This window comes from Eucalyptus grandis, chromosome 8 (assembly GCF_016545825.1).
Source record: "Eucalyptus grandis isolate ANBG69807.140 chromosome 8, ASM1654582v1, whole genome shotgun sequence".
In the NCBI taxonomy this organism is placed as follows: domain Eukaryota; kingdom Viridiplantae; phylum Streptophyta; class Magnoliopsida; order Myrtales; family Myrtaceae; genus Eucalyptus; species Eucalyptus grandis.
Window position 1 is genome coordinate 74,273,460 of NC_052619.1, and position 55,763 is coordinate 74,329,222.

At 40.8% G+C, this 55,763-nt stretch overlaps 8 protein-coding genes, 1 non-coding gene and 1 pseudogene across 9 annotated transcripts; 3 read left to right on the forward strand and 7 right to left on the reverse strand.

Annotated features, from left to right (window-relative positions):
- Positions 1-5,616: 5,616 nt before the first annotated feature.
- On the reverse strand, positions 5,617-6,232 carry LOC120286808 (defensin-like protein 1). The gene is made up of 2 exons (XM_039299339.1): positions 6,088-6,232; positions 5,617-6,013 (listed from the first exon to the last, which is right to left on the reverse strand). Exons 1-2 carry the CDS (start codon positions 6,149-6,151, stop codon positions 5,856-5,858), a joined length of 222 nt encoding a protein of 73 aa, XP_039155273.1. The 5' UTR covers positions 6,152-6,232; the 3' UTR covers positions 5,617-5,855.
- Positions 6,233-7,957: 1,725 nt separating this feature from the next.
- On the reverse strand, positions 7,958-8,558 carry LOC120286807 (defensin-like protein 1). Its single transcript, XM_039299338.1, has 2 exons — positions 8,433-8,558; positions 7,958-8,358 (listed from the first exon to the last, which is right to left on the reverse strand). Exons 1-2 carry the CDS (start codon positions 8,494-8,496, stop codon positions 8,201-8,203), a joined length of 222 nt encoding a protein of 73 aa, XP_039155272.1. The 5' UTR covers positions 8,497-8,558; the 3' UTR covers positions 7,958-8,200.
- A 4,254-nt stretch (positions 8,559-12,812) lies between these two features.
- Positions 12,813-15,739, forward strand: LOC104415947 (serine/threonine-protein kinase SRK2G). The gene is made up of 9 exons (XM_010027371.3): positions 12,813-13,422; positions 13,567-13,641; positions 13,729-13,830; positions 13,927-13,980; positions 14,098-14,190; positions 14,284-14,376; positions 14,497-14,601; positions 14,698-14,796; positions 15,214-15,739. Exons 1-9 carry the CDS (start codon positions 13,303-13,305, stop codon positions 15,541-15,543), a joined length of 1,071 nt encoding a protein of 356 aa, XP_010025673.2. The 5' UTR covers positions 12,813-13,302; the 3' UTR covers positions 15,544-15,739.
- Positions 15,740-15,869: 130 nt separating this feature from the next.
- LOC104415946 (ferrochelatase-2, chloroplastic) lies at positions 15,870-23,158 on the reverse strand. Its single transcript, XM_010027370.3, has 10 exons — positions 22,669-23,158; positions 22,067-22,370; positions 20,647-20,790; positions 20,110-20,211; positions 18,984-19,087; positions 18,781-18,907; positions 18,038-18,190; positions 17,196-17,296; positions 16,909-17,110; positions 15,870-16,609 (listed from the first exon to the last, which is right to left on the reverse strand). Exons 1-10 carry the CDS (start codon positions 22,749-22,751, stop codon positions 16,385-16,387), a joined length of 1,545 nt encoding a protein of 514 aa, XP_010025672.1. The 5' UTR covers positions 22,752-23,158; the 3' UTR covers positions 15,870-16,384.
- A 1,830-nt stretch (positions 23,159-24,988) lies between these two features.
- Positions 24,989-26,841, reverse strand: LOC104415945 (UDP-glycosyltransferase 88F3-like). Its single transcript, XM_039300351.1, has 3 exons — positions 26,800-26,841; positions 25,301-26,582; positions 24,989-25,257 (listed from the first exon to the last, which is right to left on the reverse strand). The coding sequence occupies exons 1-3, from the start codon at positions 26,839-26,841 to the stop codon at positions 24,989-24,991; spliced, it is 1,593 nt and encodes a 530-aa protein (XP_039156285.1).
- Positions 26,842-28,408: 1,567 nt separating this feature from the next.
- Positions 28,409-38,028, reverse strand: LOC104428801. The gene is made up of 15 exons (XR_005545957.1): positions 37,711-38,028; positions 37,309-37,508; positions 37,083-37,160; positions 36,870-36,968; positions 36,669-36,782; positions 35,453-35,646; positions 34,705-34,789; positions 33,871-33,956; positions 33,057-33,215; positions 32,755-32,846; positions 32,515-32,662; positions 31,667-31,751; positions 31,167-31,252; positions 29,198-29,356; positions 28,409-28,989 (listed from the first exon to the last, which is right to left on the reverse strand). It is a non-coding gene; the product is annotated as a TOM1-like protein 5 (transcript).
- Positions 38,029-38,927: 899 nt separating this feature from the next.
- LOC104428802 (GRF1-interacting factor 3) lies at positions 38,928-42,227 on the reverse strand. The gene is made up of 4 exons (XM_010041740.3): positions 41,908-42,227; positions 40,294-40,370; positions 39,879-39,963; positions 38,928-39,796 (listed from the first exon to the last, which is right to left on the reverse strand). The coding sequence occupies exons 1-4, from the start codon at positions 41,983-41,985 to the stop codon at positions 39,365-39,367; spliced, it is 672 nt and encodes a 223-aa protein (XP_010040042.2). The 5' UTR covers positions 41,986-42,227; the 3' UTR covers positions 38,928-39,364.
- Positions 42,228-44,291: 2,064 nt separating this feature from the next.
- On the forward strand, positions 44,292-46,127 carry LOC120287534 (vasodilator-stimulated phosphoprotein-like). Its single transcript, XM_039300352.1, has 2 exons — positions 44,292-44,966; positions 45,722-46,127. The coding sequence occupies exons 1-2, from the start codon at positions 44,292-44,294 to the stop codon at positions 46,094-46,096; spliced, it is 1,050 nt and encodes a 349-aa protein (XP_039156286.1). The 3' UTR covers positions 46,097-46,127.
- Positions 46,128-47,604: 1,477 nt separating this feature from the next.
- LOC120286664 (transcription factor bHLH121-like) lies at positions 47,605-48,720 on the forward strand (the record flags this gene model as incomplete). Its single annotated transcript, XM_039299037.1, has 3 exons — positions 47,605-47,721; positions 47,806-48,273; positions 48,354-48,720. Coding segments are annotated over 3 exons (888 nt in total), but the record flags the coding sequence as incomplete, so codon positions are not given.
- Positions 48,721-49,641: 921 nt separating this feature from the next.
- LOC104436808 lies at positions 49,642-55,447 on the reverse strand (annotated as a pseudogene).
- Positions 55,448-55,763: the final 316 nt, after the last annotated feature.

A 55,763-nucleotide genomic window follows, 5' to 3' on the forward strand; every position in this document is an offset into this window, starting at 1 on the left:
AAAAAAGAATCAATCCCACTGCCGCGTCTACATCAAATAAAAATGACAAAAACAAAGAAACCAAACCCCTGCTCTTATGTCTTGGACAGAGATGTCCAAAAGAGAAGCTCTTGATGCAAAATCCATTTATTCTTTATATTACGCTTTATCTCCTGCTAAATATAACATAATCTCTTCATGTGAAACAACAAAAGAAGTTTGGGATAGACTTCATATCACTTATGAAGGGACTGATCGTATAAAAGAGACAAAAGTAAACTTCATGCTTAGCAAATATGAATCATTCAAGATGAAGCAAGGAGAGTCAATTGAAGATATGTTCAGCCTTTTTATAGAAATTGTAAATGGTTTAGATATTAAGGTCAGCCAATTTTTTCCCCAATGAAGGTCAACAAACTTTTGCGAGGTCTCTCAAAAGATTAGAACCATGTTAAGACCTTAATCTGGGAGACTCAAAGGATCATGTCTCTTTCTGTTGATGAATTAATTGGCACTTTTCAATCCTACGAAGTGGAACAAATCATTGATGAAGATCCCGAAGGTAAGAAGTCCATCGTTTTAATATCTAACGCTGATTCTAATGATACAGACTTAGAAAATGACATGGATGGCGAAGAACTTGCTTGTATGATCAAGAAATTCAAAAATCTGAGTAGAAAATGAAGGAAATTCGGTGGAAGAAGACAATACAAGTAGAATGGGCAAAAAAGAACAATAAAAGAAGATGATGAGCAGGAACATATATGCTTGATGACACATTTAGACTCAAACTCAAATTCGGAATCAGAATCAAACTCAGAATCAAAGTCTAACTCCGACACAGACTCAGAATTCGATGATGAAATCAAGGTAAGCAATTCACAAATTCTATCAAAGTTTCAAAGTATATAAATGAGTTTTGCTCATATCTCAAATTTTCTCTTAAAAGGATCTCGAATTAAAAAATGAAAATTCTTGGCTTAGGCAACAGGATCTTTCTCAAAAAGAAAAGTATGAAATTTGCAAAAAGGATTTTGTACAAACAAAAGAAAGTCGAGATTTACTTGTTAAAGAAAATGATTCTTTAAAAAATGAATTTTCAAATATTTTGACAAAATTTTCAAATGGTTCAAAAACATTAGAGCATATTCTTTCCATACAAGTACCTTACTATAATAAGCCGATGCTTGATTTCGATAAGGAAAGTGATTCTCTAATAGATTTTTCTAAAGTCAATGAGAGACGTAAATAAAGACCTCATAAACTTGCGTACAAGAAGCATTTTGAAAGGATTTTTACAAAACCTGTTGGTCGAAATGCCTTCAAATGTTCAACTTGTGGAGACTCGAAACACTTTGAGAATGAATGTCCTAAAGTTTGGAGACCTGTAAGAAAGATTTGGTAAAAGCAACATACTCTACCAACTCTCATGGACCCAAGAAAATCTGGCTACCAAAGAAAAAGTGAGTTATTTTTGCAGGAAATAAAAGAAAAGAAGAAAGAGAATTTGGTAAGGAATGTATTTTTTTTTTTTGGTTTGAGTACACAATTTAAAATTTCTTATTATACTTGATATTCGATATATCCTCAGTTGATTCGGATTTTATAATAATCATAATTTTTTGATTTGTTTTATTGAAGAAAGAATCGTGTGATTTATTTTTGTGATTCGTGAGTTGAGATTTGATATAATACGTGTGATTATTTTTTGATATTTTGCTTAGAAACAAATGAATTTATTTGGTTTGATTTTATACTCTCAGGTTTTATCATATTTTGCCAAATGAAAATATGTTTTACGTGATATTAATTTATTATGCAAGATATTCCTAGATACTCAAGGATTTTATTCTCTCTAATTTTATTGTGTTTTGACTAAGTGAGAATCTCTTTTTCAAGATATTATTGTGCATAATATTATTTCCTTAAATAACATGTTATGATGAGTTAAGAAAGAATATTTGATTATCTATGAAGATTTTCTATTTTACTCTAACAAAATTGAAGGATCCAAATTGATGGATACCAAAAAGGAAATGAGTTAATTGTAGGAAATTCAATAAGGCAAGAATGATTGCGAATCTACACAAATCATGGTGCAATCAAAAAAGTATCTCATGCGAAGATGGCAAGTTTGATTCGTAAAATCAGAGGAAGGAAGCTCAAAAACTCTCTTCCTTGTGCAAAGTTTTTACAAATTATTGAGGAAATCCTTATGTCTCGTACGAAAGGAGGAGAAAGTAAATCCAAAAGGAAAGAAAAAGATTCGTGATCAAACTCAAAAAGGCAACAAATTGAGGGGGGCATTGCTCAATTATGAAAAAATCTTTTTGAATTGATCGTGATCTTGATTATTATGGAATGAAGGAAAAGGTAAATGTGACAAAACTTGTTAAGTTCTACAAAATCCGGTTAGTGTATTTTTTATTACCTTTTGTCATTAACAAATTTCTTATTGACATTATCATTTTATTATGATAAAAAAGGTAAATAAATTTTATAATGCATCCGTGATTTTTATTGGATATTTGATGTTATATATGATCGAAGTGAGCTATTGCATATCTTTACTATTCGATTTTCTTTATAAAAGCTTATTATTGGAAATTATGTTTTACGCAAGACATATATATCATCATTTTATATTCTCTACGTGATACTTTTTATCGCTTTTTGATTATGACAAAAAGGGGGAGAGAATATAAATATGCATATGTGTTGATTGGTTGATATTATAATATTGAGCTATTATTTTTTTTATATATTGTTATGCTCAATTTATTTGTTGTCTTTTGATTCGAATCACATTTTTTTGAAGATCTAAAATTTGATGATTGATTTATCATTATTTTAGAAAGTGTGATTACACATCTACATATTCAGAGATTGTTTTATCATCATAAAAAATGAGGAGATTGTTAGAGAAATCTCTTATGATATTTTGAAGATGACAAAATAAATTAAAGACTACTAACGTGTTTAATAGTTAAGTAATAGACTATGCAGATGATAGAACATGTAAATGATATTATCAAAGTTTAAAGACTACCATAAAACTGAATGTAACACATGTCCAAAGTCTATTTTGAACTATTCTAAAGATTTCCAGACTTCTGTGTTAAAGTCCGAAAACTGCTAGACTTTAGTGTCAAAGTCTGTTCTACATCATAAGTTTGTCCACTTTGACAAATTCCAGACTAAACGTGAATGAAGAACCGAAGACAGATTCTATACTGAAGCTGAATTTATTCAGACTGTATCCAGACCTTAAAAGCTAAATTTGAGCATAAGCAAATTATGTTCAGACTTACGTCCATATTGTAAAGTTTTTGCACTCAAACTCTATTTCAATCTGAACACCCTCAGACTTTACATTTAGAACAAGACACAAGTTCATAACATAGCAGATTCAGAACAAAATAACTTGACAGAACGTAACACAAACCCAAAATATATAACGGCTAATAATCTAGTTTGGATTCCACATCAAGATAGATTTGATTGACTCAATCTAATTAATTGACAATTGAATATTGAAGACAATAACTTTCTATACGGAGAAGCTTTACTTATGAAAACCAAGATTCTGTTTGTATGGGCGATCAGAATTAATTTGGGATTCTACTTTTATCACTCAACGACAACCAAATCTTCTAGATACAGATCTGTCCAATGGGTAGATTGGAAGATGATCTTCTAAGATACTGTCCAACGGCTAGTTTGAAAGTGAAGAAATATTTAAGAAGATCAAAGACCGATGAGCAAGCAAGAGACGGAGCGTAGAATTTATAATTCCAAAGTCTAAGCCAACTTCGACCACACACTTGTCTTTGGTGAGCTTAAACGTTTGTGATCATGAGAGAAATATCAAAAAAGTGACTTAGTGAGATAGTGTGATCTACTACTAAGTGTTTGTACTCAAAGTTGTAATCTCTTATTGATTACATAGTGGAATCTAGCTAGAATGTTGTTAGCGTGGGAGAGTAGATGCAGGCTTAACCTAAGCTAAACCACTATAAATTATGTGCTCTTATTCTCTTCCCTGAACTCCTTTATTTTGTTCGTAATTCTATTTAACTGCTAAAATCTGAATTCGCTGAAAGATTGTTGTTCTTTAGATTCAGTTTCAAAAGTTGTTATTTTTCAGACTCAGTTTCAAAATAAAAATGCTTCTACTGTTCTTTTGCGGAAATTTTTCTTCACACCTATTCACTCCCCATAGGTGTTCATACTAGCACTTTCACTTTGTTGTCATCCATTTTTGACAAGTTCATTTTCCATCCTTACCTCAGGATTTGGTTAGTGTTATTAATGAGGAAGACAGCTTTAGTCGCTCAGCTTTGAAGCTGAACCATATTGATTAATTCAGCTCTTTTTTTTTTTTTTTTGAAATGGGTAAGTCAAGCTTTAATTTCGCAAGACAAATGTGGGAAGACTAGACCTACAAGTCCATAGAGCAAAAAACTTGCTCGCATCATGAGAGCTACTGAGTGACTCGTGCATGCTACGAGTAGATAATGCAAAGTTGGTTTTTTAAACTTACAGTCCGAAGAGAACCACTTTTTCCCCAATGGAAATGAGCATAATAATAAGACTTGAAACCCTGTAAACATCAACCGACTAATGAAATGCTTATCATATATTTGTATTTCATACTCAAGCCCTGCACATGATCTTATAGTTGGTGTTGCAGAGAGGAGTGTTTGATTTAATCGCGTTTGTACGGGAAAAAAATAGAAGGCCGAAGATGTAGATGTGCGGTCAGCCAACGTCTAAGACTCGAATCTCATTTGAAATTCATGTGCTGGCTATTTTATATTTTAATGTATCCTCATGATGCTTTAACATCATTTGGTGTCTAGTACTATTAACAAGGGAAATAAGAATTGATGATAATATTAAAGGATAAAAAACTGTTAAAAATTTGACAAAAATAGCCACTATTAAGAACTAAATAAGATATGTTCAGAAAAAATAAACGGACACAAATTAAATAAAAAGGGAGAAGACATCGGCAGAAAAAAAGAAGAAGCAAATGACCAAAATTGATTACTTATATTTAAAGGACTTATTAGAGTAAATAATGATCGAAAAAAAAAAATTTTAAAAAATCTATGGAGAAAAATATATGGAAACAGTGGATAATTTGGAAAATGTTGGTGACTTACTCTGACAAGAGCTAGTAATTGGATAAAATAATTGGTTACTAATGCTCTAAAGCATGAGATTGATGAAAGCGGCGGTAATTTCATGCTAAAAAAAATATAAAAATGTTACCAACATTGACCCACATGGTAAGCTTGGAATATAAATGTGGGTGGATGATTACAGGGGTTGATGATTACGGTACTATTTTTCCAAAACCTGTTCGAACGCAAAAGTTGCTCGATGGATAACAGACTTTGCTCAAGGTGAGAGAGAGTCAAAGCTATTATCTTTCAGGAGATATCCCTGGTGAAGCGGTAGCTGTTGCACGTCCCAGACAACACTGGACATTTTGTTCACATTAAACGTTTGTACAAGATTATAGACCCTAGTTTCGATTGTTACCCAAGAAACTGACATGATCTGTAGTTATTCCGAAGCTGTAGAAAGTCCAGTCTGAACCAGATATTAGTCGAAATGAAGGCACAGAGAGAGAGAGAAGCGTGAAACACATTAAACCCCAAATCAGGAAATTACACAAAGTAATGGAAGAGAGAGCACAGTGAGTGGTCCAAGCACATCAAGTCCTAGAAAGCTGAGAAACTAAGGAGCCCAGAATCTTGAGATATATATATTTGGCTCACTTGCTCACTTATTACAACGCAGCAGACAGCAGCCTAAGCTGGCCATCCATCACTTCTTTATTCTGTCGCATGCAAGTGCACTGGCCGTCAACAGAGCTTGGTGCAGAAGCAGCGGCGCCGGAAGCCACGGCAACGGCCGCCAGAGAAGCCCTCGTTGCGGCAGACCAGGGCGCAGTTGTGGCCGCTGACGCAAGACCCGTGGAAGCCGTGGCTCTGGGACTCGCACATCCTCCCCTCCGCCTCCTCTGCACACACGAACACACGTAGGGTCATAAAAATGTCAAATGAGGAAGAAATGAATGGCGGGATGGGGGCTTACGGGCAGCGAGGACGAGGAGCAGCATCAGGAAAAGCCCCACGCATCTCATCTTGCTCTTCTCCATCTCTTTCTACTTTTCTGCAGAACTAGCTATGGAGGGCTTTGAGGAGGTGATACATTTATATCAGAAGGTGGGGACCGAGGCCAGGTGTAGTGGCCTAAGTGGTAAGAGTTTCATCCCAAAAAAAATAAAAATAAATAACATCTGAACAAAAAGCAAGCGGACAAGAGTGAGAGGTGTCCGACACATTCACGGGCCAAGAGCAGAGGTGCAAGCACCCTCTGCCCTTGTGCACCCGTTTTATAAAGCGATAGTACATTATTTTTCCCTCACTGCCAAGGCCCAAGGTACAACAGTACAAGGCCATTTTCATCCATAGTTGCTCGGGTGGTCCCTTTGCTGCCAAAGAGGTAGTTCGGCGTTGCCGACATTGCCTTGCCGCTCTGAGAAGTGCAACTATGGCCGACATTCAGCATGGTAACATCTCTTTTGAGAATGTCACCCGGGTCACCGATGCCCATGGCTCGGGAGTAAAGCTGAATATTCTCACATCTTGGGGACATGGCGTTCTGGAAGATAGGATAGCCCTGAGAAAAATTTGCAATTTTCATCTTGTTATGCTTTGCAACGTGGAAATCTCTGTCCATCGGAGTCTTGTTTACTTGCTCTTTTTCATAGGTGGATTGTTAGAGTTGTCCCACATCGATTATGAAAATGATTTGTGATTAATCTAAAAGTATGAAAGGAAAGTCTAACCTTTTAAACTAATTTTTGGGGTAAGAGAGACTCAAGATCACCAAAATTGATACCAGAATTCAAACTTACTAACAAGTCTAAACCCGGCGGTCACACAAGAGATAGGGTTGTTATTGCTTCAACCCAAGACTCTTTGTGTGAGGTAGATTGCTATTAGATCAGTGATTTGATTTATAGGCTCGGTGTGTGACCATGACCAGGAGAGGGGGGAGGGAGGAGATTATTAGAGTTAATCTCATATTTGATTGTAGAAAGTGTTGATAGTCGATTTATAAGTACGAGGAAAAAGTCTCATCCTTTGAGTTAGTGTTTGTGGTGAAAGATGGAGTTGTGGAGTCTAATAGAGAAAAATAATGTTTAAGCATAGAAATGGTTCATTGTGGGCAAACCTTTCCTAGTAGGTCACCCATTTTGTTATGTTAAAATAGATAATAGGGCTTTTACTGCTGCAAATGACATATATGTAATTTCCATCAAAATTATTTATGCCCTCGACTTTTGCTATATGTAGAGGTAATATCTTTTATTTCAAAAAAATTAAATTATTTTTTATTATTTTTATCATTCTGAATTTTTATGTGTCTTTTCAAGATAACCTTTGAAATTATACTTATTTAATTTGTAACCTTTCACAAAGAGTTGCATTTATTTATTTTGCAACTTTTTCCGAATGGATACCTTTATTCATTTTGCAACCTTTCATGAATATTGTCTATATTTTTTAAGACTGATTTTTATAGATATGTTGGTTTTTGGCATGAATGAGGATCTAAGTAATTTCAATTTTTCTTTCCAAAACCATAGTCATCTTTTTTTATTGTTTTCTAGAGAGGCTATGAAGAAATACTAGAATTGATATATAGTATTTTTATTTGAGACTTTGTTATATTTCGAAAGATATTTGTCGGTGACTATTAACAATATTGTGGAGCAAATAGATTCTTAAAAAAAGTGATATTACGGCTTAAAGTCCAACTAAATTCCTCTATTGATTTGAAATCATATTTTCAAAGAGATTCTTAACCAAAAAACTGACATGTTTGTAGTTGTTTCCAAGTTGTAGAAAAGTCCATTCTGAGCGAGAAATAAGTAGAAATGGAAGGGGAGAGAGAGTGGAAAACAGAAGCATGAAACACATTTCACCCCGAATCAAGAAATTACGCAAAGCGATAGAAGAGAGAGAACAGTGAATGGTCAAAGCACATCAAAGTCCTAGAAAGCTTAGAAACTAAGGAACTCAGAATCTTCGAACATATTTATTTGGCTCACTCGCTCACTCACTACGACACGGCACACACCAGCCTCAGCTAGTCATCCAACACTTCGTTATTCGGTTGCATGCACGTGCATTGGCCGTCAACAAAGCTTGGTGCAGAAGCAGCGGTGCCGGAATCCACGGCAACGGCCGCCGGAGAAGCCCTCGTTGCGGCAGACCAGGGCGCAGTTGTGGTTGCTGGCGCAAGCCCCCTTGAAGCCGTGGCTCTGGGACTCGCACACCCTCCCCTCCGCCTCCTCTGCACACACAAACACACGTAGGGTCATAAAAATGTCAAATGAGGAAGAAATGAATAGCGCGCTGGGGGCTTACGGGCAGCGAGGACGAGGAGCACCATCAGGAAAAGCCCCATGCATCTCATCTTGCTCTTCTCCATCGCTTTCTACTTCACTGCAAAACTTGCAATGGAGGGCTTCGAGGTGTGGTGTATTTATGTACGGAAGGAGTGGGGGAGGTGTCGATCGCTGAGTGGTTTAACCCACCGCCTACGTGGAGGGTTAAACCCACCCAATATTTTCTCGATAACCTAAGGTCGGCCGATCCCTCCACGTCAAACTTGGTCCCCACCCAATCAGGAAGCGACACGTGGCTCCGACGTTTAGTGGCAGTTTGAATTCATCCCAATAAACAACTAATCAAAAAGCAACATCGACAAGTGTCAGAGGAGTCTGATACATCCACGTGCCGAGTGCAGCTTCCCATGCATGCATGCTCTGGCCCGCCCCCGTGCCCGTGCTCCCATCCCATCTCATAAAGCGATGGTCCCGTTTTTCCTCCCCAGGACACTACAGGACAAAAGGCCATTTGATTCCCACAGCTAACGATGCACCGACGCTCTACTCTCCCCCGACGCTCTGCTCTCCACGCACGCATCACATGCACGCATCAACGACTCCTTCCCGATTTCAATCTGGAGACCCTTCGTTGAATTTTCCGGGGACGCGACAAAAATTTGGCATCGGGGAATGTGTATACGGTACTTTGAGGTGGGGTGGCACAGCCTGCGGAGCACGGCCTTGAATCAATCGAGAAATTTGATGGGCCTAAGGACCCAAAACATCAGAGGCATCGCTTCTTGCACTTACACTGGGCATACAAGGCCCAATGCCTTCTGGATCTTCTGGACATAATTTACCTAAAGTTGCATGGATTGCTGAGTCAGCCATTCTTATGCATGGTATTGGCCTGAAAAAATGCAGCAACGGGTGGATTGGATGAGTCAATGTTGCAAAGAAGAGCGATGATGAATTGTCACAAACGTTGCGCTTCACTCCTTCAGCTTTGGAAAACACAACCAAATTACATCCGTGTTCAAACATACATCGACTGGGCGCCACGAGGTCGGCTGTTTGAAAATGTCCAGGAGTCCTGCGTAATCCGGTTCTGCATTTCTTGAAGAAGGGTATTCCGTGTGCAATTCAAATTCATCGTCCCGATGCCTACCCAAACAAGAAATGCGTAGCAATTGAAACTGGGATCCAATTCCCGATTGAACCGAACAAGAGCTGGGATTAAGATCCCATTCTAAAACTTGATCAAGGTTTTATGGGGAGAAAGGTACTCATTTCAGGCCGGGTAGTCCCAGTAGAAAACAAGGGTCCTCATTTCAGGTCCCATTGAAGCGTTATCGAGAAAGAAAGCTCACAGCGCAAGCCTCGTACGAGCAAAGTCTCAAAGTCACGTTCGGAAACAAGGAGATGAAATGAACATTCGAGCATCGGATGTTTTGAGTCGTGTCATCATAAATAAAGACGTGGTCATAGTCGTGGTGTCGTCGTGACCAATAACGACGTTTCATGCATTCGGATTAAAAAATGAATCGGAATCCCCGGACTCAAAAGAGACGAGAGGAGAGACGTCTCGCTCTTCAGGGCGGAGGATGGAGCGGAGGATAGACAAGTGGAGGAGAAAAGGCATTAAATTTAGGGGGACGAATTCGGTGGATATCGAAAGGGACGAGGGATGGAGTCCCACCTCTGGACATGTGATGGCCAGCGGCCTCCCCACGTGAATCTTTGCGAATTGCGATGCCCTCTCCTCTCCTTAATTATTATAATGAAATGATTCTTGTTAAGGACGCATTGCGTGCATGTTTGATTGCGATGCAGTTGTTCAGCATATTTACTAAAGGTAAAATAGAAGAAATTCATTATTAATTTCACGCATCATTTAAAAGTTGTATTTCCTTCCTTAATTTGATTGTTATATAACGATCAACCTAAGGAATCTAACTACAATCTTCGCACATGTTCTTCCCTCGAACCAACTTGAGAAAAGTCAGTAATTTTTAGCTTAAGTTGGCCGGATAGACTTAATTGGTACCAATGAAAAAAAGGTATAAAACCAAGTTGATATATTTGAGAAGTTTATAATCGAATTGATATAAATGCGATAGATTTAATACTTTTTATATCTTTTTTTTTCCAAACTCAATCCTAGTGGTATCCTTGGATGGACTCTTTGATGTTTGAGTCAGACTATCCTAAAGAAGAGTATCATACTAGTGGAGTCCGACCATGTTATGAGTCATATTAGCAATGCACCTGAGTATTTAATCCGATTGCCGAGCTGGCCGACATTTGCATGACTCACTCGCTATTTACAAGCTGTAAATGAGTCAATAGTAACTTTTACTTGCCAGGCGGAGTCCATCTCCTTACTTAACAAGCCACGACTACTGTTGGAGTCCTCCCTACTTCGTCCAATCTATAAAGTCCTCCAAGTTAAATTGAGTTCTCTGGAGCTTTTTAAACGGCGACCTAGCATATAACTAGAATTTAGGTATATCAATTAAGGAGAGTTTGTTTCGTTGAAAACTTCATAATAAAGGAATATATCTTTCAGGCAAATCTTTTCGAAGAAAATACTTAGTTTTCTTTTATTTGGTTTGTTTAGAGAGAGTGATTTCTTTCTTGCTAGAAGGAAAGTCATTCTTCCCAATCTAAGCTTATTGTTTTTGGTCTACGAAAAACATTTTTCCGTAAATCAATTAGTTTTTCATCATTTAAACATTGGAAAGTCAGATAACAATTTCTCAAAACGATTTTATTTCAATCAAACAGATACTAAGCATTATAAAATTCCGGAGACGCTAGTTACCACTCAACAATTCTGTTTTGGAAATGTAAATTTCCTATTTTGCTTGCAATATAGGTAATGTTCATATAATGTGTACATTTTCAACTTTTGAAAGCCTTCCCAGACAAGCGAAGTTAGTAGACTATTGCTCTCCTTAAAATACCATATATCCTAGTCCCTTGGACCAATTTCTGTTCTTTCGGATGTCAAGAAGATGTCATCGATCAATAGGGCACCGCCATATACAACCCGAGTGCCAATAGGCGCAAACTCAAACCTACTCAAACTAAGCCCAGTGTCCCACAAAACAGGCCTATCGCCACATTATCCAAAACCTAAGACTAAATGAAGCGTTTGCCGAATGAGCACTGCCGTCTGCTCATATTCTTGCTTTCGGAACATCAGTGAAGCACGAGCAGCACAACCGCCATTCCCAGAGAAACTGCTCAACATTCATGGGCCACTTCCTGCACAATGGTTTAACCTCCTCATTGAACCCCTTTCTTTCCGATAGACATGAAACCTTCACGTGCAACAGCCTCAAAAAAACGTTTGCATTTCTAATTCCATAGTTACCGAAATTCCATCACATGTTTTGCCACTGTTTAAGGAGGTAAAGAAGAAGATTTAAATTTAGAGTGCATACCGGTCGATCATTTTAGGAGTTGCATTTGTGATACGATCACAACATAAGCTGACAAATCCCATATCAGGAACCATCATAAGGTTATTTTCAACTCATGCGAGATCATTGTCGGTTAAACTAATCATAGTTGGTGATACATCGAATTAAAACAAGAGATTCATGCACGTATAATTGTCCGTGAGTATTTTTTTTTTATACATAGTATTAAAATATTTAAATGCTAAACCGCATCTTAATATAATATTTTAATGTTTTAGAACAATTGACATAATCTCATAAACTTTTTTAACTAGTATGCAGGATATAAGAGACTAATCTCCTGAATCTGGCAAAATGCTAGTAGACATACAGCTTAGCAACTAAAATATGGAATTGGTCACTGTCAAGAAGTGGACCCATATATGGTGCGCACTCAATCAATCAAACCATCCATTCATATAAATATATATTTCATTCCGCGACATTTAGTTAATGGCATAAGCCGTGTTCCACCGGGTTCTTTCTACTTCATTTTTTTAACGACATGCAACCGTCTCGTTCGTTAAGTCCTCTGGGCGCGGCACATGCAGGCACGCCGACAAAAGGTGGGAGTAAAAGTGAGAAAAACAATAGGGTGGCGGTGGATGGTGGTGGGGGGGTGAGTTGTGACTGTGAGGTCCCCCTGGCCCAACGCCGTTCTGGGAGATCCCAAATCGTATTCAAAGTCTCGCCCACGCCCACCCCCACGCTTGTTCAGACGTATTTTTAGTATTTCTTGCTCATACGTAGATGCATCTCTGACGATAATAATTCATGTCAACTCATAACTACAGTGCATCCCTTGAAATTGCAGTAATAGCAAGGTCTATTATATGAAAAATCCACTTCCCCTCATGTGCTCTTTCTCTGGCTTATGGAAAGCTAGTGAGAGAGGGAGAGAGAGAGAGAGAGAGAGAGAGAGAGAGAGAGAGAAGGAGGGAGGGAGGGAGAGGGTTGACTACAGATTGGCGATGATGGGATCTCCTCAAGACTTCCTTTCTACCCGTTCTTTTTATTATAACAATGTCTCCCCCTCTTTCTCTGGTTCCATGCCGACCCTCACCACGTGCATGTTTCTTCATAACTTCACTTCAACTCTCTTCCTCACGCGTAATATCTTTCTTTTTGTCTGTATATAAAGAGAACCTACGGATCTTCATATTCCCAATCCTACCTTCTTCCTCTTCTGCCGTGGGTGAGATTCGAGCCGATCCCACTTATTTTCTTTCAAGTCATCTGGGCTGACTGTTTATCTGGGATGCCGCTTTTCATGGCGGATTGATCATTGAATCACATCTGTCACGTTACTCCTCACCATATTCTTTTACACGTATATATTGAGTCGTTTCGCTTACGAGTCCAGTACAGATTGATTATTGGAGCAGCAAGCTTGTAATTAAGAGAGAGAGAGAGAGAGAGAAGAGGGACGGAGCAGAGGAGATGGAGAAGTATGAAGTGGTGAAGCATTTAGGAGCGGGCAACTTCGGGGTGGCAAGGCTTATGCGCCACAAGGAAACTCAGGAACTCGTCGCCATGAAGTACATCGAGCGTGGTCACAAGGTCCTGTTGTTACTGCTTTCGATTTCTTCATTCAATACCTCCAGTCCTCACCTCCTTTGATCCTTCACCTGACGATGAGTCTAAATTTTGATTTTCCGCTAGTTACAAAAGAATTGAAAAGACTATGCCTGTGCATTATTGCAGATAGATGAGAATGTCGCCAGAGAGATCATCAACCACAGATCGCTTCGCCACCCTAACATTATACGCTTTAAGGAGGCAAGCAGACTTGCCTTACCTATCCTAATTCCAATTTCCTCCCTCGGAGTTTTTGTGTTGCATGACATCATGGAATTGATGCTGCAGGTTGTGTTGACACCGACCCATTTGGCGATAGTGATGGAGTATGCATCTGGGGGAGAGCTCTTTGATCGCATCTGCAGTGCTGGTCGATTCAGTGAAGACGAGGTCCTTTTCTAAGACTCTTTAACTGCAACTCCAAGCTCGGCCAGAACCGTCTCTGTGTGCGCGTGCACTAATGTTGCGTTTGATTTTATTATGCAGGCTAGATACTTCTTTCAGCAGCTCATCTCTGGAGTTAATTACTGTCATCACATGGTAAACGATCTCACACTCCCAATTCTTTGTCAATAAGCCTACAGCTTGATAACTATCAATCTATATTGGACTCCTTCATGGGTGTGAAAACGTTTAACTCTCGTAATTGTAATGCAGCAAATATGTCATAGGGATCTAAAGCTGGAAAATACGCTACTAGATGGAAGCCCTGCTCCGCGCTTGAAGATCTGTGACTTTGGTTACTCTAAGGTTCCTTGCAAAACTTTTGATCTAGTACCAACTCTTCCGTTTCATTTAATTGCATCATGCACTGATTCTCACCCTGTAAAATACTTCTGTTAGTCATCACTCTTGCATTCAAGACCCAAATCCACGGTAGGAACTCCTGCATATATCGCACCTGAAGTCCTTTCTCGCAGGGAGTACGATGGCAAGGTAATACAATTTCTCTCGGGGAACGTGTTACGTTTCCATTTCATCCAGAACTCGTTATAAAGAAGTTATTCAACTCTCGTGGGATGAATTTTAATCTCAGTACTGGTTCTGTACGTGCAGTTGGCAGATGTGTGGTCATGTGGAGTGACTTTATATGTCATGCTGGTGGGTGCATATCCTTTCGAGGACCAGCAGGACCCCAAAAATTTCAGGAAGACAATTCAAGTACACGTTCTTCCTTTTTCCTTTCAGATTCTGACTATCGCTAACTTCTCTCCCCTAAACATTTATGAAACTCCTTTTCTTTTCATTCTTCTGCAGCGAATTATGGCTGTGCAATACAAGATTCCTGATTACGTTCACGTATCTCAAGATTGCAAACACCTGCTGTCTCGTATATTTGTTGCAAATCCAACTAGGGTAAGTCTTGATGGAAGTAGCGACTCTGGTTTTCTCCAGTTCAAGTTTCATTGAAGTAATTGCAATTGCAAGAGACATATGTTTTGCAATCTACATATCTGACCAATGATTTTGGGATCCTGATACCTCCTGTTGCTATTCTCTTTACCCGGTATACGAAGTACTGCAAACTCTTGAGCATCTTCTGCTGTTCATAACTAGCAATCCTCACAGAAAAGCAATTCATATTCGTATATTAAGCTATAATGCTTTCTGAGATGTAGAAGGGTCAGATGCTGGAGAAAAGAAACACATTTAAAGACATGAAATTTCCACATCCTCTTGCATCCCACCTGGTTGGATGACCTATATATTTTGTAATGGACTTCCAAATGATTGCCTGAGTTTTACCTCACTTTTTTCTTTTTCAATTTGTAGAGGATTACAATCAAAGAAATCAAGAATCATCCATGGTTCTTAAAGAACTTGCCAAGAGAACTAACGGAAACAGCTCAAGCAGCATACTACCAGAGAGACAACCAGAGCTTTTCTGTGCAAAGCGTGCAGGAAATAATGAAAATAGTGGGTGAGGCAAGAAACCCACCTCCACTTGCTAAGCCCCCCAAAGGTTTTGGCTGGAATGCGGATGAAGATGAGGAAGGCAATGAAGACCTGGACGCTGAGGTTGATGACGAAGAGGAAAATGAAGATGAATATGACAAAAGGGTTAAAGAGGTTCACGCTAGTGGGGAGTTTCATATCAGTTGAACTGTAGTCAGGACTGACATGGAAACCCAAATGCATCTGCATATGGCAATCCTCACTTTGCAAACTTCTCAATGAATAATTTTTTGAGATTTTACAATTGGCACTAAAAAGAGGAGAACCATGTACCACTCTTCAATCTCCTCATTAATAATATTACTAGTCAAACTTCCTCCAAAATAGCATCCTTTGCAAGGATCATCTGTAACGTCCCACTTCCTCGCCCTCGATTTGATTAGTGGTGGTGACACCAATTAATATGAGTAACTCAACCACCAAAGGTAATGATGCAAACATCCTTCATTATACCAAAGCTACATCCCAGAAGCTTTTGATAGAAGAGCTCTAAGCAAAACCTTTTTTCTATGGCTGTTTTTATAGCAAGCTAGTCAGAACAAGTAAAGGATAGTAGCACTTGTACAAACAAGCAATATTGACCTGCCCACATTAATTGGAGTATTCATGACAGTCCAATGACTCATCTATCGATACACTCTACATGCCACATCTTTCCGATCCCCCTAAATAAAATTATGATGCAAGTACTCCGTCTCTTCTTACACTCCAGATGTCTTGTGCGGATAGATTAAGTGCTGACACAGACATTACTTTACAACATATGAAAAAGGAAATTGCTTCACTGAAAGATCAGTGAATTGCATCAAAAATGTTATGGCCGTGTATTTACCTCGCATTTGAACCTCGCCAAGGACACGATATACAATTACTTCAACTGCACGACAATGGCACCATGCATGGGATTCCATTTTGGAGGTGAAATCATCAAAAGCATTGGGGAGAGAGAGAAAGGGGGGGGAGGTGGAGGAGCATGAGGGCATTTTCCTCAGCGAAACAACGGCAATACACCCCACTGATGCAAAAATCCCTCTCCAGTAGTAACTTCTAAAACCAATAATACCAGCACTGCTAGCATAGCCGCTCTTCCATTCCAGGTTTCCGCACTTTTTGTCCAGCCCCATTCCCAAAATGTCACAGGAGGTGGAAGCTCTCTCCGTTGAGAATCGTATGTTGCCAATAGCTCTTCTACGCTACCCAGTGGCACCAAAGACTGAAGAGAACAAGTACAACCAGATCAAACAGCATAATGAATTTTATCCTCGTAGTTTGTAAACCTTGTGATCTTATTGACAGGAAACCTTAGCTACAATCAACCCATGGATCCCAAGGAAGAAAAGGCCTCCTATATGAGACACCTAGTAGGGTGACAAAATGCCCCATTCAGCATTGTAAATACCACTGCAAAAAGGGAGCAAGGTTGCTCTGTGGGCTCTAGGATTAATTACACTTATAATCCTATAGTATGAATTCCAAGAAAGTATATAAAGACTAGGAAGAGAAAAGTGGTACCTGTCGAGCTTCAAGATTTGACACTGCCATGGCACCAACATAAGGGAGACTCTCAATCACTGCATCTGCCAGGTCTGAAATGAATGTTTGTTCACATCCTAGAGCAGGGACACGACCCCATTTCTCGATGCCAGATTTAAGAGCCAACTCTTTATACTCTACATCAATTTCTTCAAGAGTTTCAATGTGCTCGCTCACAAAACTGTGGATCCAGCTCCAAATTCGTCAAAGGATGAACCGTTGACTTCAAAGTATCAAAGCATGCAATTTATGAGAGCATTGTCTACCTTATCGGGACAGCCAAAAGGCTCTTCACACCCTTTCGTCCAAGATCAATAATTGTCTCATCTGTATATGGTTTCAGCCATTCCACCGGGCCAACTCTACTCTGCAATGGTAATCATACCAAGATCAAGTCATGATGTTGGAAATAGCGAAAATTAATAAATGCAACTCATCGTAGGTAATTGAAGTGTTTTAACAAATTGTCCCAGTTAGAGCACCGTGGCGGGTCCAAGTTCTACAGGCCAACTCCCTGACCACCACCATCAATGAACAAAGTTATTCAGTCAATAGACAGCACATTTTTCATTTATAGTTTAGACTGTCTCCTAACATGAAAAGTGAGGTTAAATTGAGCAATTTCACTACATTAAACCTAAAATCATTCATGAAATACATCATCATACTACTACAACTCGAGCTCTTTACTCTGGCAATATAAGTGAGCTTTATAGGCACAAGATGACCCATGTGTCGTTAAAGCTTTTGGTGAATATTAAAAATATAGGCGATGACGTAAGGTGAGATTAAGTGCAAAACTTGTATCAACGAGAGAAATATGAAGCTACGTACTTTCATTTAATTTGGTCCAGAATAAGGATACATAATACGATTTGGTGAAGGAAAAAGAACAAATGAAGTAGAAACTTTAAAAGAGCGAGAAATTCTGGTCTCTCGGTTCATGATTTTGTCTTTCTGAATAACAAGTCATGAAGGCATAGACAACAAATATACGATATATCAATACATCACTTTCCAGTTCTGAAAAATCAGTAAAATGTTATTATCACGATGCAAGAAAGACCCAGAAGTTCGTAAAAAAAAAAATTAGTAGGGTCAGACCGACCTGATAAGCAAGAGTGTAGGGATTAGTTATTTTCCGTTTTTCTAGCTCTTCCATTATCAAGTCCACACATTCCTCCATCTCTGCCTTATATGGATCACCAGCCTCCTCTACATATGCAAGTGGCACCCCATGTGCACTGAAAAATATCACAACCTATTGCATAGACACCCAATCAAAATCAGGGAAAAGAAGAATGGTGCAGGTAGCAAAAGTTATATCGAAAGAAAATTTACGAAAGAGAATCTTCTCACCCAATCTACAGCTTCTCTACTAATAGAGATGCATTACTCTATTATGCACATTACTAAAAGGTTCCAAGTGTAGGAAGAAGGTTAATATAACAAGAACCACAAAGACCATTAGGACAGAGGAGCATTGAGATAGCACAATTAATCCAGATCCTCAGGGGATTCTTTTTACACTAAGGCTAAAAGGCCAGCCTCTACCACCCTTATCCCAAATGATTACGATTAAAGCAGGCTAAGCACCTAGAGACTATGCCGTGCTACAAATCCCTGTCTAAACAGAAAATCAGTATGAGACCTTCTGCTAAGAGTACATTGAGACTTAGAAATTATAAATTATGTTTTTTTTTTTTAACATTAACTATAAATTATAGTTTGACCTGCATTATTATGTATAGGCAATAGCAAAGACTAATTGACCAACTCAAACCGAAGTGGATATGCACCAGGAAACTAATCTCCAGTAAACATAAATTTAAAGTGAAAACACATTTGTACCTTCTCAGGATTGTCAAATGTTTGTAACTCCTTTTCTGTTAGATCTGCCATAGATTTTATATATCCTTCACGTTGATACCAAGATGGAATAACAGTGTGTTCCATGTTGACTAGGTATTCATCTTCCCTGATATCAATAAATTTCTTCTGTCAGTATATGGCAATGCTTTTCCACTTCACTGAATATGTCATGGCATCGTCACCTGAATATACTCTCTAAGAGTCGAAGACTTGAACCACTAGTTGATATGGAAAACTGTGGGTAAAGTGGCAGAACAACAAGCTTGGTAATTCCATCTTTCTTTATCTGAGGAAAGGATACATGTAAAAGTAAATAATGAATAGAAGGACTACATTTTTTTCACTGCAAATATGGAAAAAACGAACATATTTTCTCTTCAAACAAATTGCTGTGATAAGAAGTTAAATAAAGGTAACTCAAAAACAACAACCTTCGCTCAATTCTGAAAAGACTTCCCACAGTCAGAAAACAACTGACAATAAACATACATCAATCAACAGTTAAGAAGTAAAGTGCCAACATTATGATTCTAGAAGTAGCAGAAGAATTTGTGACACTTTTCAACCCCATATGGAAGTTAAGACATTCTGCAGCCAGTATGTCCTCAGAAGATTTAAATGGAAAAGTGATTTGCAGAGTTAGTCTAATTTGTTAATAAAAAGCCCAGGTGTTCATATTCAGCCCAAGCTCTGATCCTCCACTATGAAGAGACTAAAGAACTCGCTTAACCACATGGGATTGTTGCATCATACAACCACATTAGCTCGAGGAAAATGCACTACGAGGATGACACCTGTAGCACAGGACAGATTACTAGGAAATCAATTCACACTTTCCACTGAAGTAAATCAAAGAATGCAGAGACAATAAACATCTATCCTCTGAAATATTTAATGTTACCTATCCCTCTGCAAAGAAGGTTAAGACTCCCTTAAAATTTACAGACAATATGACCAGCTAAATCATGATAGTACAGCAAAGTCCAGGATAAACTCCTCCAAAGATAAGCCAAGTGATGTAGCAGGTAATCAAGGCTTAAAGAAAATGGAGATTGGTACACGAGTGCAGTGTGGAGGCACAGGCTTGTGTGTGTGTGTGTGTGTGTGTGTGTGTGTGTGTGTGTGTGGTGGGGGCTTTTTTTTTTTTTTTTTTTTTTTTTGGGGGGGGGGCACGCTTTTGCATGTGCCTTCTTAGGCATGAATGGATGTCTGCTCCAAAAAGCTGTGCTAAGGAGGGCACAATTCTAACTTCTAAAGTCGTGCCCAACATGACCATTCTAGTGATACAAGTTTCAAGATAAAAGTTACCTGCTCAATGGCTTCTTCAGTGAATGGGTGCCAGTATCTCATGCCAACATACACCTTGGCCGGAACATTTTTAGCCCAAAGTGATTTCCTTAACTCTTCTGCCTGAACAACAGATGGCATTTCTTGAATGGTTTCCAATATGAAGAAATGTAAGAACTTTTTTGTTTAAAATTACTGAAGATTTAGATTCAACTTTCTTCCTTTCCCATTTTTATTAGAATCCATCTTCACAACAACTTAAGCATTATCATTAACAGCATCAGAGTACTGATAGCGATCTTAGAGTTGTTTCCCAGGCAACTGTAAGCTAGAGTTATCTTACAGGCATCCTAGAAAAAGTTCCTAAATTGAAGCCTTAGTGGTCCATTTATTTGAAGTACCATATAATTTGCATTTTACTCATTTGTCCACCTATATCTGCACATGCATTCTCACTGCAGTGGCAAACATGCCCCACATGCTAAAAAACACAGATTTCACAAACTTGGAAGGATGTACGATAGATTAATCTCGCAAAGTCTAAGTTTCAAATCATGCCTGGGCATCAGTTATCTTCCGAAGAGGAGAACCACCACCTATAGATGCATAGCCTTCTTTGCTCTTGGGTGCCCGAAGAACAGATATAAATTGTGCCAGTGGCTTTTGAAGAAAGCGAAACAATCTTGGCAGCCGAATGATGTCCTGACAATAGCATGAAGTCAGATAAGTGGAATAAAGTCAACAAGTTACTTACTGGGAAATAACATCAAAAGCTATACTGTCACCCAGTTCTAAACATTAAAACACAATATGTGAAGTTACGGTGCACCTTCATGTCTACCCCCCCATCTTCTCTTCATAAGCAGACATGGGCAGCTATATCAATCCATATTCTGTCGGATTTTACATGGCTGACTGAAATCTGACAAAGCTATTGACATGGTATAAACAACAAAAGACAAAGCTCCTCTAAGAACACTACCTGATACTTACATGACTACACCTACAAAACACCTTGGGTAACTCATCCAGTAAAAAGAGGAAGATAAAAAAAAACTGAGAATATCAGGTAAACAATCATAGACAAGATTATCACTATCATCAAAATTCACTGATCAGCACATGATTGAAGCAGAAGCAGCAGTAAAACGAAAATGTCAATAAATGCTAAAATTGTGCCTGAAAGCTAGCTAAAAAAAATGGTATGCCTGAAGAAATGCTGACCTTGTGTCCATAGCTTAATCAAGAAGCTTTTTTGTAAAACCATGTCAAGCTAAATGTTAAATGATTTTAAATTCGAATGTCCAAACCGTTCTTTTCGATTTTGCCATAACTTATGCTTTCAAAGCTTATGTGGGGTAGAACAAAACAGTAGAAAAAAGGTAGGAAACAGCACTTTTTTGACTTTTGTTCCCTTGGAAATCAGCTGCTGGAATGTAAAAAATACCATAAGGCCAGCCACTAGTAGGAAGCTTCAAGTTAAGTGAAGCAACGATATAATTCAAGATTATAGAGATAAAAAGGACGTAGATAAGCGAGAACCTTGCTCATGGACGAAACAGATCTGTGTGCGTGTCTATCCTCACTGAAAAGGCTGGTCCTAAAGGCACTAGTTTCTGAAAAGGAATAAACAAAGAAAAGAAACTCCTCATGGCATAACTACACTATACTATGCATCTAAGAAAATAGATGCATGGCAGTTGACTAAATGTCTATACGTCCAGAGAATAAACAATGCACAAAAACAGCCGAGCAAACGGAATCACATATGACTATGCATTAGCCACGACAATCCCGACATACTTAATGCTAAAATATATGCGTGTCCCAGACGTAATAAGTGAAAAAGGAATTAGTTAGTAACCAAACTATTAAAAAGAATCGAACAGAATTTATCTGGCCTAAATGTAAACTATCAGGGTGATATGAATGATTCTGGCACGCATGCGCGCGCACCCACAGAGAGAGAGAGAGTAACTGGATCAGCGAAGAGGTTGAACAAGAAAGGCTGCACATCGTCAAGGGTTTCAGGACCTCCGAGGTTGAGCAGCAACACTCCAATCTTTTCTTCGCCGACGATGGGGATTGAGGAGACGCCTTTAGATTCTGAAGCCACCAAGGAGGCTTGGGGAGGATATCTGAGCGGTCGCTTTGCGTCGGACCACCGGGCGACGCAACAATTCCTCGGGAGATGAAGGGTCTTGTGGCAACCTCCAATTTGAACGCCGGAGCATCGATCCGTCTTGTGAGAAAGGGAGTAACAAACGGTCCGCCGAAGCAATCTACGGAGAGGAACAGAATTACGTCAATACCCCCAAAAATAACAAGTGCTGCGCTGCACCATGGTGGGAGACGAAGACGACGAGATAATGCCAACGAAAGGTAACCACCGGGCAAGCTAGCTTCTTTTTGCCCACGAAAAGAAGAAGAAGTCATCAGGCCAAAAGGGTTTTCTTCGAAGAGCAGCATTAGCAATGGTGGGTGTGCCCAGCAAGCAAGCAAGCAAGATTAAGTGATGGCCGGCAAATCAGGGAATGCAGCAACAAGGAAGGAGCTAAAAGGAGAGCGGGGGGGACTTACAGGGGGGAGTTGGGAATGGGGTTGCGAGAGGAGGAAGAGGAAGATGGAGAGGGAGAGGAGGTGTTCATCACTTGGCAATTCATCTCGATCGCCGCCGAGACCGAGAGCAGGAAGACCCACCCACGCCCACTCACCACCACCACCACAAAGTCGATAATGGCAGGAGGAAGAGACCGAGGGAAGGACACAGGCTCCCTCCCTTTATGTCACCGCCACAACCGCAAGAGGAGCGCGCGAAGAAATGGGGGGAGTTGGGGATTGCGCATAGCAAAGCGAGAGAATCAGCAGCCTAACTCCAGATGCCAGATGTTTTAAGGAAAGACGACGGAGGACGAACCTCGGCTCCCAACAAAAAGAGGGAAGCCAAGCCAGGTGAAGTGAGAAAGAGAAGAGGAGAAATGGAGGAGAAGAGGAGGTGGGGGAAGGCGACGTATGAGAACTAGATTGACCCAACAAGGCCTTCTTCTCCTTCCCCTCCCACCTCTATTATATCTCTGTCTCTCTCTCTCTCTCTCTCTCTCTACGTTCTTTGTATTTTATCATGTTCTCAATTTTTTCTAATTTCAATGGAATATATATTATATATGCATCGCTATCTAATATTATCCTTTTTATTTTGTATACATTCAAAATTTGAGAACGATTTGCTCTATTGCATGGAAATCTTGATGAAGATGAGGATGGTAACATACCTCTCGAAACGGGGAAATGAGTTTTCACTTATAAATCACTTCACATGCTCTCTCTATTTTGACTTGTAATCTTAAATATTACATTTCTCTTGATAATTATACTTTTAATCGTAACTCATCGTAAATACATATTGTAAATCCAAAATCATTCCAAATCACCTTATAACTTGTGGCAAGCATTCCCTCGACTATCGATCTAACTACAAAATTCTCCTCCATTCATCGACTTCAATCATCCTTCTCAAGCTATGCCTTTCCCAATTGATTTATTGATCTTTCAAAACTTTTTATTTGGCATGAACCTACAAAATGTTCATATACTTTCAATTAACAGTTCATTTATATTTACGAATAAGTATAGCTATTTAGCATGATTGTATACTATGTTATTTTACAGAGAGTTATTAGATTATTATATTACTAAGAACATGTTTTAATGGTTATCATCAAGTTAATTGATAAGACAATCGTGATTTCAATTGTGTGACCAATCTCAACTATAATTATGAGTATTATCAGACCAACCACCTTTTTGGGGCCAAATTCCCATGAGATAGAAAAAAGTAAACTCACTTTCCAACAATCCAAAGTAAGCACAAGTTTTTGCCCATCACTTGAAAATATATATGAATTTATACTCTCAAGACAAAAAAAAAAAAAAAAAAAACATCACCTTTCAAATGACCCAAAAAAAAAAATTCAATTACTGCTTAATAGATAAATATATCAACTATTAACATTTTACTTAATGTGGTTATTGGCAACGACCTAACGTGCTAGCCGATTCCAAATAAAGTCACTTCGCATCAATTATAATTGATTATTTGCTTGATTCGCTTCCAAATCAACGATTTGAACTCCTAGTTTGCAAGCTCAATGCGCTAATCAAACTCCCCCACTTGCTAGAATTCCAGAAATTAGCTCGAAATTGATGACTTGAAAGTTAAAATCCTAATTTGCAAACTTGTTTTGGGGCAAAATTTTAGCCATTTAGTTGTCAAACTCAATTTGGTATTAAACTCTCCCTCTCTCTCATATTTGAAGAGAGTAAGCCAAAACTGAAAACCCTATGCAACGGTAGTTTTGTTTAAAATAATGAGATTGGTTTGGCTCAGCTAATATGTGCACCGTACATTCCACTGTAAGCAAGGTCATATGCGGCATAGAGCATTTTGGAGGAAACAAAGATAATTGTGCACAATTTTATCTCTCGAGTATAAGTTTGTACTTTCTCTTTTTTGGATCGGTTAAAAAGCAAGCGAGGTTTTGTGTTTCAAGGATATGCGTTTGTAGAGGGAGCGATTGATTGCGAGTTTGCTGCAATACCAAGAGCCATGGCTTGAGCACCTTCACGGTCATGGTATGTTTGTAAATGCCTTATACATCGTTCACTTGCTCTCTCCAGTCATGCCTTGAACCAAATGACCTTTCAGGTTAATTGAAAGATCTTGATTGCATCGGATCACGGCGAGTCAATACTATCAAGCAGCACAAAAGGTAATGAGATCGACTTCGGAACGCAAACTTCGACAGCATTTATTCATTCATCTGACGGCAATACCACGTTCAGGAATCAGCCATTCCTCAAGAGATGAAGCAGGACATATCTTACACTTTTAAGGCAGTAGTTAGCCCTGCTTCCATGAACCCACCATTTCGGACAATGCTAAGAAGGAGGATCCGCCCTCAGTCCAAGCCGCGATGCCTCTTTCCTTCATCTCGGCGCTCCTCTCTCTCATATTCACCTCCATTATCAACTGCCTTACCCTTTTCTCCACTTCCTCTGCACTAACAATGAATTCCACTTCTTTTCCTTTTTCATATGACCATATCGACTCGCTGATCGGCACCGCCAGCTTCATTTTCTCCACAAGGATGGCGGCATTCATGCGCTGCTCTGCATACAATGGCCAAGCCACCATCGGAACCCCAAAACTCACTGCTTCTAACACCGAGTTCCACCCACAATGAGTCACGAATCCCCCCCACTGATTCATGCTTAAGTATGGCAGCTTGCGGTGCCCAAGACTTCATTACTAGACCCTTGTTCCGAGTCCTTTCCAAGAACCCTTGAGGCAGAAGGTGGTCTAAATCTGGCTTGGTTGCAATACTTGGAGGTGGATTTCTCACCACCCACAGGAACCGTTGCTCGCTTCTCTCCAACCCAAGAGCAATCTCCCTCACTTGCGCACTCGCAAATGCACCCCGACTGCCAAAACACAAGAAGACAACACTTCTTCTTGGCTGCAAGTCTAGCCAGGACAAACATTCATTGACAGGCATTGTTGATGCTTCCAGCGAAGCGACACTGCCAATAGTACGATCTTTTGCATCTGCTATCAGTGACCCAATACAATAGAGAGGTGGAGTCATGCCGTCTGGAACACAAACACCATCTGCAACAGCCTTGACTGCATCTGGCTCAAGCAAGTTAAAGGTGTTAGCTATAAGCCGATGAAATTTGGGCAAAGATCGAGCAAAATCAAGGAAGTGACGATAGGCGGAAGCATTGCGATCAAGTAATGGTTCAGGTAGGAGAGAGGCTCTCATGGTAGGAAGGCCCGGTAAGTGCAGGAGGGTGTCCTTCGAGTCTCCAAAGCTCTTGCTTGTCTGATCGTGGATGGCAGGCAACTGCAAGAAGAAAGAAAGAACAGAAGCACAAGAGGTGAAGTAACAGTAAGTTGGAATGTTGAGAAAATGATGTGGAACGTGGAAGGCTGAAGTTATAAGTGCGCGAACTGCGCAGTCAGCAGAGATGCTTTGGAGGGCATCTCGAACACCCATGATGTTGAGACGCATAAATTCGAAAGCAGCATCTACTTGGTTTTGGAGGGACTCTGGTAAATGGACGGGAGGGAGATGGAAGAAGGAAATAGGAAGATTGGTCTCATAATAGATTCGATCGATGTAGGAGGTGATAGCGCTGGCCGTTGCTGGCATCGATGCAACCAAAACTGTGAGGGTGAATTGTGGGCGATGATGCAGAATCAGCTTCCCAAGCTCCACCATGGACACCATGTGGTGTAAAGCAGGGGCTGCATACAGTGCTATGGTTTCTTGCATTCTTTTGGCGGAGGAAGGGAGGGGAGGAGGGGAAGATGGTGGTGTTGCGTTGAGGGAGAGGAGAGGATCGGGTGGGCGAAAGCCATCTAAGCAGTCTACCAAACAATTGAGAAGTCCAGTGGAATGGTCAAAAAAGCCAAACTCTGACCTTTCCACAGACTAAGAAAAGTAATCGCCAGGGTAAGCAGAAGACAAGGAAGAAATGAATATGTAAAAGAGAAAAAAAACTTCAATTTTTGGAACTGATGCATAGTCTCGCGTAATAGCATGTCGAATAACATAACTGCCCTAAAAGCAGTCAACCTAAACAAACGAAGAGTTCAATAGAATGAAGCATATAAATCCTCAAGTATGAGACTGATACAAGTGGGCTTACCGCAGGAAGTCCACTCGAACATACACCTCTCTCCTCTGTCATCTTCGCTTTACTGATATATATATATATAAGTAAATAATGGGACCGTGACTTATAAAGCACGCTGTCAGGTTTCTTCCGTTGATATTTTCCTTTTTATTCATATCAAAATTCAAGATAGGCCACTTTTCTTCCTAGGAAAAGAAACTAAGGGTCTATTTGGCAATTTTTGTTTATGTTTCTATTCTCTGAAACACAAATTTTTTGTTCTTTTTGTTAGAGGAACAAAAACGCATTTATTTAGGACATGTTTGTTTGTATTTCTAGTCCGTGTTTATGAACACAATTTTTATTTTTTTTCTTAGGAAGAAAAAAAAAAAGTAAACGCATTTGTTTACGTTTTTGTTCCAAATCTATATTTTTGTTCCCGCAAACAAATTCGAAATAGAAACAAGAAATAAGAAAAACTTGTGTCTTATTTCTCGGAACACTTACGATAAACAATTTTCTCTCCTATTTTTTTTTTCCTTTCTTTTTTTTTCTTCTTTTCTTTTTCTTTTTTTCTTTGGCCGGTCGCCGACTTTGGCCATGGCAGCAACCGCCCGCCGAGGGCCGGCGACCTCATCGGAGGGTCGCTGGCCTCGGGTGAGGCCGAGCATCGCCGGCCCTAGCGAGGCTTGGCCTCACCGAACCACCACCAGGTTAACGTCGCCTAGCGTTGGCCCAGCGAGGCCAAGCCTCGTCGGTGGCTGGACAAGCTCAGCCTCGCCGGTGGTGGGCAAGGCCGTCGGCCAAAAGTAAGTAAAAAAAAGAAAAAAAAAAATAAAATAAAAATATTAAAAAATTAAAAGAAACAAAAAAATTTATACAAGTTTATCAAACGTGTTTTCGTTCTTTTCTATTCCGTGAACAAGTTTACCAAACACTTTCTTGTTCAAAATTGTTCTCCAAACCGAAATAATTTTTTCTATTTCTATTCCTAAAACAATTTTTTAACATAAACGTTACCAAACACACTCTTATACTTTTTGTTCCTAGGAAACAAAAACAAGAAAGTAGAAAAACCTGTTTCTTGTTCGAGAATACTTCCAAGAAACACCTTTTTTTTTTTCTCATTTTTCTTCTTTTTTTTCTTTGGTCGGTTGTCCACCTCGGCCATGGCCAACGACAGGGCTATCAAGGGCCAGCATTCTCACCGGAGTGTCGCGGCTCTCGGCGAGGCTCGGCCTTGCCTTGGTTTGGCGAGCTCGAGCTCACCCAGATCCGGCGAGACCAAGCTCACCTAGCCACCAGTGAGACTCGGCCTCGCCGAGCCACCGCTAGGGCGGCGTGCTCGTCCAGATTCGGCAAGGCCGAGCTCGCCCAACCACCGGCGAGGCTCAGCCTCGCAATGGCTAGGCGAGGCCACCGGCCCTCGTGAAAAAAAGAAAATAAAAGAAAAAGGAAAAATAAAATAAAAATATTAAAAAATTAAAATAAACAAAAATTATATAAATTTACCAAAGTGTTTTTATTTTTTTCTATTTCAAGAATATAAATTTTGTGCAGTTACCAAACGCGTTCTTCTGTTTAAAAATTGTTTTCCGAAACAGAAACGTTACGAAATGCGTCCTGAGAAGGAAAAAAAGTGGAAAAAAATCAGAAATCTCATTCCTCCAGTATTCAATGCAAAGTCAACACAGCAGTTGAAAGTGAATAGTCATATATTCAGTCGAATATCCCCCCTTAAACCTGAATGCTCTCTGTACAATCATGTTGCAGCAGTTCTCTTCTTTCACAACGCCTATTGGTAGGGTAGTAAACAAAATCAACTAATAGAATACAGTTATAAGCAAGACTACTAAAGCACCGCATGATACTGTTTAACTTTGGTCACTGGAGTTACTGTTCCCACTGTGAGAGCTGCTGCCATGAACGTTTTCCAATGACAGAAGCCTCATGTGGCCAGCCACAGCAGAACCAGCCACAGCAGAGCCAGCCAACTTGTTTTCCTTGAAAAACTTTTCCCTCTCAACGTGTTTTGCAGGTGGAGGCGGAATTGCGACAGGCAAAAGCTGCCCATTGCACTCAGATGGCTCAGTGCATGCAGGCTGTTTGCACGGGTGATATACTTGTTGTCTTGAATTTGAAGGTTCTAACAAGTCTAGAGTGTGGCTCCTCATAGAAATCCCTTCATCTTCAGGTCTCACACTAGTTTTTCCTTTCCGAATCCTGCCATATGTAGTGTTAGACTGGATGAATCAAAAAGATTATTTGGGCTGCATAATGTTGACAATATTTTAAGGTTATCTCAACGTGAAAGAACCGACTCCTCAAACCAAACCAGCCAAGATCCAGGAAGCTCATTCTACCTACCACATTATATGCGCAGATGTAAGTGATTTTTCGAGTAAAGTACTGGCCAAAGAAATAAACAAACCTTCGGACAAGTTGTTGAGGCTCTTCTTCCTCATCTGCTTCACAATCTACATTACTTGCAGCCATCTCAGTTCTACCAGAAAGTAGTGCTTCATATCTGTCAAGTAGATTCTGAAGTTGCTCATTCAATTCAATTGCCTGAGAAACTGTTTTCTCGTCCCTGAAGAAGATGGACATAAAAAGGGAGGAGATCACTTCATTATTAATATTATACCTTTATTTGATAATTTAAGCTTTTAAATGAGTTGACAAATGGTTTCACAATTCTAGTGTTTCTATAAAGTACTATACAAAAATTTGGAGACTGTATTTACATTTACTAGTGATTTAGAAATCAGTGCAATAGTTATTTAGAAAAAAAATCAAAACAAAGTGAATCACTATCGTTGATTTTTATTTAGTTGACAATGCTCACTATAATTTATAATTGTTCTTCATTGTCTACTTTGTCTTTAATTTTTATGTGAAATTCAAGTTTCTTATTAACTTTGGTCTCGTGGCAATTCAAAATTATTAACACCCTTTAAAATGCTGCTCCCTATTTAGCAAAAAAAGTCTCTGTGTGAGAAAGGAAGTCCATATATGATTTAGGTGCCTTTTCTTTTCTTTTTTTCTTTTTTTAATTTTAAGAAATGCTTCAAATTGCATCAACTATAAATTATCTTAAGGAAGATAAAAGGAAAAAGAGGAGTGCTGCCAAGAGAAGGCGTCCAATGCCATCTCCTCGCTACCCTCCCTTTGCAACAACTTCAAACTAATACATTTTAAAAATTTTTATCAATTCCATTTTTTTATAGCAAAATTCCAAAAAAGAATGCTATTTTCCCCCGCCAAGTATACTTTGTTTAACAGTAATTTCACATGTACATTATTCAGATTGGATGGATCGACTTATTAATAAATAATAGTAAATAAAATGATTAATACATTTCATAAATAGATTGTTTCAAAAATTGCTAAATCTAGAGAAACTGGATTACATATGACCAAACAAAGAAAAAAAAAACTGCATTACTACTCTTTAACTATAAGGCAATTGATTCGTCACTAATTTTAGACTAAAAATATTAGCCTACATGTGAGAGGAAATGTTAAGGAAAAGCTTTGAAAGCACTGCTCTAGAAGCTTTAAGTTGGCTGAGCTCACAAGTTATCATAGATTTAATGTAGATAAATTTGACAGTGGCCATGATTTCTACTAAAATAAATGGTAGAGCAAGAGGGAAGTGTGAACGTTGAGTGACAGCATGGCCTAAAGATTAATTAGCATTAGAGGATAAGATATTGCCTCTTGCCACCACTGGCTGTTATCAAACTTGGTACTTCTCAACAACTATACACAAAGTCGGCTTCTCCAATTACAGTGAGAAGACTTTCCAAACAGGTTCACGTGATTACTATGGACTGCCTGTAAACTAGGCTGTGCCTTAGACTAAGGACAGCTAGTATTCCCCTTTACCATTGTGAGTGGCACCTAAACTGCAAGGAGATGCACCGAGTGTTTTCCCAGCTATTAGTGCTCCACTAAATCAGTTATTCCATTGCAAAAGAGCTCATTTGTTGAGTGTGTAAAGTATCTTTTGTATCTACTGCCCAAGTGATTGACACAATGAATAGAACCAATCAAGGTAGAGATTTTTCCATATTTTAATTCAAACAGAATTTTAATGTCTTGTACAACATAATTTCTTTCAGGAGTAGAAAAAAGATTATTTCGCTTTCACCATGTAAGCTGTGTAACTATATATGAGATTCTCACTGAGTTATATGAGATTCTCACTATTCAGTGAGAGTGATCTGACGTATCTCAGATAAACCTGACAAATATGTGCTCACAGTCGTTAACATTGGAACTGGAGGAATGCTGACAAAACAAAGCTACAGAAAGCAGGAAAAGACCTTAACTGCGACTATTAGCTACTAGAATAAGATAAGCGAAACACACCAATTGAGGCAGAAAGGAGACCTCACCGAGATGATAGAACAAGATGCACCACTCTTTGTTTCTGGAAAGAGCACTGCTCAACAAGATCAAGGGTGAACTCATCTTTGGTGGCCTGCAAAAGCAACACAAGCAGTCAAGAGTCCACAGGAGGTTCTGTTTATAGAGGATAGAGAGAGAGAGTGTCTTACTTATTAGCCAAATCCCCAGCTACCTTAATTTAAACACCAACGCTATTCACTAACCTTAGGTACTTTAGCAAAACTAATTAGTGATACTTCTACATATGCCTAATGGTATACCACTAATGTCTTTCCACAATAAAAATGGCAACAAGAACTTAAAAAAAGACTCAGTATGAAGTCATTCCTCATGAGAATACTAATACTTCCTTGACTAGTAGGGATTGCAGAGCACTTATGAATAGAGTGAAATGTGCCATTGATTGACCTTCACGGATTAAGCTTCATTAATGATTGCAGAGACAGTGGGAAATCACACCATAGAATTTAAATATAGTCCGACTAACCATAGGATGTTGAGTTTGTTGACCATCAGCATTATCAAGGACCTCTCTCAAAACCTCCAATGCATTCCTAGCTTTCTGAATGATACTGTTAAAAAAAAAGGATGAAAAACTGTTAAGGATGCTACAAAGCCTCTTTTTCACTGCCCTGAAATCATATGCACTTCCCCTCCTCCCATATGGTACATAACTCTTTACATTAATAGGTGAAACTTACGAGCTGGTGGATAAAAATGCCAATATTTCCAGATATCTTTCAATAAATCATTATCACTCTCAGTCGATGATGGGTGTCTAGCTTTTCACTATGTTTTGTTGCTCAATTTTCCAACCCAGTGTTTTGACATTAACATGACTATTTCTGGATTGATATACCCAGAGCTTAAAAATCATTTATTATCACGAGTCAGGTGTCCTAGGGTTCCGATGACTAGTATGTGGCTGCTCACTTACCTGGAGAGAGAGAGAGAGAGAGAGAGAGAGATTTGGAGGAGTCTATATTGCCAGAGGGGGATGAAAAGAGAATCTGATACTGAGGATGGCATCTAGCCAAGGGCAGCTTGTTGGCATTGGGGATGACAAGGATAGTTCGGACTGAATGCCTTCTCAACTGTTAAATTTTACCATGGCAAAAAGGCAGTTGATGGCCCTAAAACTTTTTGAATGAGTTACTGGTTAACCTCATTTAACCTGCACTACTCTTTTCCAGTCTGAGAGCAACAGGTATATTAGTGCGCATAATTTGCTAGCATAAAATATACTGAAGCCAAATGCCCATGACAAGATCCAGTTATAAAGAGGATGCATAAGTAAGCTAACAAAAATAATTTCTCTTTACAGTGAATGGTTACCTAGATTCAGGAATGCACTGTACTTCTGGTTGCTGAGAAAGTCCACTCCCACTGGCATATGCTACCTCCTGATCAGACGCATTATTCTTATCTGCTTTTCTAGTAGAATTTGATGTTTCGTACACAATTCCTCGTACAGTAGATTGATCTGATGGTACACACGGTTGCTGCTGAGAAAACTCCTATACCCTTAAGTTATTCCATGAAACAAAGGCCAGAAACCTTTTGAAAAATATGTACCTGAATTGGACGATTCTGACAACTCTAAGGTGTGCCTCTGCTTGGAATTCTCTTCTTTTTCAGGCCTTGCACAAGCTTTTCCTCTCTGTGTCCTGCCATTTGTTTGAATTCTAAATTAATTATGCTCAATCACGAAGCCAGACAATATTTGAATGCCAAACTATTTATAATGTTCATTCTATCTCCACACAACATGACCAACTCAAACTAAAACGGCCAGATGTTGAATAGTTTAGATTGTGTATGCATCATTTGAAAAAGATAGGAGTTACTTTTCAAGCCAGCCAGGGACATGGACAAACCTTCGGAAAAGCTGTTGAGCTTCTTCTTCCTCCTCTGGTTTACAATCAGTATGATGTGCAGTTGTTCCAGTTCTAGCAGAAAGAAGAGCATCATGTCTTTCAAGTACCTTCTGGAGTTGTTCATTCAATTCAATTGCTTGAGAAACTACTTTTTCATCCCTGGACAAGATAGACAAGAAAACAAGGATCATTCAGCAGGTGTATGTCTTGCAGTTTTCAAAACCTAGACGCAGAACATGGGCTTAGACAAATGCTTTTGGAAGACAAAAATTATAAGATACCACAAGACTTGGCCTCAAAGATCATTATAATTGTGGGGTACTGATATCCCCTCTACATCAAATGGATGACAATGTGACACGCTTGTCATTCGTTTAAAACAATATGTAAGGTCAGCTGCAGGAGACTCGAGATTCCATATAATTTTAAACATGTTTACATTCTCATTATGCATCTTTCACCAGAGACTGATGGGCTGAAACTCAGACAAAGGCTACAGTGAACCCTTTTTCTGACAATCCCAATCAGTGGCATCAAAACAGATAAAAAAACTCATCTTGCTTTGCCAGAGACCCTTCCTCTTATCAAACTACTTCCATTGCAAAACTCACTCTTCCTCAGTGAAGGGCACACATATTGTCAGATTAATCCAACAACTGAGCTGTTGCCGTTGCATCCGGACAATAAACTTTTGAGCCAATAGTACATTAGAAAAATGCAGGCAACACCACCAATTCAAAGCAGAAAGTAACTGTTGACACTTTCAGACAATTAGCTATGTTGGTCAAATAAATTTAGAGTAATAATGCCTCACCTAGATGTTAGAATAAGATGCATTACTCCTTGTTTCTGGAAAGAGCATTGCTCCACAAGATCAAGGGTGAATTCATCCTTTGGACCCTAAAGGAACAAGACAAGCAGCAAGTCAGAAATTGCCGTTCAATAGTTCCACAGAAGCATTTGGACACAGACTTTCCATGACTTAATCCTTTCGAGACATTCAATGGGAAATGGAAGCAGATCTTACACATTTTCTAGTTTTTTCCATAAAAATTCAGACTTCTCCATCAGTTTACTTCGGAAGTAAGAACCCTCTAATGCCTCCATGTAGTACACATAATGTCAGACTACATGTTATTATCCTAACTAGTGGGAGGACATTTTCTGCATGCTGGCATCTAGCCTTTTAACGGGGGGTAAAAGCATGATTCATTACCATGCCGGACATGGTACCACATTTACACTTCAACTTTCCAGAATTGTCATTCGCCATACATGCATGGCCATGCGCCACTAGAGAAAACCACAAAAATTCCAGTTACTATTTATTTTTGCATTCTCACTGCTTGTGACCAGACTACAAATTAGGTAGAGCAATCGAATTGTGGAAATATAAGTTAGCTTGTGCTTTACTAGTTCAGCAAAAATAAAAACTACACTGTTGAAAACTTTAAATGCTGGAGTACGAACTCATGCCTCATAAGGATAGTCAAACTTCCTTATCTGGTAGGGTTTATTGAAGATCTTAACAAAAAAGTTCATACCCAATATAACGCTTTCATGAACTGATCACTGTGCCAAAATAAGAGCATTTTTGAATTAAACGAGGGGAAGGTCAACGAAAGGTTTAGATATGAGTCTGACTTACCAGAGCATGTTGAGTCTGTTGACCAGCGACTGTATTCATGACCTCTTTCATAACCTCCAATGCATTCCTGGCCTTTTGAATAATACTGTATGGAGAAGACAAAAACTATTAGATCACATGATCTTAGAAAGAGGAAATTCCTCCTTCATAAGCCATATATATCTTTAGTGCATATTCTCTGCTAAATGATATGTATTTTACGAGTCATAGCCATCTTTTGCAAAAGCCAAGATATATCTATCAGCAAGCATGGTGTTAAAAAATCTGCCAACAAGTCATAACCACGCTCAGCTACTTAGTTTATCAGATTGATTTATCCATAGAGCTGAACAATCTTGATTTATCAGAACTAGGGGTTTGGAGGTTCTACAAGGACTATAGACTGCATGGGCAAGCGTGAGGTATATTCAGCAATCTACTTTCTGGAAGACAGATAGAGTCTAAGGCTCACGAGGATCCAGCCACTGGTTATCCCATTAATGGAGATTCACAAGAGATTTAAAGCTCCTGACCAACCAACTCACCTAGGAAAAAAAGGCTCGTAATAGGGTGCAAAGACTTCATGAATAGGTTACTATTTCATTCATTTAACCTTAGCAGTATTGCCACTCTGACTGTACCAAAGAGATATAAACTTGTGTCTGTATATTTGCCAGAAGATTTCCTTATCTATAAAAGAGATCCGTTAATCAAGGAGATGCATAAGCAGGTTATAAAGAACCTTTCCTTTTTTCCAGTAAATGCATACCTTGATTCGGGAATGCACTGTACTTCTGGTTGGTGTGGATGTCTATCAACTCTGGCAGAGGCCTCTTCCCGACTTGACATAATATTTTTCTCCACTTGTAAAGGAGAGGCTGATGGTGCAATCCCATTTACTCGTGTGGCAGATGGATCAGAAGGTGCAGATTCATGCCGTTGAGGAAACTGTATTCCTAAGCTCTGAGTTTTCCACAAAAAAGAAGGCAATAGATTTTGTGAAAAATATGGAAGTGCATTAGTTAAACAGTTAAATAATCTATTTGATAAAACCTAAAAGCTAGCAATACCGATATCTTATCACTTATGAACAGTAAAGCACAACAAGCACACATTGTGGCAAGATCTCTTCCGAGAAATCAGTAGGAGTAGCCACAGCGAAATAATGCACATAGGGAACAAGAAAAGGGAGAAAGATATACAACTAGAGAGAATCTCAAAAAAGAAGTAAATGTGAGCAGGAATAGGATGGATAAAGGGGAAATTAAAAATTTTTAGAAAATAGAACCTATAAGAGAGAATCAAGGATATTTAACCGGAAGTGTGAGAACTTTGACACAGGGTTGATACTGCTCTTATACTGACTAGTTTTGATTGGCCAACTAATCTAAGAGCTTGAACATGTAGAGAACAAAGACAATTCACATCCAATTATTGTGATGGGCTTTTAAGCCCCATCTCTCCATTAAAAATCTATACAAGCACCTTAAGCAAGAGACTTTGACACTAAAGCAACTTTAAACTGCGAGGTCTGGATGTTGTTGTCACAACTTTTATACATTAATAGATTGTGCAAAAGACCACTAGGATTTGACTTTGGGACAGAGAAAATAACTACTCCCCAAAAAAACAGACTTGTGAGCATCCCTTGAGACATTTAAACAAGGGAGGTCTATTTTAAGGTAAGGGGTCAGTGCCTCGAGATGGATCAGTTAATTTCACGTTTTAGATTATAGGCTCCATCTACTACTACTTAGATGCTTCAATATAATGCATCTAGTCTTTTAAAGGGTTTAATAGTATGATCCATTACCATGTCAGAGATGAGACTGTTTTCTATACACCTAAATCGGCAGTGAAATCAAGACCAAATGTCAGGCAGTCTCATTACTACTGAGTTCCAAGTTGGTCCAGATATGTATTGCATAAAACGAATTCGGAAGAAAAGAGTCTAGGAGGTGAACAGAGTTCAAGATCATACTTACCATCAATTCCTGATATGCAGAAAAATATTGAGGGAAATTCCCCGAAGCGCCCCCAAGGGAGGATTGTGTTGCCTCTAGCAGATGAAATATCCTCTCTTGTATGGAGAAATCAGTCTGCAGTGTAACTTTCATGAAGTAAATAATAGCAGCGAAACTATACGACGAAGCGATGTGATTTTACTTGAACATTGAGACCCACACCTTTGTCTTCACCATCTTTACAAGAATGGGAAGAATTCCAGATTCGATCACTTGCTTATGAATATATTCACCAACGTTGTTCATCAGCATCTCCAATAACTGCACAGTTAGAACTGCAGTGAATCACCAGCGTGCGGCTAGCGAGATGCGGAGATACTAGCAGTTTACTCATAACGGTTCAAGTAAGAATCTTTCGAAACGTTCTGTCCTTACCGTAATTGAATACAGCTGCGAATGGGGGCTTTTACCTCCCAACTTTTTTTAATTGCTTTCACGACATCTTTCGCAGCCCTGCGCGGTCGGATGAGCAAAGTCACGTTACTCGAATCGACAAGAGACACCCAACATTCTTATCGATGACTAAAACACGATGAGCAGCCGACACCACATCGTATCATCATCGGAGAGAGAAGCTAAAAGCAGCACTCGGCAGATGTACCTCTGATCACGCGCCACTAGTTCGCAGATCTGGATGTTCTTGGCCCAATCCGTCTCCCCCAATTTATCGCTCGTCGCAGCATTGACGAGCTCAGCCGCCATCCTCGTCAATTCCGGGAGTATATCTCCCACTTACTCGCCAGGGAGGGAATGCGCAGAGCAGAGCAGATCAGATCCGAAGGAGTGCAAAACGTTGCACTGCTGCACGCATAACAACAGCGACGATAATGATGCTATCCGAGTCGAGCGAAAAATCAGATGAAGTAGCCGAACAAGAGTAATTATGCAGACAGGAGTGCAGAAACATGCGAGAAGCGATCAGCATTTGGAAGAAATCACGAACGGAGCAGGCAATCCGTGGAACGTGCGGAACAACTTAGAAGAGGATTGAAATGGGACGGACGAGGAGCGTGCCTTGGGGAACGAGAAAGAGCCGAGACGACGAAATCAGAGATCATGCAATGCCAACTGCCAAGCCGGTGAACTTTTCCAGCGAGTTCTCGAGGCGGGGGTTCACTCGGACGCGGCACGGAATGGCGGTGGAGATGAAAATCGCAGGACGCTTCTTTTCACACTCGCAGTCAGAGTGGCGGACAGCGGGTGGCACCGACCGACTCCCACGGCGGAGGCGGCGGAGGAGGCGGATTAAAATGGAAGATTAAAATGGGTAGCACTAGTAGGAACCAGACCAGACCGGACTGTCCTGACGAAGCAGCAGCTGTGCAGTCTTTATGCTTTCCTTAACGACTTTTTTAATTAAATTTATTATCATGTTAATCTAATACGAACGACCGACCCAAAGAATAGATCCGAATTACTTCTCGGACACGGCAACAGCCGAGCAGCAGCGGAGCCCTTTTGTCGACAATGACGATGAAAGGTAGCGCCCCCAGCCCACGTGGCGCCCCCTACTTTTCTGAAAAAGAGGCGCAACAAAAACACTCCCACCATAAAAAAAGTTCCCCTACCAGTGCTAGGCGACTTACTTCACTGTCACAACTTCACTCCTTTGGACTTAGTCAAATTCCTAACAAGTACATTGACTTACCATGACATCACAGATTCGCTACAAATTTTTTATAAAAGTAGATTTCATAATAATGTATAATATTTTATTTCTTATATGATGCCGAGGCGTTCATTTAAATTTGCTCAGGAGCGGCTCTGAATATCTTATTTATATCACTCGCTTCTTTTTTCAATTTTTTTGCCAACGATGTTTGGCAGATCCATATACGAAAGAACGATATACCTTCTTTCCTCGTTTCAGTAGGATGCTGTTAAAAGGAAGTCACTGGACCTTCTTTCAGCCCAAGAAAACGAGGACCAGCACAGCAACTTGCGTCCTGATCCAGCACGCGACCCCCCGACGTTTTCGACCAGCTCTTACACGCTAAATTCGTTGCGATCTCGGTAGTACAATGACAACTCCGCACCGCCTCCAGAAACATAGCCACAACGCGCTATAACCCAAAGTTGCATGTTAAAGAAGCACCTCAAAATTGCTTCCGGACCTCCCATCTTTTGGGGCTTTGGGGGGCTTCTCAAAGCTCAATTATCATGAAGAGGAGAACCCTTCGTCGGCGTCGCACCGAAAGCTACAGATACAAGGGACTGCACTATCCAAGGAGCCCTCCCACAGGCAGAAGATGAGCACTAGAAATTTAAATTACAGTACTAAAATCAACTATTCCAGAAGAGACTGCTCATCTCTCATCAAGCAGATGCTACTCGACTTGTCCATGATCTAGCATGGTCATCGACTTGACATCACAATCCACTCCGTCCCCAAGAACATTAGGAACAGTGTTGAGGCGTGGGCTTCCCATGACTGTCCATGACAAAACTTCGCTGCACCAAAGCAGCGGAGATATTGCACAACCAATCACTTGCAACACAAAACCCCTAAATCTATTTGTCAGATCAGAAAGTACAAAAGAAAAAAGGACAAAATTCTCATGTCTAATGTACTAATAAAGATCAAACAGCAACACTAGGTCCTGATAAATCTACTATCAACAACCACTAGTCGCTCATGCAAGCACCCAAAGAGCCTATCACTTTGCCTCCTCGGAACCCTTCATGAGTGATGATTCTCCATCGCCTCCCTGATGCCCAGCTGCTGTGTTGCCCTGACCACCAGCACCAGTTGTCCCTGTCTCAGAAGCATCTTGCTTGCTTCCTCCACGCGCGTCATTTGGACCTGAGGATGGATGTGGCCCTCCAGTACCTGCACCTCCCAAAGTAGCCTCTGCGTTCATGGGATGAAGGCCATTACTGGGCCCCATTGGTCTCATGCCCATTTGACCCTGGATGGCCTGCTGGTGTTGCTGGTGTAACTGCTGCTGTGGGTCTTGCAACTGATGGGGACTACTGAATTGCAATGGCACCTTCTGAGGGTAAAGGCCTGGCTGCTGAGCCAGAGCAGCAGCCGCCTGAGGATGTTGCATGAAATAGCCACCTTGTTGCATCACCTGATGAGGAGCCATCTGTAGATGCCATTTGGTAAGCATACAAGCAGGGAAAAGATCATCATTAATTGGAAAGCAAATTAACAAGAGAAATAACTACCTGGGGAGGCATTGGTGGTGCCTGCGGCTGGGCATCAGCAATTGCCGCTAAATACATCAAATTCTTTTGCAACTGAGTTTGGTACCTGAATCATCAAGCTACATTGAGTCCACAGATGATGCCCAAGAATACAAACAAGGCTTGCATACAGGCACATGCATATACCCATCCAGCCAAAGCGCACTTACAGAATGAATCCTGATTGGCCAGCTGCACGTACTACTCGATGTACTTCCTAACAAACAAGCCACTGAAGAAAAGCCCACGCATTGAGACGCATATGTTGGTCCTGAGCCACCTACCCAACCACATGCATATGTGTGTGCGCACGACCTAGACCTTTCCCTCTTTCCTTTTGTTTTTACCAACTCCCCCCTTACATACACATATGAGAGAGAGAGAGAGAGAGACTTACTGGGCACACTCAGCGAGTTTGCCAAGATTTTGATTGTCCAATATAGCTAGAATCAACTTCTTGTTTTCATCAAGATACTACAATATTGCCCAAGACAAACATAAGATGATCTAAAAAGTTAGTAAATAGATCATGATATATCAACAGTAATAAGATGCTACACTAGGAACTCAGGTTCTGTTCAAGCGACCATGTATAAAACTGTCTGTCTAACTTAAATGAGGTCTACTAGCCATTATCTGGTATAAATCTGTACAGATGATAGCGAATTCTCCATCTTCTCTATATCACCTATGCATAGGACGAAACTAGGTTCCTATACCATCTAATAAACTTGTGCCATGACAACAGGAGTTCACTACATAGCATACCTATTAATTATATACATTGCATGTACTGTTTATCATAGCTATTGATTACACTACTGGTACTATTAATTCTCCCTCACACTTGCAAAACTTAAGAGGAAAACAGACCTGTACAGGCCACATACGATGTTACTGATTATTCATAATATTATAGGACCCATCATCAAATAAAAGAATGAGAGAAAAGAACAAAGCTGATGAAGAATCAGAAAACCACACATGGCTGACACCACATGAAGGACATGTACATTTACATGGCAAGAGCGACAAATCTTCAGTTTTTACTCAGCTAATCATTGTAAAGTTCTATTTAGAAATCATACATTATGGCTTACCATAATATATACCCGATCATAGTTATGATAGTATTATGTTAGAGTCTACAGATATAAGCATATATCCATGACCTTCATACGTTACGACTTACCATATTAGATATCCGATCATAGTTATGATAGTACCATGTTGGAGTCTAGAGATATAGTTATAAATCCATAAATAGAGTTCTTTCATAAAGTTCATAGGTCTATATTTTTGCCAACAATGTTAATTAAAAAAACCCCGGTACAACACTTGGTTGCACAAGCTTTGCCATCCATTTGCTAAGATACAGTTTGATCTTCATGCATACTTCATGTCTCTGATATGTAAATATCATTGTTCACATACAACATGTAGATGGGCAGACATAGGAAGTCAGGACTCATGCATCCACTTCTCTCTTTAGAAGACTGAAAATCTGTGATTAGCACGAGACCAATTGCCCAATGTCCCGCCATCAGTTTCCTACGAAGAAAGCAATCAACCTGGCGACTCATAGTTCGTAAATCGCACCGAGCGACCGAAGCTAGAATTTAGATTGGCTCAGCCTCGCGCGAAAAGACGGAATCCAGCCATTCTAAGCACGTCCGAGCTATTCATCTCGCATTTAAACGGTCCGAGACTTGAATTGACGAAAGACGTCTGTGAGAATCCAATCCGCCGACCTTACGAGGGTTTTCATTTGCAAGTTTCGGCCCAAGGAGTTACTCTGAGGTTTCCCTAAAGTGCTAATTTTTCGAGCTCCAACATCCACTCCGACTCGAGCTAAACCGGCACGCTTACTCAAAGACGTCACTTCACATGAGATTGCGGACGCGAACGAAGAACGGAGAGATAGAGAGAGAGAGAGGAAGAAGAAGGAACAGACGGCGGGGGAGGATTCGATTGGGGGAAGAGGGAGAGGGAGAGGGAGAGGAGGAGATACCTTTTGAATCTGCTCGGTGGTGATGTTGGTCGGGGGAAACGAGGGCAACACGGGGATCATCTGCGGAGGCTGCTGCATCTTCGCTGGGTCTCGTCTTACTCCTCCTCTTCCTCCTCCTCCCGAACGCGCATTCAATCGAAGGATCGATGGAATCCTCCCCCAAAAACCCTAGGCGACTGATGAAACCCCCCACCCACCCGACGGTCAAGGCCGGTCTGAACTCGAACGAAGAAGACAAGGATGGGGATGGGGATGGGAACGGAGATTGATTGACGAGAGAGGAAAGGAGGGCGGCTTCTGCTCCTGATTTTGCTCCCACGCTTTTTGTTTATTTTTATTTCACGTCGAATGTTGTTGTTTTGGACCGACTCCCCCACCATTGACGACACGAAATCTCGACACCGGACGGTCCGATCCAGCAGCAGCTTCGACCCCCGTGTTCACGCTACCAATTTACATAAAAAAAAAAAAAAAAAAAAAAAATTGTCTGGAAGAATTTCAAATAAAGACCTTAAATTATATTTTCTCTTAAAAAAAAGTTCAGAAAAATTTATCAGAAAAATTTTATTTATTTATAAAAAAAAAGGCTTGAATAATATTTAGTTATAAAACTTAAAAAAGAAGAAGCCTAGAATGAATTTTACCTCAAATAAGAGTATGTATGATTAATTTAGTCTCAAATAAAATCTTGAAATATGAATCTTTTCTCAAGAGAAAACTCAAAGTGGACTTGTTTAAAATTATTACTTGAAATGATCAATTTGGTCTTAAATAAGAGTTCGATTTCATTGACCGGTCAAATCTTTATTTGTAAGTTTGCATGTGTGACTCATGTACTTATTCAGGCGGCAACACTACAATATCGAGCAAAACTCTGGGCTTTAACCAAATTTAAAGAAATCCCAAATTGAAGCAAGGGTTCTCCGAGGTTCTTCTAAGGGCTATTTACATTTCCACAAATATCATTCATGTAGTTTCTCTGTTTTTGATTGTGTATGTTGTTCTCGGCTTGCTAATGTTGTCGTCGAAATAAGTACACAAATCACATGTGCAAGTCAAATCAAGGAATTTGAGCATTCATTTGAGACTCGGTTTACCATATCAAATCCTTATTTAATACAATACTTGTATTATATTCATTTATTATCAGAAAAATTATCTCATTTCAAGTTTTTATTTAAGGCAATATTCATTTTAAGCTGCCTCTTGAAAAAAAAAAAAAAAACGATCCACATTCATGTGCTATGGTAAAATGTGATTATGAAAATGTTTCGTAGTCAATCATTCAAGTAACGATACGACAATGATACCGTACGATCGCCGTCACGACAGAAGTGGAATGATGAACACATCTTATCTGGGCCTGCGAAGCCCAAACATTCGATGAGGGGCCGAAGGCCGATTAGGTGGGCAGGGTGGAGAAGGTGGCCGCACATCATTAAACGAGCTTGGCCTCGACTTCACCAAAACCGTGTCCAAAGTAGTGAAATTGCAAGCGTCGACTTCACCAGAAGTTGCGGATCCATATTGATGGGGCCGCCGGCTCCCGTAGCATTTAATACAAATCGGTCCGGCCATCTCAGGAGTTGGACTCTCGACTTCTTTCTTTTTCTTTTCCTTTAGTTTTAATTTTTCGTGGTTTGTAGCGCAACTGCGTATAGCCCTTTTTATGGTAACGTCGAACAGGACGAAGCGTAAAAGGCTACGCTTAGACAGCCTCTCCTCAGAGCCGTGGTGGATGTGGGGACGGGATCGTATCTACCGTTCGGACGCCGGTAATGTGGCCGAACCTAGTCTAATAGCAAAGGATGGTAAACGGAGCAAGTAGCTGAAACTTCAATTTGTCCAGCTATTGGCAGGATCAGAGGAGAAGAACCCGGGAAGAAACCGAGACGCAATGACGAATGAAGGAGAAAATATTGGGTACGCCTTATGTATCAACGTGGCAAACAAAAAGGCGGTGGGAGCGCGACACGTGTCCTCGTGGGACCCATAAAGTCAGGCGTCTGCTCCTCGACTCAGCGCTTCTTCCTCTCGTCTCGGCTGGTGGCTCGGCTCGGCTGGCAAAAGAAAGGACGTCCTCTCCTTCTGACCTGCACGCTCTCTTCCTGTCAGAGCATTTATTGCGGAAACTTTTCTCTTTCCTTCGTTTGAGAAAGAAAATGGCCGTTCGTTCCTCTTTCCTTCTCCATTTCTTTCCTTTCGAATTTTTGAATCTGAAATCCCCTCTCCGCGCTCGTTGTTGCTCCGCCGTGCATCAAGCGGCCGTTCTCCTGCCATCACCGACGAACCACATTACGGCCGCCGCTACTCCGGTGCTCACTCGCTTCTCTCTTCGGGTTCGTTGCTGCTCCATCATTCGTTCCGGCGTTCCTGGATCGCAGATGCAGCACGCGGAGGAGAAGCAGGCCTCTTCGAGCTCCCTCAACGTCGGCGACGTCGCCCGCCAAGCGAGACCCGCACACACGGAAGGCTCGGAGGCGAGGTTGCTGGAGAAGCTGGTGCTGAGCTGCCTCGTCGTGTTCGACGCTCCTCCGCCTCCCTCTCGCGACGTCCGCTCTGCTCTCTCTCTCCCCCTCTGCGAAGTCGTGACTCTCTTCCAGCGAAACGCGACGCCGACGGCCCTCCACCTCTGCCGGTTGACTCCGTCGCCCTCGACTCCGACTCCGACTCCGACGCCGACGCCGACGCCGCCTCCTCCCCTGAACCCGACTCTGACGCCGACGCCCCTTCGCCGGTTGCCTCCGTCGGCGTCGGAGTCCGTCGCCCCCGACGCCGACGCCTCGGCCTCCGCCTATGCGCCTAACGCCGACGCCGACGCCGACGCCGATGCCCCTTCGCCAAGTCCATGCATCGCAGAAAATGGTGATGCCGACCCAACATTACTTATTCAGTTATTTCCTTTTGCTGATGCCGAAAAGGAGAGACAAGCTTTGGTGGATGCACTTAGAGCTAGTGAAGCTGAATGCGATGCTATTGATGCGAAGATGCAGGAGGTTTTGAATGCACAGATTGCTGCTGAGGATGAGTGTGTTTCTCTGTTGGAGAATTTCTCTAAGGTCAGTGACAACATCTTTTCTTTTTTTTTTTTGCTTGATCCTAGAATGAATTAAGATAGAGTGAGCTCTATAGTAAGAACTTCGCACCACAGGGCAACACAATCATTGGCTGGAGCAGATTGATACACGTTTCTGGTTTTCTGTCTGTCTTTATAAACTTGCGTGTGTAATGGTACAAGCCTTCCTGACTGGATGTTCTTTATATTCATGCTTGTGCTTAGCTGCCCTGTTGAGTGAAGGAAGTCGTTTGTCAATTTTCATCTTTCAATTGGCAGTCGGGTTCTCAAGGTGAACATGGAAAGACTAGTTTTGTCAAAGTGCTTCAAAGGAAAATGAATGGAAAACAAGAATGTCAACTTGACCATTGTTGGGCTGTAGATTATAGGCATGGTAGTGGGTGATACATGTGTGGTGTCATTGGTGTTGGCGCACAATTGTAGCCCTAGTTTTTATTTTGAGATAGCCATGGTTTTAATTGACTTGATGTAAGGTAAACTAAAAGCTTTCAGCAAGTCATATTGATCCCATGGTAGTCTCTGTTTTGCCAATCCAAGTAGACTTTTGGATAGTGACTGTTTTAAGGATAGCCATGCTATCTCTCTCTGAACTTTTTCATTAACTGCTTCATCTGTCCCTACAAAACATGAGGTTGGATCATGCGTACCACGAAAAACTTTCGTAAGCTATCGATTTCATGTGGTAGCCAAATTTAGTTTGAAGCAGAATGACTGACATTTTTACCTCTTATCCTGCAGGATGCAACTGCTAGTGCTGACCTGATAGAGAAGAAGGCAAACTTACTGCGTGCTGAGGAAATGGACAAATGGCTTTCATCAAGTGAAGATTTGGAGGTGAGGAAGATGGAACTTGAAATCGAGTCATATCTGATAAGTGAAGCTCGTAAAGGAGTGAATGTTTCCATCGAGCATTCAATTGATGATGACAGTAGAGAGAAAGAAAAACTTCTTAAGAAGAAGGATGTGTTGTTGGATGAATTGGAGAAGCTGCTTAATTTAGTGAGAGAGAAGGAGAAGCAAATTGCTGAGAATGATGCTTCCATTGAAGCAGTAGAGAAGCGCATTGCTGGTGGTCTCTGGATTTCAGGACATGCAATCAGATATTGGTGCTAAATATGATAGAATGAAATCAAAGCTCTCTCAGGTTGATGCGAAAGTGAAGCTTTATCTATAAAAAAAGAAAGATTTTGATGACGTACTCTCTCAGGAAGATAATAAAGGAGCAAAAGATTAGGAACTTGGGAAGATTGCTGCAGATGAAGCAAAAAGCATACAATGAAGCAGCAGGATTGAGAAAAGGTTTAATGCTCTGCATTTTGGAGTACAGAGAAAGTAAAACTGGGGCTGATGAAGACTGAGGAGAAATTTTCTGAAGATGTCATGAGGCTCCAACAAGAAGCTTCCTCTGCAAGAGCTTCTTTACAGGTTATTTTACTTTTTAGCTATCTTACTCTTTACATGCAAACGACATATACCTAAAAGGTGGTTAAGCTTCACATGCTTAATCTACTATAATTCTGGCCTATGGAGTCTACATGTTGCAACATTTTGGAGAATTTACTTCCAGTCTTCTGAATCAGTAATGCTTGAGGTTCATGTTTGATTATCCAACCTAGGATGAGTGTTGGTTCATGGTTAAGATATACTTGCTGAAGGAATATTCTAAAGACACAGGCAGTGAGTGACTCCTACTTTCTTTCAAAAGTTTGTTTATGCGATATTTGTTTTTTTTTTTTGGTGAAAATAAGAGATGCGACGTATTTGTTAGGGGAAGCCTTAATCTTAAAAGTTTAGGCAACTAGGATATGTAGACAATGTATGTTGAGATCTACTGTTTCCCCTCACAGAAAAGCTATAGCTTGCGAGTGAGACAGTGGATGTAATCATGAAATCAAACTATTGTAGAGCTGGAGTACTGTAACAGGAGAAATAGGAAACAATAAGCAAAAGAGGGAGCAACAGGAGAGTATAAGCAAAAGCAGAATTTGATCAGATTTCAAATCTTGCATTGAAGCGGATATATTGAATTCGATGAGTTGAAAGAAGCTTTGATAGATGACAATCTTGGTCCGAACAACAAAAAATTTATTGAAGACATCATTTTCGATGCTGATCTAGATAAGGTAATACATAATCAGAACAACCTGCAATTTGGAATCTGTGTATATCTTGTTCATATATGAAATAGAGTGCTCATTCTGTGATGGATGTATTCCAGGACGGTCGAATCAGTTATAATGAATTCAAGGCCATGATGAAAACGGTCATGGACTGGAAAATGGCTTCACGCCAGTAGTTGAGAGCGATGCTGAACGGGCTTAGCCAGAAGATGTTCAAAGACACTTTCTTCTCTCAGAGGCTAAAAGATGTTCCACCCATGTCTTCTTAATCTGATCCAGATGAACCGTGGAGAAACAAAATCGAAGTCTCATCAACAGGGTATTTGGGAAGGAGGCATTATACAAAATCATTGCATTGGTTTGCTACTGCAGGGACATAAATGCTGTGGTTATATTATTTAGCATGTGCTATTTCTCTGTAATTAGAGCTGCCTTTTGTTCATGCTAGACTTTTGAACAACTGATTTTGCCTTTCCTATATGAACTACAGATCCTAATTGACCTAAGAATGACAAGGCAACCATTCTTACGGACACAATCCAGGTGCTGAAGGATTTAACCACGGAAGTTAACAAATTGAAAGCTGAATGTGCAGCTCTTATTGAAGAATCTCACATGGTGATTTTATCTTCATCCAGTATCCTGAGGTTCTAATGTCCATTGTTTGCCTTGATGCTAATAGTAACTTTGCATTACAACCAGCTGATGCAGGAGAAGAATGAGCTCAGAGAAGAGAAATCATCTTTAAAATCTGAAGTTGAAAATCTTAATGTCCAGTACCAGCAAAGGACGAGGGTTATGTACCCTTGGGCTGCCATGGATCCATCCGTCATCATGGGTCCAGCCTACTCATATCCAGTTCCAATACCCGTCACTGCAGGTCCAATACCCATGCTCTCACAACTTCAGCCTTTCCCTTTCTTTGGAAATCAGAATGCAAGTGCTATTCCTGCTCCGTGTTCTACCTTTATCCCAAATTCAATGCCTGCCAATCCCACATTTGAACAGCAGTCAACCCAATATGCGTCCACTTCTCACGTGTCAAATAAAAAAGACTCCAAAAGCAGGTCTTCAGATCATCAAAGGGGCAGCATTGCAGAGCAAGACGAAGATCCAAATGACGTGGCAACAGACCTTGAACTTAAGATGCCTGGAATATCATCACATCAGGTTTTTTTTTTATATTCTGAACCAGAGCTAGATCTACTCTGTAAATTGGCACAATATGCATAACAGTATATATTATGCAGGACTTGACGCCCGGAGAAAAGAAGGGCAAGCAGACCCAGAGGAAGGAGATAAGTATTTTACTGATGGGAGCTCATCAAGCAAGCTTTCGTCATCTCAGGCTTTTCCAGATAGTTCCTCCAATAGTGTTAGTGACAACCCAAAGTCCAGTAGATGAAGAGTTGAGTCCAGAAAATCTTAATGCCACAATTTTCTTTTCCTGTTACAAGCCTAACTCATTTTCTAGTCCTTTCGTAGTTTGTACCCCGAGGCTGGTCAGTTGTATATTATGTTGCGTTTGCTTAACTTACAGGGAATTTTTTTAGTTTATACAGATTTCAGAGCATATGCCTGAAACTTGAACAATGAAGGGCACATTCATTACTTTTTAAGGATTTAGCTCCAGCAACCAAGACATAATTGATTGGAGCTTCTGTTTTGCATCCAAACTATCTTGCAACTTTGACCTGCCATGAGGCATAAGCCAGGTTGTACTCCTGCATGAGTCATTCGCATCGTGTATTTGTGATGCCCTGGTGGTTATTAGATAAAAAAGTCTCTAGAGATGCTGTCGTCAAGAGGTAACGAATCGGTGTACAGATGGAGATGTGAGCTAGCATATGCTTTTGGGTATTCCAAACATCATTGACCGGAGCAGAAAAAGGCGAATTCTTTATGTTCTGCGCATCACCTCCTACATTCGCTATTGTATTGGCCATGATTCAACGCGATGATGAATGGCTCTTGAAACCAAGAAGCGTCACCTAAATAATATGATCAATTTATTTTCGTTAATGGCTGCTCAGCATACATCTCTAAATAATTCACAGGAAAAGCAGGTGCATTGCCCATCTCTGAGAGAGACTGAAAAATGTTTACACTTAATTCATTTGCGATGCCAAAAAATTGAGAAAAAGAGAAGGCCTTACAAGTAAAAAAGCATTGCCCATTCTATAATGGAACAGGCCCCCAAATTCGAGGGCGTTAAATATACACTCGCAGCCTACACATATCAACTCATTAGAAGACGTACGCCCGTACAGCCCTTCCTCTCACCAAGTAAACGACCAAAGCCAGCAATCTCTCCAAACCTTCATCCTCAAGCACTTCTCGGCAAACTTGGGTGCCATGCAAAATCCCTTGATACTAACTTTGTACAGGGATTTCCACTGGCAATGGAGCGGAGTACAGAGGCGGTCATCATGGTTGGGTCGGTATATCTTGAGTAACCAAAATACGTACTTGACGTCTCGTGCTCCCTCCTCTCTTTTTAACACCCAAAAGCTCCAGAATGGATCTATATCTTCCTCAAATTCCAATAACCAGATGGGCTCGGCAAGTTTTGAGAGCCCATGCTTGCAGTTCTTAACAGCCTTCTGAACTCCGATAAACTTATTTTCCCATCTTTGTCGACGTTGGCTTCCTCTAGCAGAGGACCGAGGGAGCCTTTCAAACCTGTCTGCTAAAAGGGCATGGGAGCATCATATCAAAGGTTACGTTAACATGCTTAACCATTTCTTTGTACAAGGCAACATAAAAACCTGCGCCACTACTTTGAGCAGAATATACAACAAGAGGCAATACATTCGGCTAGTATTTTCAGATGAGACAATAACCAAATTATCAAGGTCACAAGCTGAACGGTTTCTTTATGTGAAGCTGCAACAGAAAGTAGCTATGCTACTGTTTTGTGCCCAATATGCAAAAAGACAGACAACTTATCCCAACTTTTGGGCAATTTTGCAAGAAACAAACTTCAAGCTCCCAAGAGACGGTCAAAATTCAGTTACAAATTAAAACAAATACATTTAGCCCTGTCTACGTAATTTAATTTTCACTCTACCCATACCCATAGTGACACAAATGAGAACTAGAGGGCAAATGAACGTGGAAGGGATGAATAAATGAAGATAGTCAAAATTACCAGTCGAAGTTCTTCTGGGGTTATATAACCATCACGATCAATGTCAAATATTTCAAAAAAGTGGCCTGTGACCGCAGCTGCCACTTCTCTGAGTCATGTTCCTCCATTCGATGCACATGAAGAGTAGCTGCAACAAACTCAGTAAAATCCACTTAGCTCATCCGTGTTGCTATCGATCTACATGAAGGAAAAATAAAAGAGATTCTTATGCACCATTCAGGACTCACATGTTTGTGCAATATCTAAAAGCTTGGCAGCAGCTCATCTTATGAACGAAAAAATTAGTCCAACATTTCTTGGCTAACAACACAAGCAAGTTTTCAAAATGATGAAACATGAAGCAAGAACTAAATGGAAACTTCAAGCATCGAATATGAACAAAAGAGAATCACCAAAACAATAAAAGAAGAAAGTGAAACTGACAGAAAATGGTATTCCACAAAACCCACCAGAAAAACAAATCTCAATTGCTAATACACAAGGAGAAAACAAGGCCATAACAAAGGTAAAGATAAAAGTTACCGCTTGAAGAATCTCTAAGACACGTGGTCCTTCATCTTGCAGGGAAGATCCTGAGCAAGGGCCTGCATGCATACAACACTCATGATCATGATGTAATTAAATATTCATCAGAGTGAATGGGGAATGAGAAAGAAATGGATACCTCTTTCATTTCTTCAAGACTAATAGAACCATTTTTATCTACATCAATTGCAGCAAATTGATCCTTGAGGTCAGCAAGTTCCTCTTCATCGAGTGTGCTTGCTAGTGCCTGCAAGCAATATTTGTTAGACATTGACATGATATAATATCCTTTCCTCTTTGAACAAATCTTACAGAGCAGTTTTGTTACCCGTAAAGCAAATTGTTTCAGTCGACCGTACTTCACAAATTGTCTCATATTGTTTAAAACTGATACATCAATAGGGATATCTGATGCATTTCCTCCTTCTCTGACCCATGGATATGCTGAAAGTTGCAGCAATGAATAAAGATCAATGTTAAGAGGAAACAGAAATTATTTTCCCAACATAAATGGTCCATGCTCCAATAAGCAACCACTTCTTTTCCTAAATCTTGAAATGAATCTATTAAAAAGTAGGGTTATAGAAGCACAGATGACTAACAAAATTGCCACAGATGTCTCTAATTTACCTGCTCATGATTTGTAAGAGACCGAGATGTAGGAGGTTGCGAAAAACCACTCAAATGAGCCAAAGCATCAGCTAGAGCATTTACACCTTGCTCTTCAATTAGTTTTTGTGCTGTTGGAGTGAAAAACCCTACAGACTTAGGATGAACCACTTTGAGGGTCGCAACAACTTGCTCAGCGGATGACTCCAAAACTTCATGCATTGCTGGAGGGCTAATAAACTCAAATGTGCAACCTACACCTCACTCAATGGATCTGACAGTTCGCCTCTTGACTACTTGTATACATCAAGATAGCCATTCCTTCTTTCCCGGCGCGTCCAGTACGAACAGACCGATGGACAAAAGTCTCTGAATCATTTGGCAGTTCATAGTGGATGACCTGGCATTAGGAGTTGCATACTCTTGTTAATCTTATACACGTAGCTTTGTGAGAGGACAACTAATCGTGCAGGTAAACAAACATAAAAAACTAAATAACCTACGAGATCAACATTAGGATATCCAGCCCATGAGATGCAACATCAGTAGCAACAAGAACAGTGAACTTCCCCTGCCGGAAACCATTAAGAGTTCTCTCCCTCTGATGCTGAGAGATATCCCCATGCAATGCTTCAGAGGCAATGATACTCATAAATGCCATTGACACCTCATCTGCATCTCTTTTAGTCTGTGTGAAAACAATGGTCTTCCCACCTTTCACATACACGTAAGATAGATATACAAAAAGGTCATTTATCTAGTAAAAGCACAATCTATTAAAGCCTACCATAAAGCATGTAGGCAAGAACAAAATCAAAGCCTTCTTCCACTAAGCAGGAAGAATCTTAAGAAACAGCATGATAGAGAAATTCAGGACATATGCCTAATGGGAGACATCCATATGCAAATGTTAGCGAATCAAATAAGCATCTTGATTGGGGAAAAAGATATCAAATATGAGGGAAGCATCTCCTACCGTGATGAGATCACTTAGAATGGTACACTTTGAAGTTGGAGTTGCTGATGTGGCAAAAATTTTAATTCCCTCTGCGAGTTTTCATCTTGTTCTCCAACCTACATCAAGAAAATAAAGAACAGGCAAACCACATAAGCCATCACGCGACATTTTGATGAGCCACACTCCTCCATTTCTGCGACTGTACTATGCAAAAATTCAGGCCTATACCCAATATCGGATCATGCAAGAAGTTTGGGCAGACGGAGACAGAGAGATTGTTATTGAGAGAAGAACTTTACCAAGTCAATTGTCAAAGGATTGTTCAAGTGCTTTCTCGCCAGTTTCTTCACCCAACCAGGCATTGTGGCAAAGAAAAGCAGGCTCTGTCGCTGTGAGGGAAGCTTTTCCAAGATCACCTCCACATCTTCCTCAAAACCAACGGCAAGCATCTGATCAACTTCATCAAGTACCAAAATTCCACTTCTCCCAATTTAAGGCTGTTACTGTTGATCAAATCAATGATTCGACCAGGAGTCCTGACAACTACATTGAACCCTGGGAAAGGACACTTTGTTGGGTAATGTAAGAAACTCCCCATAAACACACACGGTGTTTAAGTAAGGTGTAGATTCCTTAATTTCTTTCTCTACTTGTTTTGCTAATTCCCTTGTTGGTGCTAAGGCCAAAACTCTAGGAAGTTGCCCATATCTAAGAGACATTTACAGTATAATCTGTCATTAGAAAATGCTCAAACATTGAGGTCACCAAGATAATTAAAATTATTACTCAAATACCTCGGACTTCTATGTTCATCACCATCAGTAAGACGCTTCAGTATGGAATCCCAAAAGCTAAAGTCTTCCCGTTCCAGTCTTCGCACGAGCAATTAAATCACACCCTTCAAGCACAGGGGTTAACACCGCTCTCTAACAATCACAGAATAGTACAAGGAACATGGGTTTGCCATTGAAAACATGATGAAACTTGAGTAGAGTGAACAATGAAGGGGGAAAAGTAATGAGTGATGAGTGAACAATCCTAGTGCTGGCAAAAGTAAAGAAACCAAATATCGAGTCGATTAAAAAAACGAATTCTGCCTGTGTAAAGCCTTAGTCCCAACAACATCTTAGTGTTTAACAGCTCAATTTTCAGCATAGGATAGTCATCTAACGTAAGCTACGACAGAACATCCCAGAATACGTATTATGATTGCCTGCACTTAACTCCATCGGTGGTTCGCCTAGCACATTAACAAAGGTCAAGGTTTTCTACTTAATTTTCCAGCCAACTAAGTATGCTCAAACAAAGAAAAACTCAGCCACCAATAAACAACAGCAATTCATACCAGAGCGAAAATATTGGATAACATAGGGGAAGGAAACAAAGGATAAAGCATACTTGAATGGGAAAGAGATGGGTAATGCCACGTTTCTCAACAAATTCCACGAGCCTCTGAGGCAAACCCAGCTTGGAGAGAGCTAGCTCGTCCTCGCTCACACTCTCAGCCTCGCCGCCCTCAGACACGAAGCCGCCCTCATCCTCACTCGCGTCAACCTCGCTCTCCGAGAACCCACCGGTCCCCAACTTCTTGAAAGCCTCCTCGCTCAGCAACCAGTTCGGCGTGGCGATGGCAGACGTCACGAAGCTGCTCAGGCTCCTCCTAAGGCCGCGCCTTTTCACGCACCCACTTTCTAAAAGCCCAAAGGGTCTTCGGACATGGCACTCGCTGGACGAACAGAGCAAGGAATTGAAGTGGGGCTTCTCGGAAAACGACAGAGAAACCACGGCACCAGCCGAGCGATTGCTTCTCGGTTGCGAGTCGGGGGACGGAGAGAGGCGAGCGAAATCGGCCGTCGGGAGAGAGTGCGATTTAGGAAGAAGTGCGCCGAGAGAATGGAGCCCAGAGATGAGGCCGTCGAGTGGAGAGAGAAAGGCCGTCGTCGGGAGGGAGCGACGGTCGTCGGAGGAATCGCTAGACCGGAAGGAGCGTCGGAGGAAGAGAGAGCAAAGAGGAGAGAGAAGACAGAGGAGAGAATGCTTTACACTTTTTTAAACGCCCGCGCGTTGGTTTAAATTGGAACGACGGGAGAGAGAAGAGGGAGCCGAGGGAGCCGACGTGGACCTGCCAACCGACGGAGGCAACCGGCGAAGGGGCGTCGGCGTCAGAGTCGGGTTCAGGGGAGGAGGCGGCGTCGGCGTAGGCGTCGGAGTCGGAGTCGGAGTCGAGGGCGACGGAGTCAACCGGCAGAGGTGGAGGGCCGTCGGCGTCGCGTTTCGCTGGAAGAGAGTCACGACTTCGCAGAGGGGGAGAGAGAGAGCAGAGCGGACGTCGCGAGAGGGAGGCGGAGGAGCGTCGAACACGACGAGGCAGCTCAGCACCAGCTTCTCCAGCAACCTCGCCTCCGAGCCTTCCGTGTGTGCGGGTCTCGCTTGGCGGGCGACGTCGCCGACGTTGAGGGGAGCTCGAAGAGGCCTGCTTCTCCTCCGCGTGCTGCATCTGCGATCCCGGGAACGCCGGAACGAATGACGGAGCAGCAACGAACCCGAAGAGAGAAGCGAGTGAGCACCGGAGAAGCGGCGGCCGTAATGTGGTTCGTCGGTGATGGCAGGAGAACGGCCGCTTGATGCACGGCGGAGCAACAACGAGCGCGGAAAGAGGATTTCAGATTCAAAATTCGAAAGGAAAGAAATGGAGAGGAAAGAGGAACGAACGGCCATTTTCTTTCTCAAACGAAGGAAAGAGAAAAGTTTCCGCAATAAATGCTCTGACAGGAGAGAGAGCGTGCAGGTCAGGAGGAGAGGACGTCCTTTCTTTTGCCAGCCGAGCCGAGCCACCAGCCGAGACGAGAGTTAGAGGAGAGAGGAAGAAGCGCTGAGTCGAGGAGCAGACGCCTGACTTTATGGGTCCCACGAGGACACGTGTCGCGCTCCCACCGCCTTTTGTTTGCCACGTTGATACATAAGGCGTACCCAATATTTTCTCCGAATGAAGAGCGAAGGCGGGGCCCTGGCCTTGGTCCAATGTCCGCCGTACCTACTGAAACTACACCTAGAATCCCATAAATGGGACTGCACAAAAACGACCAATCGCGGCGCGCCATGCATGTCCATCATTTAATGGCATCTAGGAAGCCGTTTCGCAGCGAGAGCGTTTCCCACATGAACCACTCCCATGAGATTGCTAACTCAACTTGGGCTCCTTTATCTCACACACAACTTCTTTATTATCAATAATTTACACAATAAACGATGAAGATCTCTTTTATTTGTTCACTTTTGTTAGTGATCCAAACAGTCGTTTTATGAAAAATACTTTTCAAATCTTATATTTTTCATTACTTTACATTTTAAATAAATGGCTTTTTTTCTTTATCACGGGCATATACTAAAGTATATTGAAATTGCAAAACCTACACA

Excerpts from the sequence above, each read along its gene's own strand:
- LOC120286808 (XM_039299339.1), bottom strand. The coding sequence starts at position 6,151 with ATGGAGAAGAGCAAGATGAGATGCGTGGGGCTTTTCCTGATGCTGCTC. Across the intron at positions 6,014-6,087 it reads GCTCCTCGTCCTCGCTGCCC|AGGAGGCGGAGGGGAGGATG; the intron begins GTAAGCCCCCAT and ends TCGTGTGTGCAG.
- LOC104428802 (XM_010041740.3), bottom strand. The coding sequence starts at position 41,985 with ATGCAGCAGCCTCCGCAGATGATCCCCGTGTTGCCCTCGTTTCCCCCG. Across the intron at positions 40,371-41,907 it reads CCACCGAGCAGATTCAAAAG|TATCTTGATGAAAACAAGAA; the intron begins GTATCTCCTCCT and ends GCAATATTGTAG. Across the intron at positions 39,797-39,878 it reads CACCACCAATGCCTCCCCAG|ATGGCTCCTCATCAGGTGAT; the intron begins GTAGTTATTTCT and ends TGGCATCTACAG.
- LOC120286807 (XM_039299338.1), bottom strand. The coding sequence starts at position 8,496 with ATGGAGAAGAGCAAGATGAGATGCATGGGGCTTTTCCTGATGGTGCTC. Across the intron at positions 8,359-8,432 it reads GCTCCTCGTCCTCGCTGCCC|AGGAGGCGGAGGGGAGGGTG; the intron begins GTAAGCCCCCAG and ends TTGTGTGTGCAG.
- LOC104415946 (XM_010027370.3), bottom strand. The coding sequence starts at position 22,751 with ATGAATTGCCAAGTGATGAACACCTCCTCTCCCTCTCCATCTTCCTCT. Across the intron at positions 19,088-20,109 it reads CTGAAGAAGCCATTGAGCAG|ATAAAGAAAGATGGAATTAC; the intron begins GTAACTTTTATC and ends TCCTTTCCTCAG. Across the intron at positions 18,191-18,780 it reads CATTTGACAATCCTGAGAAG|GTTGTGATATTTTTCAGTGC; the intron begins GTACAAATGTGT and ends TCTATGCAATAG.
- LOC104415947 (XM_010027371.3), top strand. The coding sequence starts at position 13,303 with ATGGAGAAGTATGAAGTGGTGAAGCATTTAGGAGCGGGCAACTTCGGG. Across the intron at positions 13,642-13,728 it reads ACATTATACGCTTTAAGGAG|GTTGTGTTGACACCGACCCA; the intron begins GCAAGCAGACTT and ends TTGATGCTGCAG. Across the intron at positions 14,191-14,283 it reads GTGACTTTGGTTACTCTAAG|TCATCACTCTTGCATTCAAG; the intron begins GTTCCTTGCAAA and ends TACTTCTGTTAG.
- LOC120287534 (XM_039300352.1), top strand. The coding sequence starts at position 44,292 with ATGCAGCACGCGGAGGAGAAGCAGGCCTCTTCGAGCTCCCTCAACGTC. Across the intron at positions 44,967-45,721 it reads TGTTGGAGAATTTCTCTAAG|GATGCAACTGCTAGTGCTGA; the intron begins GTCAGTGACAAC and ends CTTATCCTGCAG.
- LOC104415945 (XM_039300351.1), bottom strand. The coding sequence starts at position 26,841 with ATGACAGAGGAGAGAGGTGTATGTTCGAGTGGACTTCCTGCG. Across the intron at positions 26,583-26,799 it reads GTTCGAGTGGACTTCCTGCG|TCTGTGGAAAGGTCAGAGTT; the intron begins GTAAGCCCACTT and ends TACTTTTCTTAG. Across the intron at positions 25,258-25,300 it reads GGAACTCGGTGTTAGAAGCA|AGCAGCGCATGAATGCCGCC; the intron begins GTGAGTTTTGGG and ends CATTGTATGCAG.